The sequence below is a fragment of the Vulpes lagopus genome, chromosome 7, assembly GCF_018345385.1.
Source record: "Vulpes lagopus strain Blue_001 chromosome 7, ASM1834538v1, whole genome shotgun sequence".
Taxonomy (NCBI): domain Eukaryota; kingdom Metazoa; phylum Chordata; class Mammalia; order Carnivora; family Canidae; genus Vulpes; species Vulpes lagopus.
Window position 1 is genome coordinate 54,238,197 of NC_054830.1, and position 69,500 is coordinate 54,307,696.

The 69,500-nt window shown below is 50.1% G+C and overlaps 1 long non-coding RNA gene and 1 pseudogene across 3 annotated transcripts; both read left to right on the plus strand.

Moving 5' to 3' along the window:
- Nucleotides 1-27,841: 27,841 nt before the first annotated feature.
- On the plus strand, nucleotides 27,842-42,215 carry LOC121495715. 3 transcript variants are annotated; one of them, XR_005989038.1, is made up of 4 exons: nucleotides 27,842-28,018; nucleotides 38,610-38,879; nucleotides 39,948-40,334; nucleotides 41,053-42,215. It is a non-coding gene; the product is annotated as an uncharacterized LOC121495715 (long non-coding RNA). The 3 variants fall into 3 exon arrangements; XR_005989039.1 differs by having other exon boundaries at nucleotides 40,050-40,334; XR_005989037.1 differs by having other exon boundaries at nucleotides 40,118-40,334.
- Nucleotides 37,920-38,276, plus strand: LOC121495714 (annotated as a pseudogene).
- Nucleotides 42,216-69,500: the final 27,285 nt, after the last annotated feature.

The following is a 69,500-nucleotide window of genomic DNA, read 5'->3' on the forward strand; positions in this document are numbered from 1 at the left end:
GAGAACAATTAGGATCTAGTCTCTTAGCAGTTTTTAAGTTTTTTGTTTTAAGTTTTTACTTATTTATTTATTTGAGAGAGAGAGCCAGAGACAGCATGATCATGGGGGAAGAGCAGAGGAAGAAAGAGAAGCAGACTCCCCATTGAACAGGGAGCCCAATGTGGAGCTCCATCCCAGAACCCTGGGATCATGACCCAAGCCAAACTATAGATGCTTAATCAACTGAGCCACCCAAGTGCCCTAGCTTGGAATTTTATAGTACAGTGTTGTTGACTATAAGCACTGTGCTGTGCATTAACTCTCCAGGACTTATATATCTACTGGTTGCAAGTTTGTGCCTTTAAACCACATCTCCCCAGTTCCCTTACCTCCCAGCCCCTGGTAACCACCATTCTACTCTCTGTTTTCACAAGTTCAGTTTTTTTAGATTCCACATATAAGTGAGATAATATGGTGTTTGACTTTCTCTGTCTGACTTATCTCACTTAGCTTCATGCCTTCGAGGTCCATCCACGTTGTTACAAATGGCAGGATTTCCTTCTTTCTCATGGCTCAATGATATTCCATTGTATACACATTACTTTAAATTGCAGCAGACCCCCCCAGCACTTTCTCTTGGTCCCTGTTCTAGTTCTAACAGCTGTTATCATATTAGATTTAAGTGATAATATATAATGGAGTTAGTTATCCTGTATATCCAGAATAGCAGGACATTTAGTCAGTTTTGTTCACTCCCAGCAAATGAGGCCCTCAATAAAACATTGCTGGATAGTTAAACAAAGCCTATGTTTACACACACACACACACACACACACACACACATATCCAGTATCCAGTTCTCAGCACACTTGTCCTCATGCCATGTGGGGCCTGACCTTGCACAGAGGAGTTCAATGTGAAGGTCCTCAGAGATCATGGGCATTCACTCACTCCTTCTGTGTAGCCTTCCATTGCACATCCATTGGTGTGTCTGTTGTCTGGTCACAGTCCCAGTACTGGGGACAGGTGTAAATGATATGCAAGTCCTTGAGCTTTGAGACTTTTCTTTTAGGAAGGGAGAAGCAAACCAGAAACAAACACTTAAATAATTCAAATAACCACAGGCAGGGATTAGAAATTTAATAAAAGGGAAGCAACAGATAGTGATGGAAAAAGATGTCCTCTCCACTCAGTGGTCAGGGGAGTGTCTGAGCAGCATAGAAGGGGAGTATGGAGAACTGGGCAAGAGCATCCCAGGCCAAGAAGATGCAAAGGCCCTGACACTGGACCAGGCCAATATATGTGGGTGTCAAAGAGAGGCTGGCATGGCCAGAGCTCAGGAGGGACTATAGGCATCATCCACACTGCAGTGGGATACCAGGGTAGGAGAGGCATTGACTCTTCTCATGAACTAGAAGCTTCAAGGGTCAGAGAAGTTGACATTGAAGTGGTACTGGCCTGTGAGAGCAATAGCCAAGATCCTAGTTCTGTGCCTTCCACTCAGAAATCCCTTTCTCCATGCCAGGCTTCAGTTTCCACTGCAATGGCTTCAGTTCCAAGGCTACACAAATGGCATTTGTGGCTAAAGGGACAGAGTGAAGGAGCTTCTAGCCAAATCACATAGAATTGTTTCTGCCAGGAGAGCAGAATCACATAGGGCTTTAAGGGGATCTAGTTTCCTGCCTTTCTCATCCTCATTCAATGCCCTAAATCTTTGAGTAATATGTATGGTGCTTAAAAGTTTTTTATGCTTAAAAAACTGCTGATATTCAGATAAGAACAGTAGAAAGCTGTGGCCTTTGTGCTTCAGTGACTCCCAGTCTCCCCAGCTCAGTTGGCACAAGGCTCCTTCCAGGGTGGGTGAGGCCTTGAGGACCTGCATGTGTGAAGTAAAGTAGAGAGAAAGTCCAAGCTATTCACATGCTCCTAGCCAACCCTGAGTTGCACAGTTGTATATAAGAGACACTGAGATTCCCAAAAGAAAGTGAAGGCAAAGCAGACTTGAAAACATCCTGAACTTTGAACGGGCTCTCTCCTACACACATACACATACATCAGGAGAAGATAGAAGACTTACTGGTTCAAAGTGTTTAAACATGACCTCTGTCCAATAACTGGATTAACTATTAATTCAAGCACAGGAATGATCTATAGAAAATTAAGACTTAAAAGGAAAAAAATAAGAATCAAAAAATAGAACAAAAACAGCAGCAGCCACACTGTGGGTTTGACAGATTTTAGTTTTAGTCAAGCAAGTTACTCAACAAATAAAAGTTACTAAACACAGAATATCAATGACTTCCAGGGTGAAAATATCATGTCAGAAAGCAAAGCTACTACATTATCTAAAATGCCCAATTTTCAACAAAATTATGAAATAGAAAAGAAACAGTAAAGTGTGACCCATGTTTAGGAAAAAGAGCCCTCAGTAAAAACTGGTGCTGAGTGTCCCTGGATGTTTGATTTAGGAGAAAAATACTTGAAAGAAACTTGAACAAAAATGTCCAAATAACTAAAAAATCATATTTAATGAACTGAAAGAAAGTATGACAACAGTAAACCAACAAAATGATTATTCAATAGGAGACATAAATTACAGAAAAGGATGAAAGTGAAATTGTGGGGCTGAAAACCACAACCGTAATGAAATGAATCCTTAGAAGGGTTTAACAGCAGATTTGTGATAGCAGAAGAAAGAATCCATGAACTTGAAGATATGTCAGTAGAAATTATCGAATCTGAAGAACCAAGAATAAACAAGATCAAAGAGAAATCAAGAGAGCCTCAAAGACCCATGAGACAACATCAAGCACACCAACATATGTGTAAGGGAAGTGTGAAAAGGAGCAGAGAGAGATGGAGACAAGAAATTGCTTCTGAAGAAATAGTGGTCCAAACTTCCCAAACTTGGTGAAAAATATTAAACCACACATCTAAGGAGCTCCACAAATCCTGAGATGGAATATAAAAGACATCCATACACAGACATATGACAGTAAAACTGAAAGCCAAGAGAAGGCAAAACCATGAAAGCAGCAAGGAAAAAAAAATGGCTCACCTATAGAGGACCAGCAGTAAGAGTAATGGCTGACTTCGCATCAGGAACGATGGAAACCATAAGGCAGTGGCATGCCATATTCCAAGTGTTGAAGGGAAAATGTTGTCAACCCAAATTACTATACCCAGCAAAACTATATATCAAAAAATTAAGCCAAATTAAAACATTCCCAGACAAGCAAAAACTGGCAGAATTCACTGCTAACTGGTGTATCTTTAAAAAAAATTCTAAAAGAAGTCTTCCAAGCTGAGAGAGGAAATGACTCAAGGGAGTAAATCCAATCCATAGGAAAAAAAACAACACCAAAGATGAAAAATATATGATTTAATGTAAAAGATTCTATTAATATACATTTCTCATTTCTTCTTTTAACATCTAAAAAAATACATAATGTTGCATAAAGCAAAAATTATAACACTGTATTGTTGGGTTTATGACATATGTAGATGTAGTTTCATGAAAATATCAGCGAAAAGGGGGAAGGGAATAGAGTTATGTTGGAGCAAAGTTTTTATAGTCTATTAGTGTGAATTGGTATTAATTTGAAGTCACTGTTATAAGTTAAGGTGCATATTGAAATTCCTAGAGCAAGCATTGAGAAAAATCTCAAAAATGAAGGGAAAAATCTAGAAAAATTAAAATGGTACCCTAAAAATGTTTACTTAACACAAAGGAAAGCAGACAAGGAAAAACAGAGAAACAAATCAACAAGAAGGAGACACAGAAAACACATAGCAAAATGACAAATGTAAATCCAACCATATTAATAACTACATTACATATGGATGGTTTAAACATCCCAATGTAAACAGAGAGTTTGTCAGCCTGGATGAAAAAGTGAGCTCAATTATGAACTCTTAACAAGATATAAACATTAGATTCAAAGACAAATAAATTGAAAGCAAAAGAATAGAAAATGTATACTATATAAAGAGCAACCATAAAAAGCTAGAGTGTCTACATTAAAATCAAACAAAATAAACTTTAAGCCAGGATCTCTCCATTCATTGCTCATGGGAATGTATAGTGCTTTACTTACTCTGGAAAACAGCTGGCAGTTTCTTTTAAAACTGCAATACAATACATTTTCATTAAGATACCACATATCAGTTATATCCCAATTTAAAAAGAAATTATAATTATGTGTTGTGATAGAGGTGTTAATTATCACTATAATGATAATTGTATTAACATATAAAAATATCAAGTCAGTGTGTGTACATCTTAAGTTTTCAAAATGTTATATTTCCAAGACATTTCAATTAAAAAACTACATTGAAATAGCAATCACACTACTGGGTGATTTCTCTTAGAGAAATGAGAATTTGTGACCTGCTCACAAATGTTTATAACAGCCTTATTTGTATGTAATAGGCAAAAAACAGAAACAACCAGAATGTTCCTCAATAGATGAAGAGTTAAGCACACTTTAACATATCCATACCATGGAATACTACTCAGAAACAAAAATAAATGAACTATTGATACGTACAACTTGGTTAGATCTCAAAGACATTATACTGAGTGGGAAAAAATACCAGTTTCAGAAGGTCACATACTGTATGATTCCATTTATACAACATTCTAAGAATGACCAAATTATAATTAGGAACACATCAGTGTTCTGCCAGGTGTAAGAGATGAGAGAAATGCATGACTACAAAAGGATGCATGATAGTTTCCTTAAGAAAATGAAACATTTTTAATATTATAATTATTTGATGGTTACATGAATCTACACATAAGATAAAATTTCATAGAACTGTAATCACACACACTTGAGTGCATGTAAACACTGATTAGGGTCTGCATCTAGTTCACTGCATCATATCACATTAATTGTCTGGACTTGATCATTGTACTATGGTTATATAAGACATTATCATTGAGGGTAAATGGGTAAATGGTACCAGGGAGCTTTCTGAACTATTCCTGCAACTACTATGTAAGTATAATGGTATTTCAAAACAAAAACATAAAAAATATGCACAGAGGTCTAAAAAGTTTATTGACAATACTAATGCTACTATAATTGGTAATGTCTGGAGTGTTAAAAATATATAGGGAATTAAAATAAATTACACCAACAACATAAAAATCAGGAGAATAATTTGAATTCAAATATGCCAAAGTCCTTGTATTGTCTAAGAAAGGGGGAAATACCAATTAATACGAGGTTTTGATAAATGGAGGATGCAGATTTTAATCTCTAGGGTAACAACTGAAAAAATAGTAAGAGTGTACAATTTCCAAACTAACGAAGAAAAATGGAACGATTTTAAAAAACATTTATATAAATACAAAAGTAGTCATCAAAGTAGAGAAGAAGGAAAATGGCATAGGTTGAATAGATAAAAAGCATTTGTTAAGATGCTGAATTTAAACCTAAATGTAGCAACAATCACATAAAATAAAATTGTCTAAAAACCTTCAATTATAAGAAAAAGATAGATTGGATTTTTTAAAGATTTTATTTATTTATTCATGAGAACACACAGAGAGGATTGAGAGAGAGAGGCAGAGACACAGGCAGAGGGAGAAGCAGGTTCCATGCAGGGAGCCCGACGTGGGACTCGATCCCGGGTCTCCAAGATCACGACCTGGGCTGAAGGCGGCACTAAACCGCTGAGCCACCCGGGCTGCCCCTAGATTGGATTTTTTATATGCTGTAACTATATGCTGTTTCCAAAAGATACATTTGAAGTAAAAGGTAATTAATAGATTAGAAGTTAAGGACGAAACAAATGTAGACAAACAATAAGACCAAAAGTCAGCCGGTGTAGTTATGTTATTACCAGGCAAAGCAGACATTAAAGCAAAAAAAGCATTAGTAGAGATATAAAGTGGGGCATGTCACACTATTAGAAAATTCAATTTACTAGGACTATTTAGCAATTCTAAATTTGGATACCACTGGCCTCAAAATATGTAAAGAAAAATTTTCAGAACTATAAGGAGAAATAGACAAGTCCATGATCATATAGGCAGATTAGAAAACATTTCTCTCAGTAATTGATAAAAGTAAATTACACCAAAAAATCAGTAAAGATACATACATAAGATTTGAACAACATGGGAAACAGACATCACCTTTAATATGTATAGAACACTGCACACACAAATATAAAATGTTTTTTTTTTTCCTGTACAGTTGGAACACTGTCAAAAAATTGGCCATATTCTAGGCTGTAAAGAGCAAAGACATGAAATTACTCAGAGGCCTCTCTGGTCACAACACAATTAGGTAGAAATCAGTAACTAGGAAACCCTCACTTTTTTTTTGGAAATTAAAATATGCAGTTCCAAATAACCAATGCGTCAAAGAAGAAATCACAGTGAAAATTATAAAATATATCTGAAAGATAATGAAAATGTTACATATCAGAACTTTTGACTGAAACTAATACAATGCTTAAAGGTAATAAAAAATTTTTAGTTCAAAAAGAACAAAGGCTGAAAAGAAATCAGTGAGTCATCACAAGAAGTTAGAAAAAGAACAACAAAATAAATCCCAAAAAAAGGAAGTAGGGAGAAAATAATAAAGAAAACATCGGAAACTACTATAACAAGAAACATATAACAAAGAGAATCAACAATGCCAAAAGTGTATTTTTTTAAAAGGTTGATAATAAAAGACTGACCAAGGATGTGAGAAAATGAATACATAAGTTGTTAATTAAAAGGGGGCATCTCTACAGATCCTGCAGACATTTAAAAAAATGATAAGATGACGTTTTATGAACAATTTTATACCTATAAATTTGAAAATTTTGGTTAAATGGACAAATTCCTAGGAAAATGCAAAGTATCAAACTGAGATAAGGAGAAATGGAAGTGTGAGTAATCCTGTAACTATTATGGAAATGCCATCTGTACTAAAACGTTTCCCACCCAGAAAAATTGATAACTGGCAAATTCTGCCAAATACATAAGGAAGAAACAGTTTTCATAGATTTTTTCCAGATAATAGAAAAAAGAAAACTCTCTAATTAATTTATGAGGCGACATAATCTTGATACCAATAGCTTGGATTCAACAAGGCATCATAAGAAAGGAGAGTTACAGGCCAATTGTATTCATAAACATAGGTGCAAAAATCTTAAAATAGTTGCAATCAAAACTGAGAAATATGGTCTCTTTCACATATTTTTTTAACCACTCTTTAAACATATAAAAAGCATTCTTAACTCAAGAGTCACACAGGAACAGGCTGTGGGGAAGATTCAGTCTGCTGGTCATAGTCTATCAACTCAATCTAAATAACCATGTTGAGGAGTTGACTCTTAAGTCCTAAAGATTCAACCAATGCAATTCCAATCAAATTATTAGAGGATGGTTTTTTGTTGTAGAAATTGATAAAAGAATTCTAAAATTTGTATGGATATACAAGAAGTTAAGATAGAAATAAAAACATCACTAAGCCTCAGTAAATTAACACAAAAATGGCATGGTACTAGCACAAAAATAACTGAATAGATAAGTAAAACAGCATAGAAAATTTAGAAACAAACCCAGCCATATTTGGAAATTTAAATTATGCCAAAGGAGACTCATCTGAGAGTCTCTGATGAGAAAGGGACAATTTCTTCAATACAAGGTAAGAGGAAACTTAACCCCTACTTCATATCATACACAAAAAAATCAAATTCAGGTGAATTATAGACCTAAATATGAAAGACAAAGCGACATAGCTTCTGGAAGCTATTATAAGACAATATCTTTGTGAGTTCCATTTTCAGCATGACAGCATGAGAAGCTCCATGGACCATTCTCCAGAGAAATCAGTGAAAAAATTTTAAAACAACCACAATATGGAAATAAAGACATACATCAAATGAATATATTATTCAGGAAAATATGCCAAAATTCAGGAAAAGTTGTAAGTCTATAGTATTTAAACCAAGATCTACTCCATCCCTTCCCACTCCCAGCTCAGTGAGCCAGACTGGTACATCCAAAAACACAGAGCTTCCTCTCCCCAGCTCCTTGTCAGAGGCTCTCTTCCCAAGAGGGGAAGAGTATCAGCATTTCTCATTCTCTCCCAAGCTACCTCTTGCTGAGTCTAAGTTTCAGGCAAGTCCAGCCAAGACGTAGGGGTTCCTTCTTCCTTCTACTCAACCCCTGCTCATGGTATAAAAGCTATACTTGGGCATAGATCCACAGAGATACTAGGGTTCCTGTTATCTTGTCCCAGCTCATGGAGCAAGGGTTCCATACCAAGAGAAGCTAGTCAAGACCCAGGGCTGCTTCTCTCCATATACCAAGTGCTTGGAATCTAAATTTGGGTTGTCATTCAGAGAGGAGTTCACCACTGCCCCACTCCCAGCACCAGGGCTATACATCTGAGACTTTTTCTGGAGGGAGAAGCAGGCCATAGAAAAGAGAGCTACAACTCTCTCCAAAGGAATTGATTTCATTTGCCACCTAGAGTGGAGAAGCTCCAGTGAAAGAACACAATCAAAACAGTGAGGAATGATGAAAGGCAACTGGGAAGAGATTGATAGATTCACTGGAAATAAAAGCTAACCTGTAAACCAGCTATTTTGCTGGAGAGAACCAGAAAAAGAGAAAGCTGGAAAGAACCCTCTGGGGGTGGTTATAGAAAATCCCCAACACTAGGAACTATCTGTTCCAAGAAGCCTGGTTTTGGTTGGATAGTCTGTGAAGGAATGTATGCCCCAAGGCATTATTGAAACCCATAGGGCAATCAGCTAGCAATTAATGGAGTTTAATAGCTGGGTGTGGCCAGGGAAAGAGACCATCAAAGAAAGCCGTGTAAAAATCAAGTCATCTCAGGATTACACTGGGTATTCCCAGGGCTGTGTCCCCTGAGGAGTAACATTAGAGGCTACACACTGCAAGGGTTGGGAAAAATAGGGGCACCTGGGTGGCTCAGTGGTTGAGTATCCGCATTTGGCTCAGGTCATGATCCCAGGGCCCTGGAATCAAGTCCTGCATCATGATCCCCATGTGGAGCCTGCTTCTCCCTCTGCCTATGTCTCTGCCTTTTTCTGTGTTTCTCCTGAATAATTTTTTTAAACGGTGGGGGGTTGGGAGAAATGGACTTCAATAATATAAGCCAGCAAGTCACCAAAAAAGTAATCAATGAAATAACAACAAGTCCCTAAAAGGAGGACCAGTATCCAGATTTGCTACTTTATTTAAGATATAGTTTCCAACAAAAATTATGAGATATACATTAAAAAATATAGGAAATTATGAGTCATATCCTGGGGGTGGGCGGGAGTAAAAATAACTGCCTGTGACAGTGACCAGATAGATGTTGGACTTATCAAAGGCTTCAAAATAGCAAATGTAAATGTGTTCAAAGCACTAAATGAAACCAGGATTAAAAGAAGTAAAAAGAAGGTATAATGACAATACCACATCAAATTGAGAATACCAGTAAAGAAACAGAAAATATAAAAAAGAATCCAATGGAAATTCTGGGGTTGAAAAATACAGTAATCAAAATGAAAAAAAAATCATTAAAAGGGCTCAACAGTATATTTAACTGGCATAAGAAAGAACCAGTGAACTTGAAGATAAGTGGATACAGATTGTGAAATTTGAAGAGCAGGGGGTATAAATGACAATAAATGAACATAGCCTTAGATAAATGTGGAACATCATTAAGTACAATGCATAGTATTCAAAGAAATACTTGAAAACTGACAAAATTTATTTTAAAACGTTAAATTACACATCCAGGAAGCTCTGTGAATTCTGAGTGGGATAAATACAAATAGACTGATAAACACATCATAGTAAAAATGCTAAAATCCAAAGACAAAGAGAAGATCTTTAAAGCAGCAAGAGAAAAATGACCTATGCATAAGGAAAAAGATTAACACCTGACTTCTCATCAGAAACAATGGAGGCCAGAAAGGAATGAGATAACTTACTCAAAATGCTCAAAGAAAAAAACCTGTCTACCAAGAATCCTATATCCAGCAGAGCTGTCTTTCAAATACGAAGGTGAGTTAAAGGCATCACAGGTAAACAAAAACAGAATTTTTTGCTAGCAGACCTGTCATAGAAAAAATAATAAAAGATGGTCTTCAGGCAGAAAGCAAATGACCTCAGAAAAGAATTTGAATCCACGTGAAGAAAACAAAAGGCATTGATATAAGTAATTATATAATTATAAAAGGCAGTATAAATGCATGTTTCTTGTCTTTTGTTCTATTAACTGATTTTAAATGTGATTATATAAAGCAATCTATATTATTGGGCCTATAACATATAGAAATATATTTGCCAATAACAGCACATGAGGTGAGTGGGAGCAAATCTGAAGGAATGACTCCAGATGCTAAATCAAATCCATAGGAGCAAATGAAAATAACTGGAAATGATAAATAATAAGGTTAACATAACAAAAGCTATGAGTATATGCTTGCTCTCTTTCCACGTCTTAACTGCTTTAAAAGACAGGCAATTATGTAAGTTAATAATTACAACAATATGTTTTGGGGTTTGTAATAGTTACAATATACATAATCATACATACATACAATATACAATATACATACAATATACAATATACAATATACATACATAATAATATCACAAAAAAAGAAGATAAAAGGAAATAGAGTTACATAGAAGTAACATTTCAATTTTTCCGTGGAATTAAGCTGCTAGTATGAATCTAAGGCTGATTATGAAAAATTAGATGTATATGGTAAGTCCTAGTGAACTAGTAAGCAAATATTTTCAAAATACATAGTAAAAAATGACTAAAGAAATTTAAATGCTACATTAGAAAATATTCACTAAATGCAAAAGAAAGCAGTAAAGGATGAATAGAGGAATAGAAAAGACATATCAAAAACAAAAAGTAAAGCGGCAGACATAAGTTCAATAACACCATTAAATGTGATGGTATTAGACAATTCAATCAGAAGGCAGACATTGTCGGATTGGATTTAAAAAATAAGTTCTAACTCTATGTCATCTGTAGGAAAAATATTTCAGAATGAAAGGCACAAAAAGAATGTGAAAGAATGGGGAGAGATAAATAATGTAAACAGCAACCATAAGAAAGCTGGGATGGTAACATCAGAAAAAATATCAGACAAAATAGACTTTAAAAGAAAAAAATGTTACTAGTGATAAAGAAACATGAGGTCAGTTCATCAGGAAAATATAATAATTATAAACATATATGCACCTAATAACAGAGCCCCAAAATACATAAAGGAAAAAGTGACATATGATATGTTAGGCCATGAAACAAACCTCAATGTATTTGATAGGATAGAAATTATACAAACTATGTTCTACAGTCACAATGGATTGAATCGGATATCAACAATAGAAAGAACTTTGTGGAAATTAAAATATGTAGGTATTAATTTCCACAACTATGTGGAAATGAAACAACACTTACCTTTCCAGTCAATGGGTGAAGATGAAATCACAGAGGAAATTAGAAAATACTTTGAATAAAATAGAAATTATTTCAAATGAATGAAAACAAAGACACAACATTCCTAAACATATGGGGTGCAGTTAAAGCAGTGCTTAGAAGAAAATTCATAGTTGTAAATGCCTATATTAAAAAAGCAGAAAGATCTCCTATCAAAAACCTAATCAATTATGGATAACCTGGAAAAAGGAGAGCAGACTCAACCTAAACCAAGCAGAAGGAAGGAAATGATATAGGTTAGAAAGGATATTAATGAAATAGAAAATAGAAAAACAATAGAGAAAATCAATGAAACCAAAAGCCAGTTCTTTGAAAAAGTTCAACAAAATAGATAAACTGCCAGTTTGATTGATTGAGAAAAAATATAGAAAGGCAATGCTGTAGTAAACACATTGAATTCCAAGGTGAGAAAGAAATTTCCCATTCAAATCTTTTTAGTCCTTTTGATGATCTCACAGAACGAGTGTCAGCTTGGTACTGCGTGCCTCAGCATCTAACATTTGCTAGTCCAACTGGGACAGCGAGAAGGCAGACTTTGAGCTCAGGGTCCCCACTGACAATAGGATGCTGCTGGGGTTTACTGGCCTTGCTCTATTCCCATGAACTTCTTGTCATGGATACTTCTGTTTACAGGAAATGTTGGTGTCTTTCTCATTTATATTCACTTAAATAGAAAGGTTGCTTTAGAAAATATTAAGTGAGGAGCGCCTGGGTGGCTCAGTCGGTTAAGCCTCTGCCTTCAGCTCCAGTCATGATCCCAGCATACTGGGATCAAGCCCCACATTGGGCTCCCTGCTTAGTGGGGAGGGAACCTGCTTCTCCCTCTCCCTTTCCCTCTGCAGGTACCCTTACTTGTGCTCTCTCTCACATGCTCTCTCTGTCAAGTAAATAAATAAAATCTTTAAAAAAAACATTAAGTAAAAAAAAAAATGTTGTAGGACAATGAGCATTGCATGCTTTGTATTGTCTTTAAAATAAGGGAAATATATCAAATGCATACATTATATTTATTGAAGTAGAATAATAGCCTGGCCTGTGGGGAAGGGCCCAGGGGTGGGAGACAGGACTGGAGGCAGACTCTCCCAAAGTGCTTATTAAACTTTTTGATTTTTGAACCATGTGAGCATAACTCAGATCCTGAAAAAAATTAAATTAAAAAATAAATTTAAAATTAAGACAAGCGTGAAATAAATTATAGTAATGTTCATTCATAAGGCAAAAATCTCCAGGGTGGCGCCCAAATGGCTGAGGTTGGAGAGTCGCCGGGCTGGCCGGGGGCTGTGGTCTCTCCAGCTCTGGCCACAGCCAAGTGGGACCAGATTCCTGGGCACACTGCCCACTCCCCTTCCTCCACGGTCATCCCAGTTCCCGGCAGGTGCTCGGGCATGGCTCCCTCAGCCTGCCAGTGCACAATGTCCTGTCTGTTCCCACTGCCTGGTTGTGTTGGGTCTGCCCACAGCCAGACACTCCCTCCTGTGCTCACCCTGGACCCCTCCCTTTGAGTCTCTTTTCTTCTGTTCACCCTAGAAGATAATAGTAACAAACACAACACAGCCCCTCCCTCCTCTGTTTCAGGCACTGCTCTAAACACTTCCCATATATTCACTGATTTAACCTGCACAGGAGCCTAATGAAGCATCATCTTCATCACCTTCACTATCATTCCATTTTCCAGATGAGCACACAGCAGCACGTGAAATAACTTGCCCCAAGTTCACACATCTGAAAAGGCAAGCCTGGATCTGAAGGCAGGCCACCTGACCCTGAATCCAGAGTCCCCAGCCACTATGCAGCCAGCTACAGAGCCCAAGACTCTCAGAGGGCTGTGAGTCTGGTTCCTGGAGTTCCAGATGGAACCCTGAGTGAAGCCTAGATTAGGAAGGGTCCTCCACAAAGTCACACAGCGAGTCAGTGACTGACAGAAGAGAGGGAGGTCAGAACCAGCCCTGGGTTGTGGAATCCTGCCCTGTCCATGTAGGCACCTGCCTTGTGCACCTGCTTCCTTGAGAGAGAAGGAAAGAGAGACAAGGAGACAGAGAAAGACAGAGATGGAGCGTCTGAGCCTCAAGATCAAACTTGGCACTTCCACCGCCAAGTGTCCACTCCCCCCACCCCACCCACAGCTCAGGTCCAGCCATGCCCCTCCTCCTCCTACTGTTCCTGTGCCGGAGACACACCTCTCTCTGGGTCACAGTCCCCCTGGCGGGGGTGGTGGTGATGGAAAAGAAAAGTAAAAAGCAGGCAGGCAGGAGATGCGTTTTGGTGTGTAGGTTCCAAGGAGACCCAGTCAGGCAGAGAGAGGCTGAAGTCGGAAATCTTTTGGACTTGGGTTGGGGCTCCAAGCCTGTTTCTTTATCTATAAATGGAGTTCCCGGGATCCCTGGGTGGCGCAGCGGTTTAGCGCCTGCCTTTGGCCCGGGGCGCGATCCTGGAGACCCGGGATCGAATCCCACGTCGGGCTCCCGGTGCATGGAGCCTGCTTCTCCCTCTGCCTGTCTCTCTGCCTCTCTGTCTCTCTCTCTGTGTGACTATCATAAATAAATAAAAAATTATTTTAAAAAAATAAAATAAAATAAATGGAGTTCCCCAAATGTCCCTTACAGATCTGTGGTCAGGGTTAGATAGATTTCTGGGAAACGGCCTGGCTCAGCATCTAACATACAGTAATTCACCTGTGTATGTGAATTCTTTTTCTCTGTGCTTCAGGTTCATCTGGTAAATGGAGGGGGGAAGAGCAAACCCCTTTATGAGGTTTGTCAAGAGGATTAAACGAGTTAGTAATTGTAAAGCTCGTGATAGGTGCCGCTTATACTGTGTGAACCTAAGTCCTGATTTACACCTCTCATCCTGGGGCAACTATTAATAGTGCCCCATTTGTTCTCCAAATGTCCTAGTTTGGAGAAAAAATGACATATGCCCTATATCAAAGTGTCCAGGAAATAGTGAATACATAGCAGACGGGTCTCTCAAATTTGCGTCCCTCTCTACTATGCTTCAGCATGGGACCCAGTCTCCAAGCCTTCCTCTCCTCTGTGTCTGTGTATCTCAGGCAGACAGGCTGCCCCTCACAGAGGACCAGGATCCTGGGGTGTCTGGGGAAGGAGTGTGTCTGAGCAGCCCCGCTGTCACTTCCCTCGTAGACCGGGTTCATTTGCTGAGATGCTGTCTCCACCTGCCTGCAGCCCACCTGGATCCAGCAGCACCCTGCTTCTGTCTCTCAGGCTGTGGCTCCAGGGCCAGGGAATGAGGAAGAATGCCGTGGTTTCCAATACAGCGCCCGGAGCTACGCCAACCCTGGCTTCTTCACCTTGCCTCAGGCCTCCACATGCTGTTCCCACTGCTTTTCTGCCTTCTGGACTCCTGTGCATCCTCCAAAGGCCAGATCAAATGGCCCCTCTTCAGAACAGCCCTTCCCTACGCGTCCTCCCCCAGCAGATCTCTAAGTTCTCTCGTTGCTCTGAGATCCACCACTTAATCCAAGGAAAGTTTCTTTTTTTTTTTCCCAAGGAAAGTTTCTTAATCTCTCTGTGCCTCAGTTTCCTCATCTATAAAATGGGAATGAAAACAATAAGACTTCCATCCTGGGGCTGGTCTGAAAATTATATGAGATAGTACAGGTAGAGTGTTTAGAAATATACCTGGGATGTAGGAAGGATACATTATCATCATTATATTTCCTTAATATCATCATAATCATCCTTGCTGTCAACAGCCCTAAGCTGCCTCACACTGTCAGTGATGCTTTTCTGTCTCCTTCACGAGATGGGGAGCACTATAAGGGTAGGGGCTGAGAGTCCATCTCTAGATCTTTAGCTTACAGCACAAGGATGGGCAGAAAATAGGTGAACTCGTGAATAATCAGATCTCCGGATCTCCTTTTGGAAGGAGCCATTGCTAGACAGGCCAGCTTACCGTCAGATTCTGGAAACTCTTCCAAAGCCAGACTTGTCCCACAGCTGTCTCAGGATTTCTTGGATGGCTTGAATTTCTAATCAGGGAAGTTGGAGTCATCAGTTATCCATCACTGTGTAATAAACTCTACCTCAAAACGTAGTGGCTCCCAACAATGATTTATTATTTCTCGCTGTGCTGTGGGTTGGCAGATCTAGGCACGTCCTCATTCAGCTGGGCTCACTCATGCAGCTCCATTCAGTTGAGCTAGATGTTTCCAGAGGTAATTGCTGCTGGCTGTTGGCTGGAGCTTCTGTTCCCCTTGCCCCAGCAGGCAGGCCAGCTTCTGTACGTGGGGGTCCCCTCAGCTCCCCCGACATGGGCCCTCAGGGGACAGACAGTTTCAGCCCACAGGATGCAAGAGCAGCGTTCCAAGAAGATGAGCATGGAGCTGCAAGGCCTCTTGAGGCCTAGCCTCAGAACCAACACAACCATCGCATCTACCATGTTTGATTGTGCAAAGAAATCACAGAGGGGAAATAGATACCCCTCTGGGTGGGAGGGAGAGGGGACAAGCCACACTGCAGAGGGGCCTGGGCACCAGCGTGGGGGGACTTGTGGTGGCTGTCTCTGCAAACAAGCTGCCACATCAGTGTTATCTAGTGTTGATTCTCCAGCATGTGCTCTGGCCCAGGACTGGGGACACAGAAAGTACTTGTCCCTATCCTAAAGAAGTCCCCAGTTTGTTTAGTGAGAGATACATATAGAAATATTGTGACAAGGCATTTTTATTTTAAAGATTTTATTTATTTATTCATGAGAGAAACACAGAGAGAGAGGTAGAGACACAGGCAGAGGGAGAAGCAGGCTCCATGCAGGGAGCCCGAGGCAGGACTTGATCCCAGGACTCCAGGATCGCACCCTGAGCCAAAGGCAGATGCTCAACAACTGAGCCACCCAGGGGTCCCCACAAGGCATTTTTTAAAAAAACCCCACGTAACAAGGCATTTTTATGAGGGCCACATTTGAAGATCGTTCATGCATTCATTCATTCAGCAGCTGTTTTCTCAATAGGCCTACTTTGTACCAGGCACTAAGGACACAGCAGTGAATAAGACACAGTACCTGCCCTCCTGGGCCCATAGGCAAATACATAAATATAAATATATATATCAAGAAACAAATATACATAGAGAAAAAGAAAGCAGGGTAGGAAATGGAGAGTGACCATGGGGCTGTTATAAGGAAGGCCTCCCTGTGACAAGGACATTTGAGTGGAGGTCTAAGTGACATGAAGAAGCAAGCCCTGAAGACACCTGGGGAAAGAGCACTCTGAGGAGAAGGAATGGCAAGTGCAAAGGTCCTGGGGTAAGATGTATTTCAAGGAACAACAGAGGAGGCCAAGGAGGGAGAAAGCAGGGTAGGAAATGAAATGGGAAAAGGTGCCTTGTCAGAGAGAAGGGGCTTTTCAGGTCTGGGAACAACATAAGCATAGCAGAGGCCTAGACATAGGGAAATGCAGGCTGTGCCCCAGGCTGGTACTTAGCAAAACGGGACTGGAGCTTCAGGTGCATCCAGAGATGATGGTGGAGAGGTGGGTGAGGCCCAATGTCAACAGCCTTGGAAGCCTGGTTGGTCCTGCGGTCAGAAAGCACCTAGGCTGGTTCCTGGGCAAGGGCATGCCAAGGCCTTTTCTTTTTTTAATTTATTTATTCATAGAGACACACAGAGAGAGAGGCAGAGACACAGGCAGAGGGAGAAGCAGGCTACCTGCAGGGAGCCCAACGTGGGACTCCATCCTGGGTCTCCAGGATCACGCCCTGGGCTGCAGGTGCCGCTAAACCGCTGCGCCACCGGGGCTGCCCAAGGCCTTTCTTTAGTTGGACTACCCTCCTCAGAAGCCTCTGGTTACAACAGCCCTACCAGCGACTCCTCACCCAGCTGGGACCCCCAGATCCACAGCCGCCATCCTCTGGGCCAGTGGTCTAACCTACTTTTCAGCATTCACAGTACCTGGACTCCTCCCCACGCTCAAACACCTGGCTCTGAGTCCCAGCCCTGTCTTGCTGGGTGATGACCTTGGATGACTCATCTTCCCTCATCAAGCCTCAGTTTCCCCATCCCCAAAGTAAGCAGGGTGGCTGGGATGTGGGCAGTCCTTGCAATTTCACCTAGGCTTTAGCTCAAAATCCAGAGCTTTGGAAGGAACTCTTTTGGGTGTATGATCTAGAGCAGACAAGCTGAGGCCCTTGTACAGATGGGAAGGCTGAGGCTGGAGACGGTGGGACTGGCCAGGCCAGTCTGCTGGGAAAGTATTTGAGAGGGAGTGTGCGATGCTGCATGATGCTTCGGGCGCCCAGGCACTGGGCAGCAGACCCCACTGTTTGGACAGATGGCAAGCTCCCTGGCCAAGGTTAATGTGATTCCTATTGTCTTATCTGGGAACTGGACCTGCCCAACAGTAACAAGATCCCTAACCCGTCTTCCCTCCACCACGGGAGCAGCGGAGGCGCCTCCCTGCAGGCGGGCAGGCGGGAAGAAGCGCACTCAAGGGAGTGAGTGAGCACCTGCTGTGCGCTAACAGCTCTATCCGGCTTAATCCTCCGAGCGCTGTAAGGAAGCTAGGACTACCCCTCCGCCCTGTGTATGCGTGGGGAAACCGGCTCCGGGGGATCACAGAGGCCAAAGGACACAGTGGCCCGGGACTCCACAGAGAAAAATGGGGATCCCAGGTGTGCAGGAGATCAATCTGCCTTTTGTGGAAATACCATTTTTATTTTAAAGGAAGAAGCAGCCCCTTCCCGAAGGAAGCTCTTGGCATTAGCAGTCACTGTGATGCTGCGGTATTATCCCATTTCTCTGATGAGGAAACGAAGGTGCCAGGAGGTTTGCTAACTTGGCAGCTGGCAGGGAAGGGAGGGGAACCAGGAGTACATGAGTCCGAAGCCCCACCCCACCCCATTTCTCCATCCACCCATGGCTATTGTAAGCACGATGCCACTGGCCCCTTGGCTGAGTGAGTCTCTGGCTTCTTCTGTGTGGCCCACGGCATGAGCCTATGGAGAGCCCCTCTCCTCCGCTTCTCCTGCAGACAGAGGTGGAGTGGAGCCGTCTGAGGTCAGAGAGGCCCAGGGCTTGGAGGGGCAGTGCCCGAGCAGCCTCCAGTAGAGCCATCTGAGGCTGAGTGGGGGAGCAGCTGTCCCAACTGCTTCTGCCTCAGTGGCCTCCTCCGACCATGGATCCTGGGTCAGTTCCAAGTTCAAAGTACTCAGGAGCCCCACTTGCTTGCCTCTCCTGCTGGGGAGCTCAGTAACAGTCCCAGCTCTGGCCTCTGCCTGCCTCCTCTTATCTGTCTCAGGGCAGCCCTGCTGAGGTTGGGACAAGACCAGGTTCCAGTGGGGCTCTAAATGCCAGGATAACATTGAGCTTTTGCTCAAGCACAATGGGGAGGCATGGGAGGCCTAAGAGAAGAGGGGTGGAAGTTTTAGGAAGGGCATCCCAACAGCTGTACTGAGGCTGGGGGAGCCTCCAGGAAGCAGGGAGGCCAGGCCCATGTCTCGGGCAGGACCCAGGATGCAGGGGAGAAAACTGGCCATATGATGGAGCCGAATGGCACAGAGGAGAGAGAGGGAGCTGGACTGGAAACGAGGTGATGCCAGCCCACCCGAAGGTGAATGATGAGTCAGTGTGATGGTGGCTGCCTGCCCTTGGGCCACTCCTCTGCCTCAGTTTCCCAATCTAGCAGAATGGAGTTAAAATGAGGTAGAACATTCAGAGGCCTTAGAACTGCATCTGGCACTGCATTTGCCCTCAGTAAATAAATGTTCCTATTGTTGTTATTTGTATTATTCCATATTTCTGAATTCAATGGATGGCTTGGGCACCTAGCAACAGGGGACATGGACCCAGGCAAGCCCCCCTGAAGCAGATGGGGGGGGCCTAGGCCCCAACTCAGGAAGGAATTACCATCACAAGCCAAGTGATGAGCTCACCCACTCACCAGGCTCCAACAATACACAATCAGGCCATAAATCCCCAGGGCATGCTGGGAGCCAGGCTGACATTTGAATATGAAAGGGTGAGAAACAAAACGGCATTCTGGGGGCTGGGATGGAGGGACGGCTGTGCACAGTCAGGCTGGGTGCAGGCACCACATGCAGGGGAAAGGCACAGGTGCACACCTACACAGAGAGGCCCACATACCAGGACATACGTACATACAGACACGTGCACCTGCAAATACACACAAACACAAGCACACACAATGGCACGTACACACATGCATGCCATCCAGCAATTCCACTTCTGGGGACTTATCCAAAGGAAATGAAAACACGAATTCGAAAGATATCTGCAACCCCATGCTCACTGCAGCATTATTTACAATAGCTGAGACCTAGAAATAATCGAAGTGTCCATCAATGAATGGATGGATGAAGAAGATGCAGTATATGCATATATATACACACACTGGAATAGTATTCAGCCATAGAAAAGAAGGAAATCTGCCATTTGCAACAACATGGATGGACCCTGAGGGCTAAGTGAAATAAGTCAGAGAAAGATTAATATGCAATCTCTCTTATTTTTGGAATCTGAAAACAAAAACAAAAAGAATTAAACTCATGGATACTGAGAACAGAGTGCTGGTTGCCAGAGGGGGGAAGGTAGGGTCGGGCAAAATGAGTCAAGGGTGTCAAATAATACTAACCTCCAGTTATCAGATAAATAAGTCATGAGATGTCACATATAGCGTGGAGGTTATAGTTAAGAATACTGTGTTGCAGGGCACCTGGGTGACTCAGTGGTTGAGCGTTTGTCTTTGGCTCAGGTTGTGATCCCAGGGTCCTGGGATCAAGTCCTGCATCGGGCTCCCCAAGGGTAGCCTACTTCTTCCTTCTGCCTGTGTCTCTGCCTCTCTCTGTGTGTCTCATGAATAAATAAATAAAATCTAAAAAAAAAAAAGAGAGAGAGAGAATATTGTGTTGCGTATTTGAAAGTTGCTAAGAGAGTAAATCTTATATTTGTTCTCAATACAAGAAAAAGATTCTAAAAATATTGTGTGGTTATGGATGTTAATTAGACTTGTTTGTGGTGATTATTATCACATATGTACAAATATCGAGTCATTATGTTGTGCTAATGAATCTAATGTAATGTTATATGTCAATTATTTCTCAAAAAATAAAAAGGTGTGGCACTCAGGGTGCCCTCCCCTGGGAGCCTTCTCCACCTCAGTCCCCTTCTCCCCACTCTATCTCAGGCTCTCTGCCCCCTGAGCCCCACAATTATGGGGGCCTTTGGCTTAGCATCACCGTAATGAAAGTACAGGGAGATTTGAGAGTACACAGCAGGCAATGGTCAGAATGTGGCCCTCCACTGTAGGATTCCGGTGAGCCAGGCGTTTCCTTGCCTTACTCTGACTGTCCAGGCATGGACCAGGTTGTCCTGCCTGGGTTGCTGGATCCGAAGCTCATCTTGAGAGGCAAGGATATATGGATTCACTCCAGGAACCTCAGGAGCAGTGACCTAACATGGTCCCTGTGGCCCTGACAGGGCTGTGTTCTCTGGCCCAGCATGGCTCTCCAGGCTTCCTGTCCACTCTGTGAAGCCCCTAAAAGCCTTCTGCATGAGTTAGGATTGTGTTCAGCTGCATGTAACAAACTCCATCTCGGAGCTTGACCACACAAGGTTTTGGTTTTCTTGAGAGGGCTGGGCAGCTGCTAGAGGTAGTTATGATGGACACAGTCTCCTTCCGGGACCTGGCTCACCATCCTTAGCAAGTAGTGCTCATCCTCACACAGGAAGGAAGATGATGGGAGCATGAAGGAGAAAGACCTGTGCTGGAATTTTTAGGAAAACAATAGCCTTCTAAGTACCCACCAAGGGGACTCCCATTTATATCCCATCGAGCAGCACTGGGTCCCACAGCCACCTAAAGCAGGAGGGGGTTCTGAGAAATGGAGCCCCAAGGGCACATGGTCCCTCTGTACCAAGCTGGGACTCTGTTAGCAGGGAGGGAGGAGGGGAAGATGAGGGGCAGGTAACAACATCTAATTAACACAACTTCCAAAACATTTCTCTTCTGCCCAAGCCAGGGCGACTTTTGGGTGATTGTAACGAACGTCCACAACTGATGTATGGCGGGACTGAATCCAGTCCAAGGATGCTAGGAATCCTTCCCTAAAGAAGTGATGTTTCAGATAAGGCCTGAAGGATAATGGGTGAATGCAACAAAACAGGACAGGAGATTCTCAGGCAGAAGGCATAGGATGAAGGTCCTGAAAGAGAAGAAAGAATGGGATATTTGAGGAAAGAAGTGTGACCCAAGAAGAGAGAGCAAGGGGAGGGGAGGACAGGAGAGGTCAGGAGGACAGAAGAGGGCCAGCATGCAGGCCTTGTGGGCTATGTAAGGGTCTGTAGTGGCACAGTGAGCAAGGGCTCCATTCCAGAGTTTTCTGCAGGAGAGTAACATGACTTTTACAGATGACCCAGTTGGGAAGGGCCAAGATAGGTGTGTGTATTAGTCAGAGTAAGTCAGTCCTGTAACAAAGAGCCCCCAAGTCACAGGGGATTTGACAACGGAGGTTTATTCCTCACTCACACTACCTTCCAATGCACAGTGCTCAGGGCTCAGCTCCATGCAGACATCCACATGTGCATCCACTTCCAACATGTGGCCACCAAGGTCACCTTGGCATCACCGATGAAAACAGAGGACGTGTGGAAGACAATGCAGAGTCTGGGGGACCAAGTCTCAGGTGTGTGCATCCTTCTGCCCACATCCTTTTGGTCATAATTCACTTATTTTGCCAGCTAACTGCAAGGGAATGTGGCCTTGTGGAGTGCCCAGGAAGACAGGAAGTGACAAGGATGTCCTTGTACACTGGGTAGTTGCTGCCATGGTTTGTCCCTTTGGCCAACACATATCCATGAATGTCCTTCCTACTACATGTAGAAAAAACTCACCCTCTTCTCAAGAAGACACCCCAAGTTCCCATCCAATCACTGCATGGCCTGACAGCCCATAAACTAGGGAGAAAACATTTGCTGCTGTCCCCAGACACACACACACACACACACACACACACACACACACACACACATATACACTGTATAATGATGGAACCAAGGTAAGATAACCCCAGTGAAAAGTCCCATTCAGAAGAGAGAAGAATGGAAGACACCAGAAGCAAATGGTCCACTGCCTAGTGTAAGGCAGAGATTGCCAGGGATCTCCCCAAGTTGACACTGGCTATGCTTTCTTAGAGAACTCCTCATCCATCTTTCTCCATGTGCTCTGGCTCCACGCTGTAGGGGGTAAGATAGTGTCCTGTTGGCCACTGTAGAGTTTCCAGAACCCTGCTTCCTGTTCTTGGAGAGCTGGGGGCACAAAGGATATATTGAACTTAAGCCAACAACTCTTTTTTTCATCTGGGATCATTGTTTCTTTGACAATGCAATTCCCTTCAATCCTAAATTTCTGATCTACTACTTCTAGTCAATTCTAAGGGCCAACAATCATGCCCAGAGCTCTTTCCTTAATTGTTGAGCCACATTTATTGTTCTCCCTCTTCTTGTCTCTCTGCCTCTTCCTCCTCACTTAATCATGACAGCCTTGCGGCTATTGTAATGGAGTGGCAATGTCACATCCTTCACCTGGGCTTCACAGCAGCCTGAGGCTTTTCTCAATCTTAATCTCCTACTGTTTCAGATCCAGACGTGGTTGGCTTTTCCAACCCTGAATATAAATCTCTCTCTGTTCCTATTGTTTCTACTTCAAACCAGCTGCTACTCCCCTAAACTCATCTCTTTCCTGTGATACCTTGCAAATGCAGCCAGAAGGGGCCAAGACACACGAATCTATTACTTCTTTGAAACCACTTTCCCTAGAGCTATAGGCTCAGCCCCTGTGTGCTTTGCCTCCCAAGCTAGCCCAGCCAGTAGTCCTCCAAAGGATTTTGCCATTTTATAACATGGGCCACCAGATTTTAAAGACTCTTATTATCAGTTTCCACAGTCACTCAACAGCTAAGCCAATGTCGCATATTTAGGTTCTTATGCTAACACTGCACTTCAAATGACCAATTTCTGTATTAGTAAGGGAAGACTGGTTGCTGTAACAAATAGCCCTAAAGTCTCCATGGCTCATCACTGTAAGGTCACTCTTGCCATGGTTCAAGGGGGTTTGGCCAAGGAGCTGGGCTCCACAGTCACTTGGGGACCCAGGTTCCTTCCATCTTGTGCACCAGCATCTGTGTGGCCTCAAGGCTGCCCTGGTATCATCCAGCCAGTGAGTGGAGGCAAACCATGTAAAGGAGGAGGACAGACCTGGCATCCATCACTTCTGCCCACAGTCTGGTGGCTGACTGCAAATCAGCCTAAGAGATGTGTCTGTCAGTGTGCCCAAGAAGAATGGGAGCATGCTGGATTTCAGATTTAGAGTCACCTCCATCCACGCTCGCTCTGCCTGGATGCCTATATTCTCCTTGGAACACACGTATACATCCTCTAAGGTTCTGATCCATGCCACCTTTGTGACACTTCCCTCCCCCAGGCAGATATGGCAAGTCCCTGTGCCATGCCCACCCTGTAGCCTATATAGGCCTCTTCCTGACATTTCTCACTAAAGGTGCCCATTGTTCCCAGAATTATTTCCTAGAGCTTCCATCATCTCCATATGCCCAGCAAGGTATAGCATAGAGCCTGGCATAGGAGATGCTCTATCAAAAAAATGAATGTCAGCAGGGACTCTGGCTCCCTGAAGCGGATGGTTCCATAGGCTATCCTTGCCAGCTTAGAAGGTGTATTGAACACCCCTTATCCTCTATCTGCAGAGTCGGGCCCCAGTTGCCCACAGCAGTGAGCAATGATGCCCCCATGGCCTGGCTTTCCCCCTTTTCTGCTTCATGCACCCCAGTCTTCTATTCCTAGTCCCTGAGATTACAACCCAAAATAAATCACCAGGTCCTAAATCCTTGCCTCAGACTCTGTTTTTGGGGAGAACCCAGACTAAGAGGTCAAATGACTTTCCCTGCACTGGAAGACCCATCAGCCCCTAGAAAACTGGTCAGCACAAGGAGGACCCCATACTTGAGTCATGTGCTGCTAATGGGAGGGTCATTCCCCAGGCACCCCGAACCCAGTCCAATCCAGCTGGCACCAGCCTAGTTAGCTCCAAATGTCTTTCTCCCTAAACTAATCTCCTTGCTTTGGGGATCGAGGCATGTGTCCATCACGTGGTAGCAGACCATGTAGAGTCAGGCTTTCACCCAGCATCCCTCTTGCTTCATCATCCCCATTTCCATATGACAATCTCCACTGTTTGGGGTGAGTTGTGTTCCTCCAAATCATCATCTGTTGATGTTCATCATATGGATCATCATCCATATGTTGATGTTCTAACGCCCGGTACCCCAGAATGTGACTGTCTTTGGAGATAGTTTCGAAAGAAGTAGTGAAGTTGACATGAGGTCATACGGGCAGGTCCTAATCCAACCTGATGGTGTATTTATCAGAAGAGGAGATAGGACCTAGACACGGACAGAGAGGAGACCAGGTGAAGACACAAGGAAAAGATGATTGGCTACGTGCCAAGGAGAGAGGCCTCACGGGAAAGCAAACCTGCTGACACCTTGATCTCAGACTTCCGGCCTCCAGCCTTGTCTCCAGCATTGTCAGACAATGCTGTGGAAGTGGCCCGGCCTGGGGCACTTTGCTTGTGGCAGCCCTGGCCCCCACCTCCACAGCTTTGTCCCCATGCTGGAATGCCCTGTGCGTGCCTCCTGAGCTCCCTGGACCCTACCTTTCTCCTGGCATTCACATGCCACCACCTCCAGTTGGTCCTCTTACCTGGTGTGGAGCAAGTGACTTCCCTGCTCCGTACCTGACAGCCACATAACCACACTGGAGAACGGGAGATGCGGAGATGCGTATATAAAGCGCCTAGTGACTCGAATACAGGCAGAGTGCTGCTTTCAGAAACAAAGACTGCTTCAACGGCTCTGCTCAGAGAACTTTCTGGCTGACTCTGAACATGCCTCTTCCTTCTCTGGGCTCCCCCCACCCCGCCCACTTCAACGCAGCCCTGTGTCTGGGCCTCGCACCCACCTGCTGCCTCTGCCCTGGGAAAGCCTGACCAGGACACACACCCAGCCGGGGGCCCCGAGCCTGCCTTTCTCCAGGCTCAGATGCCACACCCTCTCCGTCAACACACAGCACAATTTTGACGCCCTTTGAATCTGTCAAGTCGGGTCCTGGAGACAACACATTCACTGTGTCAGCCCCTGTTTGGGGAGAACCCAGAAAAATGACTGAATATGCAAATGGAATGCAAATGACCTGCTTCAAAGCAGAAAGTGTTCCCTTTGGCATCCTTTCAGGGCCTGCTTTAGTGAGTTGATAAAAATGCCCGTGAGGGGCACAGTAACGGTTGGCATGGAAACAGGGCTTCTAGGGTGCTTGAGGAGCCGTCCAACCAGCCCTGGAATCAACTATGTCAAACATCCCCTCCCTGCAGTCTTGTTCACACTCGAAGTTGGCACTCCAGCTGGAGAGAGCATTATCTTGGCCACTGGAGATAAGCTTCGGATTGTGAGCTCCCAGTAGGGATTCAAGAGATTTGCCCCTGAATAGATTTCTGCTCTCCCCAAAATGAACTTTCAAGTCACACAGCCCTGGTTTGAATCTTGGCTCGCAAATGCCCACCTGTGAGACTCTGGACAGGCTGCCAGATGCCCTGGAGACTTCATTTCCTCATCTGTGAAATGGCTGCGTGCAGGGGATGCTGCCCGGAGGATTCAGAGCCGGAGGGGTATGCGCTGCCCCCCACCCCGCCACGCCCGGCACTGGACCTGGCCTGGGGGGTCAGTTCTGTGCCCCCAGAGCCAGGCCTGGCACATAGTAAATGCTCAGCAAACACTGCCCTCCTTCCTTCCTTCCTCTACCATCTGTACATCTCATGGGCTATTTTTATTCGTGTTCCGGGTGAAATAAAACAAGTTAAAGCAGAGCATGAAATTCGAGGAGGATTCCACCTTAAGGGGAAAAAAAAAAACCCACCTTTGCAATAACAAACAGTTGGAGCTGGTGCATCACTTGGGTGAAATTGTTACCCCTCAAGACAAGTCTAAACTTTTCAGCATTATGAAAACTCTGAGGATTGCTTTGCTACCGAAAATTTATGGCCCCCAAATCATTCCTAAAAGACAGCGCACATTCCCAACCGAGTGTTTCCCTCTGGTACAATAGGCTCCTCTCTCCAGGCGGCTGCAGGCAGGGCGCACGTCCTGCACTTCTGCCTGAAGTGTCTGCTCTGTGGGGCCCAGGTGAGGCCCAGCACATAGTACGCACTCAACAAACATCCTGTCTTTGCACATTTCTGCCTGGTGGCAGCGCCACAAGACTGCTCGGGAGGGTCCCCTTCTCCTGCAATCCCCCACCATCCCCCAAATAGAATCACAGTTCAAGGCACACACTCACCCAGTAGGGGTAAGGCAGGTGCCCCTACGGCCCTCCTCCACAAAACACGTTCTCCCTTGAAGATGAGAGACTAGAACAGACCTACACTGAAACAAAACTTCCAAACTTCCCTAGATGGTTCCACCGTGAGGTTTACGAATGAGGAAACCTAGGCTCTAAGAAGCATGCGGAGAATTTTGCCAGGGTCACACAGGGGTGGAGCTGAGCTCTGACTCCTGGTTACTTTGAATCACTGACACCTGGCTCTCTTCTCCCTCGCAGATCTTGGGAAGCGCTTGACATCCGGGTAGAGCAGATTGGCAGGTGGGGATTTGAGTTAAAAGGCCCGATAGTATCTTTGAGAAGAATATCATTATCAACCTCCAAAATTTGGGGCATTAGGGAAAGTGCCCACTCTTGCATCACAATTGACATCAAAGAAAGACAGGTGTCCCCTTGCTCAAGAACATCCATGGCTCCCCACTGCTGTAGTTCGGTCTGGGTGCCTCAGGCCATGTCCTTGCTCCCCCCACATCAGCCCCCCATCACAGCCAAAGGCCCTCCCTGAAGAGCTATGGTCCAGCCAGGCACCTCTGTCTCATTCACATATTTCCCTCCTCTTTCCTCTCATCTTTAGAGACTCTTGTCCAGACGGTCCTCAACTTCTTGACCTCCCAGCAGGCTCTGTTAGGGCCTGGACCTCCTTCTTTTGGGGCCCTAACTTCCCGGGGACTTGCCAAGCACCCGTGGGATGCTTCTGCACACGAATGCCTCACATCCTCACCGTCAGCCCATTTTGAGGCTTCGAGGGCCTGACCCGAGAAGTTCGGTAACTGTCCCAAGCTCACACAGCTGGAAGGTGGCAGGACAAGGGCTCAACCCTAGGTCCCTCTGGCTTCACGGCTTCAGCTCCAGCTGCTCCTAGTGGCCTGCTGCCTCCCTAACATTGCTTCCGGTGTTCCAGCTCATCGAAAGTACAAAGTGCACTTTGAGGGTGAGGCCCTGGGCTCTCCGATTGTCCCCACCAAGCTCAGAGGCACCAGCTGTGATGTCTCCTAGGCACAGATGAAATGCTGAGAAGGTCTGTGCGGGGCTTTCATAAGCTCTGAGCCTCAGAGACATTAAGCGACTTGCCCAAGGTCACACAGCAGGTTTGGAAGGCGGCAGGAATTCCAAAGCAGATCAGCTCAGGCAAGGTAAGTGTCTCAGACTCAGGTGCTTCGGGGGCCAAGCTGAGCCCAGCAACAAGGGCACAAGCAGGAAGGCAGCATGGGGGCTGGAGAACATATGTCCTCCCGGCTCAAGCTGGCGGTGGTGGTTAGCAGCTGGGGACGCTGGTACCATACAAGTTTCTGATCCTCTACGAGAAGGTGGAAATCAAGATTTTTATGGGATACATAGTTTGGAACACTGACCGACCCCTTCCCTGAATGTTTCAGGTGACTCAGGACACAACAAGGAAAAGGCCTCCCGGCTTTGCCCTGAGCGTGAAGCCACTGCCATGGGGCTTGGAATTCTTTTCACCTAAGAGTGCCAGAGCACTAGTGCACAGCCCTTTTTACAGATATGGAAACTGAGGCCCAGGACACAGGTTGCCATGGCAGAGCCTGGGCCAGCCAGTCCCTCAACAAAAGAAATGAAAAACTCAACAAATAAATGCTGTGGGACTCGAACCGCAGATGCACAAGCCCTGGGGCAGGCCTGGAGGGAGGCCGGGGCCCAGGGCCGAGGCCTCTCTGTGTGCTTAGGTGGCAGACCTAATGTCTCTGGGCCTCAGTTTATCCACCTGCAAAGTAGAGGGCTTCTCACAGGGCTGAGAAGCTGCAACAGAGCCCAGCCGGCACAGCCCTGGCCTTTAAAACAAGTGCAGGACCCCGTCTTTTGCCCTCCTGCCGGGGCCCAGGGGCCAGGCCCACATGGTACAGACCCGGAGGCCGCGGCTTGGCAAGCTCTGGTGAGTGGCTGGTGGACCCAGGACCGGGAGCCCCGGGGATAGCCCCCCCCCTCCAGCTCAACAGCAGGCTGTCACTGCCCTGCTTCACTCACTGCTCCCTTTGAAGTTCAAAGAATGGGCCTCGCCCCTTGGAAGCTGGCAGTAAATCAGGCAAGAGAAAGGAAACTGTCCACCTGAGCTGAGTTATGGTGGCCACGGCGAGACAGCCCTCACCCTCTGGGACCGGGGCCCCAGCCTTACCTGCCTTGCTGGGCCCCCTCCTGCCCCTTACCTGCCCAAGCAGCCCCTTCGTCACCCCCAAGCCCATCACCCAGCCTGGCTCCTCCATTCACGACCCCTGCCACCAGCAGTCAGAGCCTGTGAGAGAGACTGAGGTCCCTCTACACCTTCTCCATTGAGGAGTGGTTTATCCCATGCTTGCACACTTCCTGTGATGGGGAACTCACTCCAGGCCCAGCCAGCTTCGACCTAGGCAAGGCTCTCCCTCCCACAGGACTTAAGCTTGGCTTCCCGGTGGCTATCCCACCTTCACTCCTACCTTCATTCCAGGGCACAGGCCTCCTCCTCCCCAACCCCAAGATGGCCCTGCAGAGATGGGGAGGCAACACGGCCTCCTCGGTGGCTCTCATTTTCTCAGAGCTGGGTGGGGGTGGGGGTGTCACAAGGGATCTCCAGGTTTATAGGTATGAACTCAGGGACAAGGGTGCGTGAGGGTGGCTTGTACTTAGGGCTGTGGACTTGGTGGGTAGATGAGTGGGTCTGAGACCGAGGACAGTGCAGCGTGTGTGGTCCCAGGGCAGCCATTAGTACGTGAGACCATGGGCGTGGGAGAGTGCCCAGCAGTGCGTGTGCATGATGTGAACATGGGTCAGAGGGTGGGTGCGTGGGTGGGACTGGGAGTAGGTTCAGTACAGGTGTGTCAAGGGGATGAAGCCCAGCTGTGGGAGGTCGTGGGCTTCCGGGATGTGTGAGAGTGTGTCTGTGGCAGTGTGGGGTCATGAGTGTGTGTGAAAGTGTGTGTGTGTGTGTGTGTGTGTGTGTGTGCAGTGGAGAGAGGTCGGGGGCGTCTGAGGGGCTGGTGGCCTGCAGCCCCCGGGGGACAGCCCAGGCAGGGTGACATCACTGGGCAGGAATAGCGCTTGAGCTCATCTGCTGGATGTGGATCTGAGAAGGTCGCTCAGGAGAAGCCAAGTGTGGGCTGCGGGGAGGACACGGTCTCTTTAGAGCGTGCATCTGCCCACAGACCACCAGGGCCTGCGGGGAGGGGAGGGGAGGGGCCTGACTCCTGACACCCCAGGGGTGCTGGGCTCTTGGGTCAGGGAGCAGCACAGAGGGTGGTGGTCACGGCCCAGACTGAGGGCAGCGGCGTGATCTGGAGCAGGCCACGGCACCTGTGGCCACCTCGGAAGTGGGGGACTCACACCTCCTCCCGGGCTGCCATGAGGGCTGGCACTTTGCAGCTGCTGTGTGGCTCTGCGGGCACTCTGTCCCCGCAGGCCTGAACAGAGCCAGCCAGTGCAGGGCACAGTGGGTGTGAGGCCTTCTCTCTCTCTCTGGGACCCTCGCTGGCGCAGCAGCGGGTCAGTCAGGGGCCTGGCTGACACCTGGAAGCCACACTGACCTGCCCGCTTTCTCTGGCCCCAAACACAGCCACCAGCAATCCCCTTGGTTCTTTCTCTCCTCCACTTCTCAGTATCCATCCCTGACTCTCAGTCACCATGGCAACCCCTTGGGTTCAAGCCACCATTATCTCCTGACTGGACCAGCACAGTAGCCTCCTTCCTGGCCTCCTGCCCTGGTCTACCTCCCTGACACACTCCAATAAGCACCTGTGTGTGCCTGTGCCCTCCGGGCCTTCTACAAGTCACACTCATCCCTTCCCAAGCCAGATCCCCTATGGCCTTCTAGTCCACCCCCAGCCAGCCCCAAGCCAGGGTGCAGAGTAGAAGACTATGCTATTTGGCCCCAGGCTGCATGGGCCCAGCCCCTGGACTCAGGGAGGAGTCAGCATCCCAGAAGCACAGAGCCAACAGAAGGGACAGTGCTTGCTGAAGGCCCAGCCAACCCCCATCCTCCCTCCCTGCCATGTGGGTTCAAGGTGGATGTGCTGGGTCTGGGGCTCTGACCACCCGTCCCAGCGAGAGTGAGAGAGTGCCCAAGGACAGGGGTGTTGGAGTTCGGGAGAGAGGCTGGGTGGCAGGTGGAGCCAAGGGTCTCCAGGGTATGGGGTATCCTAGAAATAGCTCCTTGATGTGGCTACACAAATTGGTGAGTCCCTCTCACTATATGGCTCTGGAGAGAGTGAAAACTGTGTGTGTGTGTGTGTGTGTGTGTGTGTGTGTTTGTAAGAGGCTGAGAGTTACTGTTATGTGTGGATATAAAGTAACTGGCTGCAGTCGTGCACACAGTAGGTATTCAGTAAGGAGAACGTCACTCAAAACAAGAGGCACACAGTGTCTGAGCTCAAAGGCCAGCGGGGGTCCCTTAGGCCAGGAGTGCAGAACTTAGATGCCCACAGGGGCCCAGGAGCCACCATAAATGAGGGGACTAGGCCCAGAGGTGGCAGGGGGGTAGGGGGACTATGGAGAGCTGGAGAACCCAAGCCCCAGATGCAGGGGCCTGCCTGCCCAGTGCCAGAGACCTATGACCCTGTAGGAGTATGGGCCCAAGGTGTCAGATCTTTCCATTGTCAAGAGAGGCCAGAAAAGAAGTCCAGAGCAGTATTTGACATGTCCCAGTTTTTCAAATGTGGTCAATGGGCTCACATCCCTAGCCTCCCATTTAGTGCAAGGCACTCTTTCTACTGAAAACAATTAGAGACTCCAGAAAACACAGTGGCCCAGCTGTACACAGCACTAGGGCAGAAATCCAGGGAGCTCTTCAACTGCCCGCATAGCCCAGGCCCCAGGGAGCACAGGTGTGGCCTGGTTGGTGAGGGTGGTGATACTGTTGGCACCAAGCTCAATGCCCTCCCCCCTGCCCTAACGGGTGGGGCACCCATCCCCACAGCTGCTGTGAGGGCACCTGCTAATAGCTCACAGCCATGCCTTTACTGGAGAAGTGTCCTCAGCATCTGGAAATAAATGCCAGGAAGGTTTATGCTCCATCCCAATTACACCCCCCAGGGGTAGTCATTGACCAATGATTGACCATTACAAGGTCCAGTCCCCTTATTTCAAGGAGGGCCGCTCTGTAATGCCCTTTACTCTCCAGTGAGCCCCGTGGGATTCAAGCTGAGACCAGATTTCTCTTAAAACCAGACACCTTTGCTTGGTTTCTTCCCCTGTTTGATCCTGCTTCCTTCCCTCCCTTCCAGATTTCCCCTGGAAGTTCCCTCTGTAAATCACAGGCACTGAATCCCTGCCCCAGGCTCTGGGTCCTTCCACTAGGAAGCAGCCTAAGCAGTGAGGGTAGGAGCAGGAAGGCTAGGTGGAGACAAGGCAAAAGGACTCAAAGGATAACAGGGGTCTGAGCACATCTGAAGGCAAGAGGAGGGAGACCGGGGTGTGCAGAGAAGGGAGCTTATGGGAAGAGGGCTCCCCAATGGAGTTATACCCTTCCCTCCCCATGGTAAATGTCAGAAGGCATCAAATGACATTCAGTGTCAACCTGGAGAAAAATCGGGGAGCAGTCATCATCACCATCTCTCCCGAAGAAAGTGCAGAGCCAGCCAGTCAACAAAACTAATCATATGCCCACTGTATGCCAGGCCCTCCTCCTGGTGTGGGGCGCTTGAAGGAACACACATGGACTGGAGAAGGCCCAGCTCCTTCAGCACCACCTGCCTGCCTTGTTTCCCTTCCTTCTCTCCTTCCTTCTGTCTGTCCATTCTTTCCAGATCACTCTCAGCCTCCATATCCTTCCAGATCCTGTGTACAGTAGATTTAACAGAACTACTAGACGTTCTTGGGCCTCTAAGAGGGGAATAGAAGGCAAAGAGCTCTGGAGGAGCCCGGAGAGGGAGGTACTGAATCAGACTGCAAGTCTGAGAAGGCTTTGGGGACAGGACCTCAGAGCTGTGTCCTGAGGGAGGAGGGTCCCCGGAGGAGGGAGATCTGTGGGTGAGGGGAAGGCTGTCATTCTTGGCTGGCAGCATCCAGGCTCTCTCCTAATGTCCCCACATGTCTTTTAGAACCTCTTCTTTCCCACTCCTGGGGCCCTCTCGGCAGAAAGGGGTGTCCATCTCCAACCACGGGAGTCTAAGGCACCGGCTCCCCTTTTTTCTGCTCTAACCCCAGATGGGGCACAGATCTGAGCTGGGCTAATCAGATGCTCCAGCCCAGGATTCAAGGTCTTGAGAGGCATCCACGGGCTGAGGAAGGGTACAGGAAGGAGTAGCTGGGAGGCAAGTGACCAGGCAGGTGAGAACATGGTCTCTCATGAGTCTCCAGAGAACCCTCCAGATTGCCCCTCCTTCTTTTTAACAAACATAATGCAAGATTTGGTGCTTGTCAAGCCCACTCATTTTTTTGTCCTTTACTCTGTAGACATATATCTGTGGACTGTTAAGAGTATAGTCTTGACCATTTTTGCATTTTATACATGTGTATCTACTGTAAGTATCTTTTTTGTACCTTGTCTCTCTGGCTCAACATTGTTTTTTGAGACTTGTCCAAGTTAACATTTGTAGTTCAAGTTCATCCATTTCCACAGCTGTATGATCATTCCAAAATGTGAAGACCTCACAACTGCCCAGTTGAGCCACAGACTTGAGAGCAATAGCACAAGCACATGCTTTAAGTGACTGAGTTTTGGGTGGTTTTGTTATGCAGCAATAGCTAGCTGACACAGGTGTAGGTGTCTTCAGGATTTCACTAGTACAGATGGCACACCAGAAACTCATCTTGTGTGTCTCTTGGTGCCATGACTATAAGCAATTATGAGAACTTCCCTCAGAGGCGGCATGACTGTGGAATACAATTTACGCGTCACCAGCTTGCCTGGATGTCCTGGCTCACCTTCCAGACTAAGTCTTCCTGACTCCAATGGCTCTATGAATTCCCACGGTCTCTTCAGTAAATTCCCTTTTACTCAAGTCACACAGAGTTGAGCCTGGCATACATGAGAACCATCCCACTGACCATAGACTTGTAAGCAGTAATAAATGGGTGTGGTTTTGAGTCACTCTGGGGCTGGTTTGTTACATGGCAACCACTGACACAGACAGCAGTCTCAATGTAGCCACCAGCTAAAAGCATCCATCTAGCTCTTTAGATACTAGTCCTTAAAGATGACAGAGGGAACATGGAATAACAAAAGAACGGCACCTGGGCAGGTTAGTTAGATCATTCTCATGCAAAAAAAGTGGCTGTCAGAGCCCTGCAAAATAACATCACTAAATGGGGGCTCAGGATAACTGGCATGTGGTCCCAGCCCCCTCTACTGGGTTATCATGAGACGTAGGGCAGGTCCCTTTCCATTTCTGAGTCTCACTATTCCTGTCCATAAAATAGGGTACCAACCCCTAATTCACAGGCATGCTGTGAACAGTAAGTGAAATAATGCGATCCGGCAACAGTTGGATTTCAGCAACCCTGTCCCTGGGATTGAGGGACAGATATCTTTTCATCTGTGGTTTGTGAGTAATGACTACTCCAGATCTGTAGAGTAAATGACAGAATGGGCTTCAGACCTGCATCAGGAAGGATGCTTTTGGTGGCAAGTGACAGAAAACTGAATTTTAACTAGTCTAAACTAAAAGGGTGATTTATTAGAATTACTAACTCATATAACAGAGAATCCCAAGGGTAGATGACTTGAGGCATGTTTGATCAAGGCTCCAGCTTTGTTTCTCTGTGATTCTTCTTCTCTACAGTCCTTTGGATATCGGTTTTGCCCTCAGGGTGATCTGTCCCCATGCCCTGGTTGGTTAGGCACTCATGGACCCGTCACTATGATAAAAGGGTTGGGATTGTGCCAACTGGCTGGACCAATCTGTGTCCATGCGAGAGCTAAAGTGGAGACAGTCACCTCCAAAATCTCATGACCACTGCTTAGTGAAGAAGAGGGAAGAATGAATGTCAGGGTTGCTATAACAAGGACCCTGGCAAGTGCCAAGTCCTATGACAGACACATTGCATAAGAGATGCTACCTCAATGGTCACTAGCATGTCCCTGTCTGAGCCTTAGTTTCCCTCGTAGTAATGTAAGGGACTATCTGGATGGTGTCTATAATCCTCCACTGCCCCCCACCAACTCACAGAGCCCAGGCTTTGATGGACTAGTCTGAGTCTCAGGCAGGAGGCTAGAGCCCACCACCTGCCATTCATGGGGTGGAGTGGACTCCACAGGCAAATGCTTCTGAGCAGAACAAATTGCTAGAGCATTGTTTCTCTGTCACCAGGTGAATGATTTCCAGGAGCTTATTGGGGCGGGTGAATGATTTCCTTGGCCTGCCAAGCCCTCTCCAAGACTGTAATTGGGTTTCTAGTGGCAAATTCTTGACTGGAGCCCCCCAGCAAGGGCCAGGTTGTAGCAAACTCCAGTTCACACATTTTTGAGGTCGTCTATCTGCTGCTCCACCACCTGCTGTCTGCAGCAGAAGAGCCGGAAGTGCCAAACCTGCATTTAGCACTCCATCCCCTCCTATCACACAGTTGCTAGCCCCATGTAGCCGTTTAAATTAAAATCAGTCCTCAGTCACACTAGCCACACTTCCAGCACTCAGTGGCCGTATGGCTAGTAGGTGCCGTTGGACAGTGCCAACATAGAAGCTTTCCATCACTGTAGAAAGTTCTATTGGCCAGCCCACCTCCAGTAGAAATTCAGGGGCGGACCTCAGGCCAGTTCCTTCTCCCCTCTGACTCTCAGTGTCTACATGTTCTTTCCAGCACTGAGCCTCAGCTTCCTCCTCCGTCAAATAAGGGTGATAAGGCTAGACTTAGAGGGATAAGAGCTGGGGAATGCTGAGCCGAGGACCAGTAGTTACTGGAATGTAGTCTGGAGCTCAAGCTCTTGCTGCTCCAGGTGCATGATGAAGTAAATGTGACAGGGGAGGGGTCATTTGAGCAGACATCGCCCAGTAGATTTGGTAGGCTGTTCACACAGTAATCATCCATTCTTTCTGCTTATTTATGGGACCCTCATCTTTCACTAGGGCTAAAATGCATAGTGTGGGAGAATGAAGGATGATTGGTCCAGCTCATCTTGCCACCCTCATGATCATTTGCCTGTGAATGGTCAAGGGATGACCATGTGATGTCAGGGGAAGTCTGCTGGAGGCTTCTGGGAAAATGTCTCCTGTCTGATAATAGACATGCCCATGAGAAGAAAGTCCCTTTGTGCCTGGCTCTCACTTTTGGGTGTGACTCCATGGTACCCGGTGCTTTGGCAGCCACTCTGGAACCATGAAACACAATACTATAGAAAAGTGGCCATGCTAAGGGGGTCACATGGGAGGGCTGGGTCCCCAATGTGTTTGTTGAGCCCCTGGACCCACACTACCCCCTCTCACCTCCAGACTTCAAGTAAGGCAAAAATGAATGTCCTCGATGGATGGACTTCTTGCAGCCAAAGGCATCCTGCACAATTCTCGTGCAGGGGTGAGTGAGCTTGGCAAGACATACAGGTCCATTCCCAGCAGAGAGAACAGTATGTGCGAGGGTGCAGAGGTGTGACAGGGGTGCCCCATCATCCAGAGTGGGAGAACTGGCTGTGGGCGAGGGCTATAGCTGCCTCTGGAGCTGGGCAAGTCCACGTGGTTGCAGGTCGGTGGGGCAAGGGGACAGTGGAGACTTTTAAGGACCAGCTCCTGAGTTACAGGGTGAGCTCTCGGAGGGGATAAAGGGAGCCTTGGGGAGGAGGCCAGGCAGGCGGTAGGGGGGGATAATGGAGGGGAGGTGAGAGGCTTGGGGTAGGGCAGTGAGCAGGTGTTAGTGGCTGAAGGACTGAAGTGAGGTGCAGGGGAGGAGCTGAGAATGTCTCAGGGGGGAGAGAACTGAGGACAGGGCCCTGGAGACAAGGACACCTGAGAGAGGGAGGAAGCTGACAGAGAGGTCTGAGAAAAGACCAGAGAGAAATGCAGAAAGGGTTTCCAGCAGGAGGGGTAGGCACAGGCAGGCTCCCTCGTGCCACAGCAGGAGGGAGCCTGACAACTCTGAGCTGGGCCTTACTCCTCCTCTGCTCCACACCCTCCCATGGCTCCCATCTCCCCAAGGTAAGAAAGAGCCGACATCGTCACAGCCACCTTGGATGCCCTAAGACCACTCCCCACCCCACCTCCCCAAACTCATTCTCCACCACTCTCTCCTTACTGTTTCAGCCACACTGGCCTCCTTGCTGTTCAGGGAACAAGCCAAGCATGTTTCCATCTCCGGGACTCGGCGCTTGCTGAGAACCCACTTCCTCTGGATCTTTGCAAGGCTCATCCCGTCACCTCCTTTGGGAAGTCCTCCCTGGCTACCTTATCTAATACAGCCTCCTCCCACAGTGCTCTCCCCACCCCCTTACCCCGAGGCATCCTTCTCCAGGGCCCATAAGTGTGGTACTTGGTGTACAGACATAGTTGACCCTTGACTGACACGATTATGGGCGCCGACCCCCCATGCAGTCAAAAATCCGTGTGTAACTTCTGACTGCCCCAGAAACTTAACTACTAAGAGGCAGCTGTTGGCCAGAAGCCTTATTGATGACATAAACAACACATTTTCTGTATGTTGTGTGTATCATATGCTGTATCCTCACAATAAAGTCAGCTAGAGAAAATAGAAGAAAATGGTACTAAAAAAATCATAGAGAAGAGAAAAGACATTTATAGAACTGTCCTGTATTTATCGAAAAGAATCTATATAGGGGCACATGGGTGGCTCAGTGGTTGAGCCACCTGCCTGCCTTTGGCCCAGGGTGTGATGCCCCCCTGGGTCCCTGGATCGAGTCCCACGTCGGGCTCCCTGCAGGGAGCCTGCTTCTCCCTCTGCCTGTGTCTCTGCCTCTCTGTCTCTCTGTGTCTCTCATGAATAAATAAATAAAATCTTAAAAAAAAAATAAAAGAAAGAAAGAAAACAATCCATGTAGAAGTGGATTCTCCCAGTAGGGAGGTGGAAAGGGAGCAGGTGTGCTGGTCCAAGTGTTGCCGCCGCGGTGCAGTCGCGGGTGAGAATCCAGAGGAGGAAGAGGAGGAGACTGCAAGGATAGGCCCAGGAGCAATGGCGTCCAAAGAGAAACAAGTGGTGAAAAATGTCAACATGGAAAATGCCCAGCAGGAAAACGAAGAACAGGGTCCTGTGCAGAATGAAGAGGAATCACGCAATTCAAGAGGGAGTGAAGGCCAGAAGAATGGAAGAAATGTTAAGCTGGGGCGAATGAGAGGACTTGTCCCTAATTTTTGATGGGCCACACCTAACAAGCATATTGATCACAATGAAATGGGAGATGATGTGGAAAAGTTCATAGGGCAAATGATGGAGATCCGGAGAAAGACTAAGGAGCAGCAAATGAGGCATCATAAGCGCTTTCAAACTCCTGAACCTGATAATCATTATGACTTTTGCCTTATACCTTGAATCTTAAGGTTTTCCTTGAGGTTAATAATGTGGCCTCTGCTCCACAAACTTGTAGTTTTGTGATTTACTTTTTCTGTAAACTTTTTGGTGTTTCCACTTACCAGTTTGTAATTAAATATTGTTTTGTCTCTGTAAAACTTTCTGTCCAGCAGGGAAATTTCACCCCTTCTTAGGAAAAACTATTCTTTTCATAATGTGAAATTAATAAAGCAGTTTAAAAAGCAAAAAACAAAACAAAAACAAAAACAAAAACCATGGTGTTGTTCAGGGCTTGACTGTACTATCAACGCTTTCATATTTATCAGCTCGAATCTGTATCTGTTCTGTTCGCAGCCATATATATCCTCAGTGCTCAGAAGAAGGCCTGGCCTGTAGGAACAGTGGAGGAAAATTTGTAGAGCCAATGAATGCATGAGGATTCAGCGCAATAAAGACTCCAAATAGTCCTGAGTTTGACACTGAATCCAGAAAATGGAAGGTGAGGAAGTGGAGGCAGCCGGTAGAGACAAATCGTTTAGGAAGTTTGGCTGTGAAGGAAGAAAAGAAACAGGACTGGTGGAGTGTAAAGAAGGAAGTGCGGAGGCCTTTCTTTTCCAGATAAAGGTAGGTGACGCAGGATTAAATGAGATGGAAGGAGCCAGTAGAGTTCAAGATATAGATGAGGAGAGAACACTGGTAGAGCCTGGCCAGAGGATGTGGGAAGGAGGGGGCCCCAGAGCCTCGGAGGGCTGTGCCAGCAGGAGGGGGAACTGGGATGGGTGCAGGAGGTCTGTTTTGTTACCGTCCCTCTGACAGTGGTCCCTGTAACGGGGAGTAAGCAGGAGAGTTCATAATAACACATGGCATTTATTTGGCGCCTACTGGTGCCCAGGCCCTGAGGAAGCTCTGCCATGGGGCTACAACTAAATACCAGGAGAAACTGAGTCTCTCTTTGCAACAATCATGCTTTAGGGATAATGAGAATCTTGTCAATGTTGGTATTTCCTCCTCTACTTGGCTACTAGGAAGCTCAAAGCCAGACTTGAAGGGCAGTTCTTAAAACTGGGTAGAGAATTCTGTGGCCTGTCTAGCTGCCTCCTTACTTCCTTCCCTGGCTTGCTCACTAGTTCAATTTTTACCTCGTCTTGCCTGGAAGTTTTCACTCGTCACATGTGTCTGTGGGGCTGCAGTTCATAGAAAATCTAACTAATGGTGGATTAAAAACATGACAGTGGTTTGTTTTCCTCTCTCATAACTAGAAGCCAGGAAGTCTATGGCTCAGGTTTAGGCCCACACTCCACTCTATCCTCAGGACCTGGACTCCATCTCACTCTACTCCACAGTGGAGTAGTGTGCTCCTTGTCCTCATGCTTACAAAGTGGCTGCAGAGTTCCAGCACCAAATCCAAATCCCGGGCAGAAAAGAAAAGAACTGCCAGAGGATAAACAGTAAAATACGTTTCCTAAAAACCCCTCCTGGCAAGTTCTGCTTAGGACTCATGGGCTAGGACCATTTCCCATGCCCTTCGTACCTCAAGGGAAGCTAGGAAATGTAGCTCTTTTCCCCAGGCAATGTGCAGCTCTGAACAAAACCGGAGTTCTATTACTGAGAAAAAGGGGAGATGGATATTGGTTAGGTAGACGGCAGTATCTGCCATGGTTAGCATATATTTTTCTCTTTCATTCTTTATAGAATAAAGAAACATATGAATGTTGCAGTGGAGCATAAAAGCCCTACTGTTTCTCCAGGGAGCCACAAATGCTGTGTCTATCTCATCTGTGGTTTTGTCTTCAGTTCCTTGAAAAAGAACCAGGTGACCAAGACATCTCTCGCATGGTGGTATCATCATTCCCATTTTGTAGGAGAGGAAACAGCGTTTCTTCAGACCTCAACAAACATCAAACCATACAGTCATCGGGCTTATTACTCTGCAGAGGAGGAGATGCGGTCCAGAGATGTTAAGCGACTTGCCCAAGATCCTACAGCAACGTCACGGCAAAGCCTACAGGCTGGGTCTTTGGAGATACGGTTCAGCTTGAACCCGGTCTGGACAGAGCTCAGCCCTGAAGGTTGTCGAAGGTAATGTCGCTGCATTCCCCAGAGATACTGAAGTTCCATTAGGTACAGTTGGGTTAGACGTGGGTCCCGGCAAACTGGGACCCTGTGAGTCATGGAGCTGCTGGAGCACCAGGGGCATGAAGAACATAATTAATAACTTTCAACCAAATTCAGGGTGAAACTGGTAAACAATGAATTTGAGTGGTGGGAAAAAAATTGTTTTCAGCTAAAAGTCCATTTCCTTGGGTCAAAAGCATTTTCGGCAGGCTGGTTTTCCAGTAGACCATGAAGACCTGAACATGCCCAAAATATGTAATCCCTTAATAAGTGCCGGAGAAACCCTATGTTGGCGCCCTGACAAGCTGCCACCCGAATCACAATACGGTTTCAGCCCCCAGAGAGGAATCAAAGTCCCCATTATTAAAATGCGTTATTTATGGCTTACAGAAAGCCTTCCAGACCCCTGACAGCTCAGGAATGAGCTCAGAAATTAACTCTTTGATATTATCAGGGTCAATCCATCTCTCTGGATTCTTTACCTATGTTCTTCTTCTTCTTCTCCCCCCCTCCTTTCTTTTTCCTGAAAGGCACGTACTGAAGAGGAATTTCATTCAAGGCACAAAGGAATGACGAAGCTGGTTGGGGAACTGCCTGAGCCCCTTCGCTGATCAAACCTCTGATTCATCTGTCCTTTCTGTAAAGACAGAAATGACTTCTTTTTTTTTTTTTTTTTTTTCAGAAATGACTTCTAACTTAACTGAAGGTGGCTGTGAGGATGGGAGAACACAGTGGGTGGCCTGGGATGCAGAGTATGTAGCTGGAGAGCTCCCAGCCACCCCCTTGTCCCACGGAGGCTCGGACAGGGCACCAGGCCTGGCTGCTGTCACCCAGCAAGATCGCCCTCCGGCAGGTCCTTGGCAAACTCCTGACTCTGCTTGGGGCCTCAGTTTCCCTCTCTGTAAAATGGCTGTGGATGTGAGCCCAGTGTATTTCAAACTTTTTTTTTTTTTTTAGTGGTTGAATCTGTATTTATTTTTCAAGCTAAACCGTTCAACGAATCCCCAAAACATATTTTAAAAATGAAAAATGCAGTTGTTTTCCTCCTGGAAAACATAGATACCAAAGGACCCCAGGAAGTCTGTGGTTCCACGAGTTTGAAATTCAGGCATGAGCTGAGCATTGAGACATTTCTAATGTGGAATCCTGGGCTCTACAAATGAGAGAAGCTATCCTTTCCAAATGGAATTCTGACTGTGTTGGCCCCCTCCCCTCACTCCGGCTCCATCCACTGCACACAGGGCTCCCCAGTACAGAGATGGGCTCTTGCTGGCTGAAGGGACCCCATTGGCAGGAGAAAGAACTGACCCTGCCTTGCCTGATGCTGAGGGCTCTGAGCCCCCTGCCAGCTCTCCCCAGGGGCCATTCTAACCAGGGTATAGCATGGGAAGCTATGAGAAGCAGAATGCTGGCTGGTGGCCAGAGGGCCTTAAGCTAGATCCTATGTCTGTTACAAGCTTGCTAGGTGACTATGGGTAAATCATTTCCCTCTCTAAGGTCTCAGTTTTCCCTACAGGTGCAATGCCAGAGAATATATTGGTCAGGATTATTTTAGTCATAAAGGACACCCAACTCAAACTGGCTTCCAAAACTGGAAGAATGGGAACGCATGTGCACTGTTGGTGGGAGTATAAATTGGTGCAGTCCCTATGGAAAACAGTTTGGAGATTACTGAAAAAATTAAAACTACAACTAGCATAGGATCCATCCAACCCACTTCTGGGGACGTATTCAAAGGAAATGAAGACAAGATATTGAGGAGATACCTGCACTCCCATGTTCACAGCAGCATTATTCACAGTAGCCAAGATAAGGAAACAATCTAAGTGTCCATCAGCGGATGACTGGATAAAGATGTGGTGCCTATACACAATGGAATACTACTCAGCCATAAAAATGAAGGAAAACCAAAAAAAAAAAAAAAAAATGAAGGAAAACCTGCCATTTGCAACAACATGGTTGGATCATGAGGGCATGATGCTAAGTGAGATAAGCCAGACAGAGAAGGACAAATACTTCATGGTATTGCTTGTACGTAGAATCTTAAAAAAAAAAAAAAAAAAGTCTAACTCCTAGAAACAGAGAGTTGAAAAGTGGTTGCCAGGGATTAGGAGTGTGGGAAATAGGGAGAGGTTGGTAAGAGCATACAAGGTGAATAAGATCTGAGGAGCTAATGTACAACATGTTGATATCGGTGATAACACCGTATCCTATGAGCGAAATTCGCTAAGAGCATAGAATTTATATGTTCTTACTACTCACAGCAAAGAAATATGTGGGGTGTGAATACGTTAATTAGCTAGATGGGAGGAACCCTTTCACAATGCCTAGACATATCCAATCAGCACATCACACACATTGCAAATGTGTCAATTATACCTCAATAATGCTGGAAAGAATAAATAATTAAAAGTGCTTAAAAATTAAATTAAAAATGCCTGGAGCTCCCGGATCACAGCCATATGGCTCCAAGCTTCTGGAAGGCAAGAAGGCATCCCCCCGGATGGCACCAAGAAGAATCTCAAGACTCAGGCTAGTTGGCCTGTCTTAGGTCATGTGACCCCCTGACACATACACACACCCTCGCCCTGTCACTGTGATGGGAGCATACTCTCATCTGATTGGCCATACCTGGCACATATGCTCCTGTGTGAAGCCCAGAGTGATAATCTACTACCTTTCGAATCCCTATTATCCCCAAAAGATAATAAATCTCCCCTAAGAAGGCCAACCAAGCACTGGGAAGGCCGAATCCACAGAGGACCATTAGAGAGAACAAGGGTCTCTAGCTCAAACCAAAGCTCATGCAGCACCCAATACCTGGTGCAGAGGAAAGTTCACGTTGCTTTTGTTGAAGGAAGTGGGTAATCCAGAACCCCACTCACACACTTTTTTCTTTACTCTGTGGATCCCAGCTTGAATGTTGGAGGACCCATGCAGTTCCCTAGAAGAAACGTTCTGAGGGCCTCTGGAGGCTAAAAATCATGGTCTGTACTGCCAAAGACAGCCTGAGATCAGGGACACTGTGCCAAGCTGCCCCTTCCTGTTGACAGACCCTGAGGTCATCGTGCCTAACCTTCCTTCTGACACCTAAATCTCTCTTCAAAAAGCAGTCTCTCCACCCTCCTTCACACTTCCCTGGTCAGGACACTCCCTCACCTGGCACTTACCCCAGTAGGGGCTATTGTCTGTTTAGCCTTTACCCCAGCCTATGAGCTTTGAGAGGGCAGAAATTGTGTCTGTTTCATTGTTGTGGTCCCAGCCTAGTGCAAAAAGGCTTAGTAAATCTTGAATAGATAGATAGGTGGGTAAATGAATTGATAGATAGGTGAATGGATAGATGGGCAGACAGACGGATGGATGGATGAGTGGGTGGTTGGCTGGATAGGTGAGTATGTAGGTGGTTGGATGGATGGATGGATGGATGGATGGATGGATGGATGGATATGTGGATGGATGGATAGATGAATAGGCTGCTGGATGCATGGATGGACAGATAGATGGATGGATGGATGGATGAGTGGGTAATGAGTAAGTGGATGGTGGGTGGATGGGTGAATGGATGAGCAGGTGGTTGGGTAAGTGGATGGATGGGTGGGTGTGGGGTGGATCAGTCGGTGGTTGGGTGAGTGTGTGGGTGGTTGGATGGATGAGGGCGTGCATGGGTAGTTCGATGGATCAGTGGGTAGGTGGATGGACACATGGATGGATGGATGGATGGATGGATGGATGGATGGATAGATGGTTAGAATACATATAATCCCAAAATAACCCATTTCTTTCCCAGAAACTAGGACTTATTCCAACAGAGCTACCAGCTTCTTGTAGCACTGCACACATATATATGTAAAGGGTCCTGTCCCCTACCCTCTGACCCACGGACTTGCCTAAACCCCCCACCCTTGTCACTTCAGGATAGCCCTGCAGGCACTAGGGGAGATAGTGACTGGGATCCCTGGCCCAGCTTCTCTAATTGCTCCCCATGAAGTGAATTCTCTACTGTCAGGCTGCCCCCTCAAGACACACCTCCACCTATACCTGTCTTTTTCTCAAGGATCTCAGTGTAGCACTTAGGGGATGCTAATGGATGCAAGCAGCAATCAGTTTCCCCCTTTTAGGCTCTATGCCTTAAGTAATATGACCCGGGGCACGTTTTATTGTCTGTACCATAGGGACTGAGCTCCTGGACACCATGGACAGTGCTAAGCCGTATCTTCTGATCCTGGCCATGCATAGCTTGCTTTTCGGACCCAAGTCCTGGGATTCACATTAATTTCTAGCCAGATTCACTTTGCAGGAGTCCTGACAGTGTGACAAGGCCGTTCTGATTCCTGAGTCCGTTTGTGGCCACCTCCACCTTGACCCAGGCTCCATTCTGTGAGAGGCCAAGGGTAGGACATGGTGGCATTTCCCCTGGAGAAGCTGTAGCAGAGGAGGAGGGGGTGAGAGGGAGAACATGGGGTAGAGAGAGGAGAGCAGTGGAATGTCCTCAAAATGAGTGCCTGACCCAGAATGAGTTAGACTCCGACCCTTGGCTCTCCTCCAAGCATTTTATTTTCCATCCTTTGCTTCCCCCCTTATCCTGTGCTCGGTTCTGCAGTCCCCTTCCTGTCAGAAGCTTCCCAAAGACTCAATCCTACTTTCCCCCCAAAATCCCTGACAAATACATGAAACACAAGTGTGGTTTATTTTTTACTCAACATATGGGGAAACTGAGGCCTGTAGGGAAGATGCACCCTGCTCAAGGTCTCCCAGGGCATCAGAGTCATAGTGGATGCCACCTCTTTTAACTTACAGCCACCACGTAACAGGCAGGGCTGTGCAGTGGGGAGACAGGGGGCCAAGGGTCCGGGTAGAATCCCAACTCCATCCTTCACGAGCCAGGCAACCTTAGGCAATGACCTCCCTGGGCCCAATTTGCCTGGTTGTAAAATGGGGATAGCGCAGGACTTACCCCACACTACACCGGGGTTATGTGCGGTAAATGAGATAGTCTGCGTCAAGTGCACGCACAGTGCCCCAGGCACAGATACGGGCAAGAATTCTGTGCGTTTTCACCATCATGAGCTAGATGCAGTGCTGGGCACTTTACAAACATCGTTGCCTTTTTCTTCACAGGCTAGAAAGCACTGTTCCTGTTTTACAGCTGGGAGAACCGAGACTTGGAGAACGAGGCCAAGTCTGCTGCTCTGCTGCCCCTCAGAGTGCCCAGTGCATGTTCTGTTGAATAAGAGGCCAAGAGCATCTGCTCTTGGGTCTCTGCACACTTGCTTCCAAGTTCACAGTTCTTCTAATTCTCACTTCCAGGAACCAGCCTGGCCTTGAAGGAGAAGGCGGAGAGTGGCACAGTGAAGGCTCGTTTTTTCCGTCAAGAGAGACAGACTGACCTTCAGCTGGTGCCACTGCTACTTTCACTTGGTGCCACACTGTCCCCCTGAAAGAGCTGGACCTGAAGCAAGTGAACAGAGATACAGAAAAGACAAATTGCAAACGTGATGGTTGTATGGTACAGACAAACAGGATTATAAGGAGATGGGGCAGGCAGGCATATATGAGCTAGAATGGCCCGGGGAGACTTCTCAGGAAATAGAATGTGAGTTCTTGAGAAATAGATGGATCATGGATATCTAAGGAAGAGATTCCAAGGGAGAGGAAACAGCAGGTGCAAAGACCCTGAGGCATAGATGTTTGACACGTTGGAGGAACAGTGAAATGGTCAGCATGGCTAGAAAGTACTACCAGAGGCCCAGAGTGGGAGGAGATGCGGCTGATATCAAGGACCCCCAAGAAAGCAGTCGGCCTCTCTGGGTGGTATCACCTCTCCAGAAGCCTGGGAAATTGTGCTTGAAAAAGGAAACAAACACAGCACAGATCACTTGCAAGCCTAGAACATTTTACAAATGAACACACAGCTGCTGGGAATATGAACCAATATCAAGAATCAAACGTTAAAGATGCACATGCTTTGGCCAGGCAGTTTCAGCCGCAAGAATGATAGGGCACATTAATTCCAGCCAGGAAAATCTAGACCACGTCTAATTGTCAGCGGAGGGCTGGGTTGTGTGTGTTGTTATGCCACGTCGAGGCCACGAGGTATGATGTAGTTGTGAAATGATGCTGTAGAGAAACGTTCCCCAACATGGAAAGATGTGCACTCTGTGTCATTAAAATGAAAAATGGTGTGGTCCCTTCTCTCTAAATATAAATCTGCATGCGCACCCACAGTGGAGGAGGCTCGAGATGCAAACGAGCATCCCTGTGGATCATCTACATGCTGAGGGGCCAGCTTTGTGGGAAGAAGTTGCAGGCAAGTTCTCTTGTCCTCCTGTTGTTTATCTGGGTTTCTTCCCCCTAATGTTACTTCACAACCCCTGAATTAAATTGGAAAATTTATTTTTTAAAGATTTTATTTATTTATTCATGAGCAACACAGAGAGAGAGGCAGAGATACAGGCAGAGGGAGAAGCAGGCTCCATGTAGGGAGCCCGATGTGGGACTCGATCCCAGGTCCTGGGATCACACCCTGGGCCGACAGCAATGCTCAACTGCTGAGCCACCCAGGGATCCCTGAAATGGAAACTTTCTTTTTTTTTTTTAATTTTTATTTATTTATGATAGGCACACAGTGAGAGAGAGAGAGGCAGAGACACAGGCAGAGGGAGAAGCAGGCTCCATGCACCGGGAGCCCGACGTGGGATTCGATCCCGGACCTCCAGGATCGTGCCCTGGGCCAAAGGCAGGCGCCAAACCACTGCGCCACCCAGGGATCCCATGAAATGGAAACTTTCAAGAGGCTCAGGGATCTGTGATCCTGCAGCTAAGGTGGCTTCCAGGGCCGGTGGGTGCTGGGCTGTAACTCTGGGGGATTTGAAAGATATGGTGGTCACCACTGCCATCCACAGCCCTCCGGTGATGCACTGAGCCATAGCTGAGGACTCCAACAGGCTGCTCTCCAGGGCCCGGGGCTGAGCCGAGGGGAGGGCAGGGCAGGGCAGGGCAGGGCCAGCCAGGCAGCCAGGACATCAGCTGCCAGCCTCCACAGGGCTGGACCGTCGGGTGCTCGCCGCACACAGCCTTCTCACATGTCACCAGCGGCCCGCTCTGGGAGATACTGCTGTCCCCATTTTACAGATGGAGCAACTGAGGCTCAGAGAAGGGGCCGACCCACTCAAGGTCTTATAGCTAAGCAGTACTAAAGGCAGGACCCAAACTCAGGCCAGGAGGACTCCAGGGATGTGTTACTGCCAGGAGTCCACCTGCACACTCAGCAGGCCCTGCACAGGGCGGCTCAGCACATGTCCACACCACAGCCTCGTGATGGGCAACTAGGCACAGCGAGGGTAAGCAGCTCACCTAAGGCTGCATGCACAGCCTGCAGGTAGCAGAGCCTGGGGCTCCAGCCCCCACTACACACTCCAGCTTCCCCAAGATGTAATTCCAGAGAGAGCTAGAAAGAAAGCCACCTCCTGTCCTGAAGGACTAGGTGGGGAAACAGTTGGGAGCTGCTGACGACTCCCTCCCCAGGCACCCCTGCCTTCCTGCCCGACCCTCCGGAAACAGAGGATTTCTGGTGGGGACTGATCAAAGTATCCACTGGAGGTGCCCCAAGAGCCATGGAACTCCACAAGGAAGCCCAGAGAGGGGCAGTGACTTGCTCGAGGTCACACAGCACCACAGCAAGGCAGGGCCCACAGACTTCCCCTGCCCTGGTACCGTGGGCTGGCATGAGGGGGCTGTCAAGGAGAAGGAAGGAGAGAGCCTGCATCTTCCAGGCAGAGAGAGATTCCTCACGTCTGGCGATCACGTCATCGGCCGGGACGCCGCGGCCCCCGGAGTCACCGTACCCGTCCTTCATGACCTCATCTCTTGGCTGGGCCCCAGCGCAGCGCCTGGTGCCTGGAATCAATACCTCTTGGCAGGGCCCAAGGCCCCCTCGCCTTCCTGCCCGCCCCTCCCCGGCGGCCCTGCCCAGCAGCACATCGACCCACTGGCTGCCTCCCACTCCCAGACAAAGTCCAGGTGGAGCTGCCTGCCACCACTCACCGGGGCTGGGTGTGAGCCCCGGAGCCTTTGAGGAGCTCACACTTGGTCTCCTCCTGGCTCACCTGGGCTGTCACCACAGGTGGGGAAAGCCACCTGCATCCAAATCCAACACCTCCCCACAGTCCCCCCACCCATGGAGACAGCTTGCACGGCCTCCCTGGCCTCAGTTTCTTATCGTGATGAGAGGATGATGAACCCAGTTCACAGAGTGACCCTGGGGATCCATCGTCAAACAGTGCCCGGCAAACAGTAGGTGCTTAATAAATACTAAGTCCCGGGGCACCCGGGTGGGGCAGTGGGTTGAGCATATGACTCTTGCTTTCTTGGTTTCTGCTCAGGTCGTGATCTCTGGGTTGTGAGTTTGAGCCCTTTGTCAAGCTTTGTGCTCTGCACAGAGACTCCTTGAGATTCTTTCCTTCCCTCTCCTGTGCTCTTCCTCCTACTTGTGCACTTGCACATTCTTTCTCTAAAATAGATAAATTCATCTTTAAAAAAATAAAGTAAGTTTTAAGTCACTCCTCCCTTTAGTCTCTAGATGCTTGTGAACACCCATCCAGGGTGTTATCATGCATGTGGGTGACCACGGGCAGGAGGCTGAGTAGGGATTAAGGGGCGGGGTGGGGTCTTCCCCTCTGTGAAGTGCAGGTCCCCGGGGGTGGGGGTGGGGTGGGGTAGGGTGGGGGGTGACGCAGAAACAGAATCCAGCACCAGATGACGTCACAGAGCAGTCGAGGCCGTGGCTTAGGACCTGGGCTGGAGGGCCTCATAGAGCACTTGTCACCCCGCGCATTCTCTGTACGCAGGTGGCAAAACCAACGAGGGCCCAGAAAGGTGAAGGCAGTGCTGAAGTTCCCAGTGCAGGCAGACGGGCTCGGTGTCCACACTTCTGGGCCCGTGGGGGTGGGCAGTCTTCAGGGCCCAGCACTGGAGGGTGCCACGACAGGACGGGCCCTCCACCATGGTCAATGTACGCTTCGGCCAGTGCTCTGCACTCACGGGGCCCCCAGGGACAGCATCTCCCTGGGTCAGGCTTTACCAGGAAACTATGGCTTCTCCAGGTCCCCACGTCCCTGCTGCCCAGGCGCCCCCCACCCCTCACCCCCAGCTTGGGGGCATCAGGACAGGGTGGGAGGGGTGAGAATAGTGAGGACCTGACAAGGCGTGGATGCAAAATGAAGGCCAACAGCAGAGGAATGCCAGGCAGACTTAGGAAGCGTGGAGACTGCGGGAGCAGGACAGCATGGGCGCCCTCAAAGGGGAGGTGGACTCAGGGCCAGCCGGTCATTGCCAACTGGCAGTGTGGGCTGTGGGGTTGCTGCTATACCGTTGTCAAGAAAAGCAACAAATACAGATTTTAATTTAAAATTTCCTCACTCAGTCACTGAAAACACAGGCTCAGACAAAACGCAGGTGCAGCCTGAAGGAGGCCGCCCCAGAGTGGGCCAGGGGTGAGGGGCCTGCAGATGAAGACACCCAGGGAGCGGCCAAGCTGACAGCCCTCCGGGGAGGCCAGCTGGGAAGCCGGGGCGGGGCCTGTTTGGGTCTCCCCATGGGTGCATGCCCCCGGGCTCTCCAGAGCTCCCCAAGGCCTGATTCACCATTGCCTTCCTCCAGCTGCTGGCTGGGAGGAGGCTGTTCCCCAGTGGCCCGCCCTGCTCTCCGCAGCATGGTGCTCGGGCCAGGAGGCAGCGCTGTGGGACGGGACTCCCCCTCCCTGGCACCCTGAGATCAATGAACCCCCACCGTGAGCAGCCCTGGATGTGCGGTGGCTGTGGCTGCAGGTTTGGGATGATTCCTGGTGTCTTTGCTGGCACGACCCCTTCTTCTCCCAACCCATGAAGCAGTGAGAGGGTCTGCTGAGTGGTAAGGGCCCGGATAGTCTGGAATGTTCTCTGCCGCAGTGGGGGCAGTGAAAGCAAACCCTCTCACTCCTCTTATTTGGGGCACAGCCCTCCCCACGCAGCTCACACTGCTCCAGACACCCCCAGGAGTGCGGGGGCATGGCTGCATTGTGGGCCACCTGGCAGACAAATAATGTGCCCCCAAATGTCCACATCCTAATCCCTGGAGCCTCTGAATGTGTCCCCTCCCACGGCAAGACACTTTGCAGATGCGGAAATGAAGGGTGTTAGGTGGGAGGCTGTTCTGCTTCTCTGGGTGGGCCCAACATCACCCTAGAGGTGGAAGATGGGAGGCAGAAGGTCCAAGTCACAGAAAAACCTGAGGCTGCTGGCTTTGAAGATGAAGGATGAGGCCACGAGCCAAGGAAGGCAGGCGGCCTGCCGAGGTCAGGAAAGACAAGGAGATGCTTCTTTCCCAGTGTGTCCAGAAGGAACACAACCCTGCTGACGCTTCGAGTCCATCCCTGTAAGACCCGTTCTGGATTTCTGACCTGCAGAGCTGTTAAGGGAGAGGTATGTTAAGTCACAGTGTGTCATCTGTGTGGTCATCTGTCGCAGCCAGATAATGCAGCAAGTAATATAGACGTCACGTTCCCTAGAGGGGGAATTGGGACAGCACTTACAGCCTGAGCCCCAGCCTTGTGTCACCTGGGACGGCACCCTATCCCCCTGAAGGGGGGGGGCATGTCCCCACCCACATGCCTCTCAGGTGCAGCTGTGCAGAGAGGGGCGGCCTCACCTCACCCAGGCTAAGCTGGTTGGTCTGTGGCATCCCACCCGTCCTGTGTTAACTGCTGATTCTGATAGCCCAGGGCAGGGCCAGTCAGAGCTTGGTGCCCTCCTCCCCCCGCAGCTGTCTCAGAAGTGGCCTAACCCCTGCCAAGGCCAGAACCTGCCCCCACCCGATGGGAGGTCTGGAACCACGGAGCCCCTTTGCCATCTGGAGGGACTGAATGCTCAGAGGAGACAGGAAGCAAGAGAGGGACCGGTGAGGGCTGAGGCCTGAGCCAGGTGATGGCCGCGGTGAAGGGGGAGGGCCAGAACCGGGAGGACTGAAGCTCCATGCCGCTGAGGAAGGGAGGACAGCCTGTGGGGACACTGAGCCGCCTGCACCTTACCCATCTTCTCTCTGCAGCAGCCAGAGGTGTCCCCTGAAAACCTAGATCAGATCACGACCCTCCTCTGTCCAGACCTGCCTGGGCTCCCACCCCACCCTGAGCAGGGCCAGGCCCTGCCTACAGCTACCAGGGTGCACCCATCCAGCTCCATGACCTCCCTGACCTCACCGTCCCCCTGCCTCCTTCCCCTTCAGGCAGCTGCTTCCACCCTGGCGCTGCTCTGGAGCTCGGCCGCACCAGCCCAGGCCGGCCTCAGGGCCTTTGCCCAGACTGTGCCCTCTGCCCGGCTGGCTCGCCGTCTCTCGGGTGCTCACGGGGCTCCCTCCTCCGTCTCAAGCCTCTGCCCAAGTGTCAGCCTCCCAGCGAGTCCTTCCTGCCCACCGGGCACCTAGAACTGCAGCCCCTGCATCCTCTGCTACCCGGGACCCCTTCGTCACTAATTTGTCCTGTTAACTGACTAGCTCCCCGGCAGCGACGTTGCGGGACTGCGGGTGCCTAGAGCACGAGCTCACGCACCCACACGCCAGGCCGGCCCTGGGCCCTGGAGGCCGCCGAGGCCAGCCCGCAGCTCGGCGCAGGCCCCCGCCCCGCGCCGGGGCTTGCTCTCGGGCGCCCCCCGCCGGCCGCCCCGCTTAGGAAGAGCCGCATTCCTGGGCGCCCCCTCCCGCCCTGGCCCCGGGCCTCCTGCGCGGGCACGTGTGCCGACAGGCCCCCGCGCGGATTCCAGGAGACCGCGGCCAGCCCCGGCGCCCCGGAGCCCCAAGCCTGCTCCCTGCGGGGGAGGGCGCGCACGCGCATGCACGCACACTACATTTAGAAAACTGTGCACCCTCACAATCACCGTCTTGGGGCTCGGAAAACTTGTTTATTCCAATGTAGCCTGCGTTCTATCCTTTAGAGCCTGGGACACAGCACGGTGTCCGCATCCAGACCCTCGGGCCCCTCATGGGCCCAACCAGAAAGGCCCTTCTGGGGCAGAGTTTGGGGGTAGATCCAAGCCGCATCCTCCCCCTTCTTTCTCTGATTTGCAGCTGGGCTCCCAGAATAAAGACCCCATTCCCAAGCCTCTGGCATTGAAGTGATTGTGTGGCTGAGCTCTAAACATTGGGACGTTTGAAATAGTGCCCAGCATCAACCTCCAGGAGCCTGTCTTAAAAGAAATCCGATATCCACACTTTGTCCCTTTCTCTTCTTCCACCCTCAGTCTTTCTGCTTAGAACTCAGACGTGATGGCTGGAACTCCAGCAGCCATCTTGGACCCTAAGAACCAGATCTCCTCAGTTTCCTGAAGCCAGAAGCTAGAAGAGGGCTGGTCTCCATGCCAGAACTGTACCAACTACCTCTAGGCTTCAATATAAAAGATCTAGAAATTTCTCCCTCATTTAAGCCATCGCTCTTCGGGGTTTTCATTTACAGTCGAACCCTATTGTTGCAAAGATGAGGCAAGTGAGGCCCGAGTCAGGCACAGACAGACCTATGCAACACGAATGAGTCAGAGCAGGACCAGCTGAGGCCCCTGCCTTGTCTTCTTGTGACCCCCTGGGTGGATTCCTCGTTTCTGCTTGAATGGGTCACAGGACCCTCTTCCCCCAAGGTCATGCAGGCCAGCCCCCTGCCTCATTTCCACTCATGCAGGTCCCCAGGCCCCCAGAGGCAGCCCTGGGTGGAGGCAGCTTGAGAGCTGGGCTCGATTAGAGGCCCCTGTGTGTGCTTCATCTGCCCCAGTCACCTTCTCTCCATGTCTCCCTTCCCTCGCTTCCCCTAGGACCCAGGTTCCTTGGGTCGTGATGTGCCCTTAAATCCCAAGACCAGACAGAGGTCTTCAGGGGTCCCCAGCCCAGCCCCCGCCCTTCCCCAATATCCCTGGTAGATGATCACTGCTTGGACACCTCAGGTTGCAGAGAGAACACTCTCTCCCTGACAGTCCACCCCCCCGCCCCACAGAGCTCTGACTGGGACACCTGGGCCCCAGCCCTAAACCCTGGCCCTGCCACCTGAGCTTACCTGGGGCCCTGCTCCTCTCTGGCTCTAGGGCAGTCGCTGCTGCCCTGCTGCCCTCAGAATCCTGCATCCCCCGGAGAGGTTCAGATGGGAGTGGAGAGGAGGGAGGGCAAACTCACCGGGTTCTCCTTGAGCAAGCACCGGGTCTTATTTCCACAGACACCGGGCTGCAGAAGCCTCAGATGCCAACCCAGGCTGCTCCCCTTGCGGAGCGCTGGGTGCTTCCCGGACCTTCCTCACCTGCTTGATTTTCCTAACAATCCTCTAAGGTGTACCCACTCATTAGCCCCATTGCCCAGATAAGGAAACTGAGGTGCAGAGCTCATTGTCCACAGTGGCACCCCAGACAAGTCCAGATTCAACCCAGGTGTGCCCACCTCCAGGAGCCACAGTCCTTCCGGGGGCCCGGAGCCGGCCCTGGCCCCAGCCCCGGGGTCTGAGCACTGGCCCACCGCCTCCAGTGCCTCTCCTGGGGCCCTCCCTCGGCCCACGACAGGACAAGGCTCCAACTTGCAGAAGAAATTATGAATAAGGCGAAAGAAAGTTGTCCTGGCCCCTGTGCGTGCCTTAAGTATTTAAATTCTTTTTCATAATTATCTCAAATAGTAATTATTGCAGGAGCAGATGCGCTTATCGCAGACAAGAAACCACCTGCCTTCCCATTTTTGTCAAAAGTGGAAACACTGACATTATTTTTGCGATTTGCTTCAATAGCTGTTTTCACTGTAAATACCACCTTAACCACAAGAAAAATACCCTGGGAGACGCTGGAGGTATTCGAGGTTTCAGAGGAATTATTCCAAGAGGGCTGTGGGTGTTTCACAAGGACATGGGGAGAGAGGGGTGCAGAAGAGGGGCTTCCCCTCCACACCAAGGGAACAAGCACACCCATCCAGGGGAGGTTCTTCCCCATGGGGAGGGGGGTTCACACGAGGCTCCCCAATACTCCCTCACCCCCCCTAGCTCCTCCTAAACTGCCACCTCCAGCTGCCTCCCCTTGGGTGCCCACCACCCTCCGGAAACACCTCATGCACCCCGAAGAGCATCAAAATATAGGGGCTCCCTTCCGTACTCTGTTAGAAATGAGGGGGCCCCGTCCACTAGGATAATCTGAGAACTCAAAGACTAAAGGACCAGGTTTCCAGGCATGTGGCATTCTGGGGTTTGCAGCTCTCTGTTCTCACACGGTTGGCACAGGCGGACATCGGGAGTCACAGCCTGAGAAGCTCCCACCCCAGCAAGCTGCTTCCTCCCCCCATCAGAGTTGGCTTGTCAGGGAGGGAGGGTCACCTCCTGGGATGGGAGGTGCTGTGCAAGCAGGGCCTAGATGGTCCAGGAACTACCAGCAGCAGGTGAGAGGCTGGGGAAAGGGGGTCTTGACAGGCAGGTGTTCCAGCGGGGCAGGATAAGCTGTGGCCAGGAAGCTGGCATCCCAGATTCGGCGGCCTTGGCCAGGCTGACAACCCTTTCAGGGTCCCCATCTGCAAATGGACAGGGAGTCTTGGCGGGGGGGGGGGGGGTGCTCCCAGCCTCGTTCCTGGTGGGTATGCGTTAGCAAATCCCTCCTCTTCAGTGTTCCCATCTGAACAGTCTCTCTCTCTCTCTCTCTCTCTCTCTCTGTCTCTCTCGGCTCGACACCCCAAGTCATTAATCCTTGTCATTATAGATTATCTTCACTGAGCAGCTACTATGTGCCAAGCACTGTGCTGAGTACCTGGCATGCCTTATCAGTACCATATCAATTTCTTTGCACAGGATTCCCACATCTAAGCCCTGGCATCACCCCCAGCTTACATATGGGGAAACTGAGTCTCAGAGTGAAAGCAGGTTGCTCAAGGCAGGTCAATCAGCGGAGGTATGCGCGATTGCCAACAACGTTACTGAGAGCGACAATGGGCCCCAGAGATGGAACTGGGATGGTCCCCATGTCACAGAAGCAAGCGTCAGGATTTTAGCAGGCACTGTTCCGACTGCCGAGGAGCTGGGGGAGGCTCAGAAGAGGGCTGCAAGGATGGGGACAGAGGAGCAGAGTTGGGAGGGTCTGGTCCCCAGGCCCAGCTGCTGGAGAGTCCCCCAGGGCTCCGGGTCAGCCCCCAGCTTCCCAGTCCTTCCCAGGTGTGTCCTCTGCTGCCCCCTTGTGGCCATAGAGCTGCTGCAGCCTTTCCGGGCTGTGCCGTTTTGGAGTCCGCGAGCCAGCGGGGGAGGAGGGCAAGGGGGCCTAGGGCATGGGCGACGGTCCGCCTCTTGAGTCTCTGTCACCCCACGTCAGCCACCCCGGCACATTCTTGCCTCCTGGCCTCGCCAGCAGGCCCCTCTGCGGGGACCCTCTCCCCTGCCTTCCACCCGGCAGCCCCCTACCTCCCCGTCATCCCGGCTCCTGTCCCTACCATGCCTCCTCTGTCTGACCCAGGCCCAGGGTTGCTCTGCTCCAAGTCTGCCCTGCTGTCTGTCTTCCCACTTGTCACCCCCTGCCCTCACATCCTAAGTTTATTTGTTGACTGTCCATTTCTCCAGCCAAAGAAGGTCTGATGCTCCAGCGTCTGGTACACAACAGGTGCTCAATAATGAACAGATGGCTGCATGAACATCCCCAACCAATGGCCATCCCAACGTGCTCACCCTCAGCATGGGGCAGCTGTGCCTAACATGGGGGCTCTTATTCACAAGCTTAGGTCCTGTCTTCCTAAGGCTCCCAGCCCTGCCCACAGACCTCCCAGCCCCTCCTGTCCCTCCTGCCCCAGGACAATTATGAAGAGAATTAGGAATAGTAGCTGGACCCCAGAGGCTGCACTTGTCCTGGCTGAGCCACTCCTCACAGAACGGAGTTTCCAGGGGTCACTGCACATCTCAGAGTCCACTGAAGGGTCTGGACCTGAGCTCAGGGGCAAGGGATCTCAGAGAAGAACAAAGTTGAGCAGAACATCCCCTCCGTCACCACAACCATAGATCTTTGGTAATGCTGCCTGGCAGACACAGTCATTCACTCAACAAACACATCTTCACGCTCTTCCATGCTGGTACGGAGAGGGCTGCAGAAATGAATGTGGCCTGGATATTGATCATGGAGGAGACATACAGGCTCAGCCACCTTTGCCCCACCCACCTCTGCCTAGCCATGTGACCTGGGGCAAGCCCCTTACCTCTTTGACTTTGGTTGCTCTTACATACAGTGAGGGGTCAGTGAGAATGGCCACAAAGTTCCCTGGCACCCTGGGAGACCGCCTCCCCCCCGCCCCGGTCATTCTGCTGAGTCTGTCACCCCTCTGCACCTGTGCCTTTCACAAGCACCACCTCTAGTGGCCTTCCTGCTGCTGCGGCCACTGTCCACCCTCCTCCTGCTGCTCAGGGGATGGCAGCCTCAGCAGGGAAGAGGGCTCGATGGCCGGGAGAGGGGCTGTGCCCAGGCCCAGAGGGTCAGCCAGTGGCACTGAAAGCTACTGTCCTCCCACCCAACACCCTTCCAAGATGGCCTCACGGCGGCTGTCATTTGTCCCCTCCTGGATGGTGGGGGATGGCCGGTCTCAGGCCTCCCTCTACAAGCCTGTCTCATTGTGTGACGAAGCTGGGGAGGCGGCCACCCAGGTTTATTGAACACCTACTGTGTGCCACACCCGGTCCTAGATGTGCACCCCTAGCCTTACATGAGAGACGCCAGCATCCCATTTTACAGGTGGGGGGACTGGGGCTCCGGAGCTCAGCAGCTTGTCCCGGTCAGGGCCCGGCCCAGACCTTCTGGAGCTCAACCTGCTGCAGCCTCTCGTTTTCCTTGTCTTCCTGGAAAGGGACGGTTTGGGTCGAATGTCTCCTGGATGCTCCAGGCACAGGGTTCACTCCCCCGCGACTGTCCCCTTCCTGACGCTCTGCACCTCCGCTGAGTGTCTGGGTCCCGGAGACTGCGAGCAGACAGGATGTGTAACCAGCGGTAGAAATGACCCTCCCGAGCCGCGGAACGGGCACTGGCACCTTCGGTCCTCACGGGCCCCCTCACTCCACCCAAGCACCGAGGGCTTGAGGGATGCCCCAGAGCTGGTAACGGGCAGGACCCGGGTCTGCGCCGCTCGAAGATTCGGAGCGCGGGAGGCCGGATGCCCAGAGTGGGAAGCCGCGGTGTCCCTCCTTGGTCCCGGGGCCGTGTTCTCGGCCTCGGCTCCCCGGGAAAGCGGGGGCACCATGCCCTGCACAGTCCCTAACTGCCTCCGCGGCTGCTTCCTGGGGGGCCCTCGGCGCCCCCAGCCCCAGTCCGCTCACAGGGCGCTGCTGCGGGGAGTGGGAGCCGGCCCCCGCCGCCTCCCGGGCAGTGGTGGGAGGGCAGGGGGCCCCGCGTGACCCAGGCCTCGGTCGCCGCCGGGAGACCCTCGGCCTGCACCCCGCGCCCCGACCCGCCCGGGCTCCCGGCTCGCGTCCACGGCGCCGCAGCGCCCCCTGGCGGCCCCGGCTCCCCGGCGCGCGGCTCCGGCCTTGGCCGCCCAGGCCCTTCCTGCGGCCGAGCGGGGAGGGGATGCCCTGGGCGGGGCAGGGGCAGGGGCAGGGGCAGGGGCAGGGGCAGGGGCAGGGGCAGGGGCACGGAAGGGAAGAGGCGCCCAAGGCCCGGCGGGGGGCGCTCAGGGCCGGTGCGGCTGGGGGCGGGGAGCGGCCACCCGGCGGGCGGGCCTCGCCACCTGCTGGAGGGGGCCTGGCCCGCAGGGAGGCCTGGGCTTCCTGCCCCCTCCCCCTTCCCCAGCCCCAGCCCCCCTTCCCGGCCTGGGCAGCAGCCAGGCGGACGGAAGATGCGACCACACCCCTGAGCCCAGAGGTCACGGACCTTCCGGCTGGCTGCGGCCCTGTCCCGGGGAGGCAGGGCAGGGGTTCAGCGCCCCCCCCCAACCCAGTGTGCCCACAGGCGGGCCCTCCCTTCCTGCGGCGCCCGAGGGGCCACTGAGCCCAGGGGAGGTCTTCAGTTGCAACCGCGCTGGCCGCCACTGTGGCCGGTGGCCCACCCCAGCCCAGCCCACGTGCGCCCCAGTGGGCTCAGCACTGATTTTCTGAAAGCAGAGTTGTGTGCGGATGGAAATGCCAGGGCTAGGGGTGCACAGAAGGCCAGGGCCAGGGACGCCTGAAGGCCGTAGGGTGCGGACATGCGGGTGGTCCAGATGCCCTGGGCTCCCCAGCCGGATCCTCCACCGCTCCAGGGAACTGGGCCCTTCCATCATCCTCCTCACCAACGAGACAAAAGGGAGGCTCAAGGGCAAGAAAGATGGGCAGACTGGGGGTCCCCAGTCTTGGCCACTGGCCCCTCAACAAGCACAGACCTCAGGCCGTCTTCTTTCCCAAAGGCGGGCAGCAGGTGGGGTGGCCCCCAGAAGGCAGGCCTCTGGGTCTAACAAAGGGAGGGTAATGCTCCCTTTGCTGGAGCCTCGCGCCTCTGTTTCCATGGCAACCTCTCTTCCCGGACAAAGCAGGGACTCAGAATTACCCGCATGGCATTAGCCGGCTGCTGACAGGAGGGGGGGGGGGGCGGAGTCCAGGCCTCAGGGGGACACTGAGGCAGGGACCTGCTCTGAGCACCCCGCAGACCCTCCTGTGTCTTCCCCACCCCCACACTCGTCACACCACAGGGTCTGTCTAGCAGCGACCCCCCACAATAATTATACAACTAAATCTATAAAATAACATCAGTGAACCTGCTTGGAAGAAAATTCAAAAGGGTAAGATGTGGGAATGATAGGTGATGGGGGAGCAAGGGCTTATTGTAGATACGAAATCAAGGAAGACCTCCATGTGGAGGTGACAGTTGAGAAAAGACCTGATAGAGAGGGAAGGGGTCTTATGAATACTTGGGAAACAAAGTTCCAGGCAGAGAGAACAGTAAGTGCAAAGGCCCTGAGGTGGGAACGTACTAAGTAAGCTCAGGAGCAGCGAGGGGCACTGCAGTGGATGCGGAAAGAGAGTGAAGGAGAGGAGGTCAGAGAGGTGAGCAGGGACCAGAACTCAGAGGTCTTACAGACCACGGTAAGGAACTTCGCTTGATCCTGGGTGTGCTGGTTTCCAAGGGGGGTGGGAGGACTTGAGAACCGGCGAGCTATTTGCAACCAATGTCCAGGCAGCTTTGAGGAGAAAGGGTTGTGAGGACAGGAGATAAGGGAGGAGGCAATCACGATGTTCCAGGTGAGACGTGGCGGCTGGAGCCAGGCTGGTGGCAGCAGACGCAGGTGGAGGTGGTTGAGTTCTGAAGTGTTCTGAGGGCTCATTATGAAGGAATTGCCTATGGTTGGATGTGGGGGGTTAGTGAGAAGTAGAGGCTAGGAGGAGGCTGGGTTCTAGAATGTTCTGAGGGCCCAGCAAGCCAGATGCACTGATGGTTTGGATGTGGGGGGTGAGAGGGAGGAGTCCAGCCACCCCAGGCTTCTACATGAGCAGCTGGGTGACCCATGGTGCCACCACCCCTGCCCCCGCATCCCCGACCCAGCTCAGGTTTGCCTGCCGCTCCCCTGGCCCCATTCTTCCCACTGTGGCTTCTGGAACTCAGTCTGAAGCCAGCAAAACCCCCCAAACCACCTCTCCCCTTACTTCTTGCCCTTCTAAGCTGCCACTCACCCCTGAGGAGCCCTGCTGAGGGGACTTCCTATTTGACTCCCAGTGCTGGAGGGACAGGTAGGAAGGTGTGCAGGGAGACGGCTCAGCTAAGACCATGTGCATGGGGGAGGGGAGCTCCCCCAAAGTAAACAGAGTGTGGGGGTGGCTGGTACAACAAGGGAAGGGGAGCCTGGGTGGCTCAGCGGATGAGCATCTATTTTTGGCTCAGGGCACGATCCCGGGGTCCTGAAATCAAGTTCCGGATCGGGCTCTCCGCGAGGAGCCTGCTTCTCCCTCTGCCTGTGTCTCTGCCTCCCTCCCTGTGTGTTTTGTGAATAAATAAATTAATTAATAAATCTTTAAAAAAAACAAAAACCAAGAAGGGAAGGTCCCACCAGGCAGACACACACGAGTGATGCCCCTGCAAGTGTGCACATCAGCTGACGTCAGGGAGCATACACAGCCCCACGGCCCTGTGGGTGGCTACTCCACTATGCCATTCGCACTTGAGCAAACTGAGGCCCAGGGAGCCAGGCTGTCCTAGCCAGTGTCTCTCAGCTGGACCAAGGCTGGGCTGGCCTCAGGCCCCGCCAGTCGGGTACTTGCCCTTCCCCGCGGCTGGCGGGTGGGCTTGCCAGGCGAGTTCTCATCCCACAGCAGCAACCGGGTGACTTGTGCTCACTTTGGGACCAGTCTGTCTCGGGATGCCTCCGCTCCTCCTGCTCACCTCCTGGCCAGCTGTTGGTCCTCGGGCCCCACTAGGTCCCCTGCAGGGATGGCTCAGCACCAGCCAAGGGCGTCAGCCCAGTGACCGGCTCTTGGGGTGGGAACATCAAGGCATAAATCCCGACCCGCTGACGGCGCCCCGGGGCAGGCTCGGAGACCCGCTGTCCCCTTCCCGTCCCCACCCTTCCTGGCGTGTTTCACAGGGTCAGAGTGGCTGGGGTGGGGAGGACGAGCTCGTAAACCTTGGCCCCGGCCAGGCTGGACCAGCCTTGAGCTTCCGACCTGATACATCGACAGAGGAGAGGATGAGGCCTAGCCCAGCACTGACCTTTGAGGGCAGAGAGAGAGAGAGCCACCAAGGGCTGAGCCCCCGCTGGGGACCCTCAGGGGCCTATGTGGGAGCAACAGCAAAGCACCCCTTTCCCAAGGTGCATGCAGAGAGGAACCTAGGGCAGATGCTTCGGGTGCTGGGGGGCAGTGCAGCTCACAGACAAGCCCCAGCTTAGGACTCCCCACCCAGACGGCTCTGTCACCACCACACAGTCCTGATTCTCCCTTCAGCCTGGACAGCTGGACAAATTCAGATGACCACCCGAATAGCTGGAAAGGCCTCAGACTTTTTCTCAAGCCACTCGTGGAGAGGGCAGAGCAGTGCACAAACACGTTTGTTTATTCACTCAACAAACATTTATTAGCGCCTACTTAATGCTGCACCTGGTGCTGAGCGTTGGAGATGCAGAGATGATATTTATCAGCATAAATCCTGAGATTTATGGGCTACCCTACAAGGATGTGTGAAAGCAGTGGGGGCCAGAGCAGGAGGGGCCAGCTCTCTGTGGGCAATCAGAGTGGGGCAGGTCGGAGTACTCCTACAGGATGAGTAGGAGTTCTCCAGGCACTCCCTGCAGAGGAAACAGAATAGCAGAGGCACGGGGTTGTGAACATGCCTGGAGAGGTTGGGAAGGGCTAGCAGCTGGGGTAGCACAGGGGACAGGTCAGGAGTGATGGGGGAGGAGGCTGGAGAGGCCAAGACCCACAATGCAGGACTGTGGAACTTGGACCCGATGCCGTGGGGAATGGGGAGTCATGGTGGGAGTTACCCGGGAGAGACCCAAGATGAGGACTTCCTCTGCTAGGTCGGCCTCAGACATCTTCCTGCGACCTCCTGCCATGCCAGGTGAAGACACTGAGGCTCAGAAAGACCAGGCACCTACCCCTCCATTATCCCTGGCTGGACAGCCTACATGGCCCTGGGCGAAATAGTCAACCTCTCTGGGCCTGTTTCTACATCTGGAAAATGGGAGTGGTCATAGAAAGGAGGATGAGTTTGGTGCGGCAAGAAGGCTATACTTGTAGCCCACCCTATCTCTCTCAGAAAAGGCAGGGCAGGCGCGCTCCCCCAGACCACTGGCTACCCCTGGGAGCACCTGGGCAGGGTCTCCTCTGGGGGCCAGAAGGGCCAGGCAGGACAAGGGGCTGCATGCCAGGCTATCAGTCTGACAGGTGCCACAGATCAGAATCCTGCACTCACACCCCCGCACCCCTGCCACCAGATTGGTGCCCCCCCACATCAGATGCACCCCCTAGATTTCCCCACATCCATGTTCACTGGCCTCCAGAAACACAAGCACAGGCACAGGCCCCAGATGCAGGGTAGCCCTTGAGCTGAGGCACTTGCGAGAGTCCATGTGCACCTGCTGTTCAAACCTAACTACCAGTAGTGCCTCTTTCTCACTCAAGTGTACAGATCTAGATGGTTAAGTGTATGGACAGCCACTTCCCACAGGGCACTCACCGCTGTCGCCTTTCTTCTTCAGAGGGCTTCTCAACCAAGTGTGTGTGCACACACGTATATATTTGTGTGTGCGTGTATGCGTTTGTGTGGGCCTATACGCATGTTCATGTACGTGCATGTACACGTGTGTGTGCGCGTGTGCCAGGAACGTCTCTGGCAGTCTGGGGGAGTTTTTAAAATGCCAATTACTCTGAAATCATAGTTCTCGAAATACTGAAAAGAAATCTGTGCGATGGCACCTTGCCGGCTCCGTTCTTCACACAGTGAGTAACGCGGACCGGCGGCAGGTGTAGCCCACAGTAATTTCAAAGTACCGATGAGCATAAATAAAGCAAAATTTTGAGATGAGCAAAAATTTTGAGATATCCGAAAGGTAGTGTGAACACCGCTGATGCTACCGCAGTTTGTTGTCTGTGTGAATAATGAAAGGAAACCCCACAGTTCCATTAGAGGCTAGTGACCCACGGAGGATGTCGTTCGGGGCATCCACAGCCCGGGACGCGGAGCCTCTACCTGGCCCAGCCCCACCTGGCCCCGCCCGCGCGGACTCGGCCTGGTCTGCGCCTGCGCGGCCGCCTGCAATGCCGCTCACCACCGCCAGGGGTCGCCGCGCACACCCTTAGCCGACCTCGCCTGAACCTCCTTTCAACCTGCTGGGGATTCCCAGGGCTCCAGGGCTCCAGGCTCCTGTACTTTTTTTTTTTTTTAAGTACAGAAAAAATTTATTGGAAATCTCTTGAATACATTTTAAAGTATATCTCGGTATTTCCAAACAAGGTGGGGTGGAGGAGGGGGAGGGACCCTGCCACCTGGAGACGGGTGACAGGCCCCAACCCTGTCCCCGGGGTGCTACCAGTACCCCCAGGGCCCACTGCCCCTCCTCCTGCGACTGATCTCTGCACGCGCACCCCCACTCTGCAGCTGACACCTTCTGCTGCTCCCCCAACACTGCACCTCGGTGCAAGCGGGTTCCCCTCCCTGGAATGCCCGCCCTGCTTCTCCGCTGGGGTGACAGCTTGCTGGAGGGGCAAAACCCACTGGAGGTCCTCCGGGAAGCCTTCTCTGATGCCCGTGTAATAGCCCTGCTGAGAGTCCGCAGCTCCCTGCGCTTCCTCCTCATTGCAGGGACTGTCCAAACGGTTGTACCTGTTTCTATGTCCAACTCCCGGCCAGACTGTGAGCTTCTGGAGTCTGGGTAGGGCAATGCAATGAGGTGTTTTTGCTTTTGCTTTGCTTATTTTTAATAGGTTGTTTTTCAGAGAGGGTTTTTTTTTTTCTTTGAGAGAGAGAAAGCATAAGGGGTTGGGGGCAAAGGAAGAGGGAGAGTGAGGCTCTTAAGCAGGCTCCACACTGGGTGGGCTCTATCTCACAAACCAGAGGTCATGACCTGAACTGAAATCGAGAGTCTGATGCTTAACCAATGAGCCACCCAGGCACCCTCAGACCAGTTTTGGGCTCACAGCCGTATTCCCAAATGTCTCCTACCCCCACACATGCATAGTCTCCCCTAATATCAACACCTGCCCATGAACCTACGTGGACACATCATCATCTCCCAAAGTCCACAGTTCACATGGCGATCCACTCTTGATGGTGTACATGCTATGGGTCTTGAAAAATGTATAGCAGCATGTGTCACCATCATATGTATCCTACAGTCATTTCGCTGCCCTGAAATCCTCTGGGCTCCACCTACTTATCCCTCCCTCCTCCAACCCCCTGGCAACCACCGATCTTTGACGTCTTCATAGTTTTGCCTTTTCCAGAATGTCATATAGCTGGAATTATCCACTCTGTAGCCTTTTCAGACTGGCTTCTTTCACTTAACAATATGCATTTTAGGCTCCTCCGTGTCCATTAATGACTTGGTTGCTCATTCTCTGTTAGCGCCGAATAATTCCATTGTTGGGACGGACCGTGGTTTACGTATTCATTCACCTACAGAAAGACATTGTAGTTGCTTCTGTGTTTGGGCAATTGTGAATAAAGCTGCTATACACATCCACGTGCAGGTTCTTGTGCGGATATATATGTTTTCGATTGCTTCGGATAAATACCAAGGAGTGTGACTGCTGGGTTGTGCGGTAAGAGTGTGTTTAGTATTGTAAGAAATTGCCAAGCTGTCTTCCAAAGTTGCTAAACCATTTTGCATTCCCTCCAGCAATGAGTGGGAGTTCCCATTATTCTGCATCCTCACCGGCATTTGGCATCGTCAGTGTTCTAGATTTTGGCCATCCTGCTGTGTGTGTAGTGGTATCTCATTTTAACGTACAATCCCCTAATAACATATGATGTTGCATATCTCTTCATATACTTATTTGTCATATATTTCTATCTATATATCTTTTTTGGTGAGGTGTCTCTTGAGGTCTTTTGCCCATTTTAAAATCAGATTATTCATTTTTTTATTGGGTTTTAAGAATTCTTTGTATTTTTCTGGATGACAGTTCTCTACCAGCAATGTCTTTAGCAATATTGTCTCCCAGCCTGTCACTTGTCTCATTCTCCTGAGCACTGAGCTTTTGCAGTGAGGCACACCTGGGTGTGAATCTCTATGTGACCTCAGTCAAGGGCCATGCTCTAAACTTCAGTTTCCACTTCTGTAAAATAGGAACAGAAGCCTGCCCTTCTGGTTGCAGAGGGGTGGAGCGAAATCTTAGCAATGCAGAGCCCCCAAGAACAGAAGCTGGAACCTGGTGGTCGCTGCCCAATAGACGCTAGTGGAACCAAGGCACGACGGTTCTCTGGGTGGTGCACTTTGCCTGCAGTTCCACCACCGTTAAAGCACCTGCCATCATTGGTGGTCACGTGGCAGCACAGGTCAGACTAGGTCAATAAGTCTATTTGCCAGGAAGATTCTTATGGGTGGGGATCCTTGGTCCCACAGGTGGGGCAACAGAGCAGACCTCAGGAAGACCACAGCCTTGGGGTTCGGGACACACCTGCTGTTCAAGGGAGGGCTGGCCACTCTGCCAAAGTTGGGGCACTACCCGGGCCACATGTCCTTGAGGACCATTCCTCACTCAGCACCCAGTGCTCTTTCCATCTGACCTCTCCCAGACCTCCAGCTTCTGCTCCTGGTACCCCTTTCCCTCCAGCCACAACGGGCCACAGGCAGGGCCTCCGATGTGCCCACGAGGTACCATGGACCCCCTTGCCATCAAAAACACCTTTCCCTCAAATAGAAATCAAAACCATGATGAGATACCACCTCACACCTATCAGAATGGCTAAAATTAACAATGGATGTTGTTGCTAATGGATGTTAGCAAGGAGAAAGGAGATCCCTGTTGCACTGTTGGCGGGAATGCAAATTGGTACAGCCACTATGGAAAACAGTATGGAAACTCCTCAAAAAGTTAAAAATAGAACAACCCTATGACCCAGCAATTGCACTATTCGGTATTTACCCAAAGGATGCAAAAATATTGATTCAAAGGGGCACATGCACCCTGATGTTTATAGCAGCACCATCAACAATAACCAAATTATGGGAAGAGCCCAGATGTCCATCGACTGATGGACAAAGAAGTTGGGTCTGTGTGTGTGTGTGTGTGTGTGTGTGTGTGGAATATTACCCAGCCATCAAAAAGAATGAAATCTTGCCATTTGCAATGACACAGATGGAGCTAGAGAGCATTATGCTAAGTGAAATAAGTCAGAGAAAGACAAATACCGTATGATTTCACTCATATGTGGAACTTAAAAAACAAAACAGATGAACACAGGGGAAAGAGGGAAAGAGAGAGAGAGGGAGAGAGAGAGAGTGAGAAGCAAACCATAAGAGACTCTTGATGATAGGAAACAAACAGAAGGCAGATGGAAGGAGGTTGGTGGGGGATGGGAGTTAAGGAGGGCACTTGTGATGTGCACTGGGTGTCGTGTATAAGTGATAAATCACTTAATTCTCTTCCTGAAGCTAATATTATACTAAATGTTAACTAACTAGAAGTAAATAAGAACTTGAAGTTAAAACAACACTTTCCAGAAGGGGAGGCAGGTGAGGGGATGGAGTGACTGGGTGACTGGCACTGAGGAGGGCACCAGGTGGGATGAGCACTGGGTGTTATGCTATATGTTGACAAATTGAATTTAAATAAAGTACTTTTAAATTAAAATATAAAGTCAAACATAAATAAATAAAAAATAAAACAACACTTTCCCTCATGCCCACCTGTCCAAATCCATCCCTCCCCACTGGCCATGGGCAGAACGCAGGCTGGGGCTGCGGCCACGAGGGGGCACCATTGCCCCACAGATCCACCAGAACTCAGCTGAAAAGTAAGGAAGGAGCCGCTGGCTTCCAGCCCACTGGCTGCAGAGTAGCCCAAGAAAACCGTGGCCTAACAAAACCACGGGCTCTGGACAAGACAGGGCTTCAAGGGCTCCACCCGTGTCCTGGCCTTCCTGGCCCACCTTGCATACCTCCTGTGACAGGCCACTTACCACCTCGAGCCAGGCTGCCGGGCCCACTCCACAACAGCTCTTTCTGTGAGGAAAGCACTCTGCAGGGTCTATTTTACAGGTGCCAGGAGGTCTGAAGGGACCAGAGGAGCCACCAAATCAACACAGATTAAGAGAACAGCTTTACCTCGGGAAACCATAAGTTGATGTGAAGTGTTGGCTCAAAACTTTTCCAAATATTGTACCTGCCAAGCAATGGAGCCCATGGTCCATTAGTTAGTCCTCGGCTAACTGGGTGGGCCCTGGTTTGTGGTGTAGCTCAGTGACTTGGATAAAGCAAGTCTTGGGGGCCCACTGGGGTGCTCAGACACCCCCACCTGCAAGGGGCAGCTTGGGCATCGTCAGGGAGTAGACTGTGGGGGCGCCCCTGGAGGACTCTGCAGGGACAGACCAGTTTAAAAGGGTGCCAAGTGCAGGCAATAAAGATACTGAATGGCAACTCTAACACGGGGCTGTTAAAGAATTTAAAATATGAGCACAAAAGAAGGCAGTAGGGGAAGAGGGAAAAAGAGTAACTTCACAGAGAAACCTGATGGACGCGACCTCAACCAGGTGGTCAAGGTCAACACCAACAGTGATATGTCATATCAACAGCACGTGACCTCTATACGGTGTGACATCTCTGGGAGCTTCTCCCCTGCCACCGCCCACCCCGCCCAGACCACCACCCCTTCCAGTTGAATCCAGAGGAAAATGCCAGACCAGCTCCAGGAGGCGTATCTAACCATGCACCTGACCAACTCTCCTCAAACTGTCGACGTCGGCACAGCTGAGAAAAGTCTGCCAAGCTAGCAAAGCCAAGAGGAGCCACAGTGACGGCAACATGGTATCCAGGGTGGCATCTGTGGGCACAGGAGGACACAGGTGAGAAACCAAGGATATCTGAATAAGCGGTGGGCTTTAGTTCATACTAGCGTATTAGTGCCAGTTCAGTCATTGTGATGAGTGCATAGAAGAGTGTAAGGTACTAATAATAAAGAAAATCGGGTGGATGGGGGCATGCGGGAGCGCTCTGCACTATCTTTGCTCTTTTTAGAGAGATCCAAAACTATTCTAAAATAGAATGTTTATTTAAAAACTACTTGCACACCCAGTCACAGTCCACATTTTCTGAAGCTGTTCCTAACACAGAGATACACAGCAAGGTGTCCAGAGGGAGGGCTCGGGGCGATGGACGGGGATGCTGCCCCCGACCCCCGGGGACAGTGGTGTGGGTGAGTGTCAGCCCTCTGCCCCAAGGTCTGAAAACCAATGCAACAGAGAGGCCAGCGGCCCCAGTTGCTCCTTGCACGGCCCTCTGTGCATGGACTTACTGGCCACCCCTCGCCGGTCCCAGGAGTGAGGCCTGAGTTCTATGACGGTGTGCGCTGGTGCAGACGTCCCCTCAACCCTGCCACTGCCGGTGGCCCTGTCTCTAATCACCACCAGAAAGCCTTGGCAGGAAGACCAGTGGGCAGACTGGACTCAGCCTGACACTCAGCCATGAACTGCAGCCTATCCCGAGGGTCTGGAGAGCAGAGTGCATGCAGAAGGTCAGAATGCATGAGTATTAGCATGAATGTCACCACGGTTTTGGCTAAGATAGTTCCAGAAGGCTTGTTCCAGTCTGGTGAGTGAGCTTGTTCCTGAGATAAGGAAGAGAGGGGCCTGGACATGAGATAGAGCTGGAGTGATAAGACCCAGGTCCAAGGGCCCCAACCCAATAAGTTGCTGGTCCCCAGAGGGATCAACCCCTGTAGGGACCTGCCTTCACCCCCATCATGCGTTCTCCAGACTGCAGCCAGAGGGACATTTGGAAAATGCAACACGGCCCCTGTCCCTGCCCCACCATGTTTCAGCAGCCCCCCTACTGACTGCCACAAGGATTAGATAAGGATTACGTGGGAGTCCCATCCAATCAGGTCACACCCTGCACTCCTCATCAAGTCTCCAGGCACGTCAGCCTTCCTCCCCGTCTCCAGAGCTTTGCTCAGGCTGTTCCCTTCCCCTGGCACACCCTTCCCCACTTTTGACTCCATCCTGTTGGGTTGTTCTGTTGCATCTGCCAGAAAACTCAACCAAACTAGCTCACACAAGAAACAAAAAAATGACAGAAAAATCGAAGGCCGCTGTGACTGCAAGCCCGGCAGGGCTCGGGGCCCAAGCAGTGATGACGTTGGTCACCTCTAGCAGTGCTGGCTTTCCCCTCAGCTTGCGCCTGCAGCGACAGGGGACAAGGGGCCCAGGCCTGATGGCCTCTCAGGCTCAAGGTCAGCCCGGTATTCCCAGCAAAGCTCACACAGCACCTCATTGCCTTGGCCCGTGTCTGGGACCCCCCCTGGAACCCAGCGCAGTAGCAGGAACACGGGTACCAATAGGCAGAGGCCAGCACAGATGGGCCCCAAGGTGCAGGTGGCGGGCAGGGGGGCATCCCTAACAAAAAGGGAGGTGCAGTGCTCAAAGCGGGGGCTTCAGGGCTGCACAGGCAGATGCAAATGTCCTGCAAAGCCCACCCCGTTGGCCTCCCAGCCTCTATGCCCCTTCCTCCCAC